General features: G+C 43.3%; 7 protein-coding genes and 1 pseudogene across 12 annotated transcripts in view; 4 read left to right on the top strand and 4 right to left on the bottom strand.

Annotated features, from left to right (window-relative positions):
- Positions 1-579, bottom strand: part of LOC120651408 — a 3,308-nt gene extending 2,729 nt beyond the window's left edge. Inside the window, exons 1-2 of the mRNA XM_039928886.1 lie at positions 303-579; positions 43-216 (exon numbers count right to left, since the gene is read on the bottom strand). Of these exons, the coding sequence (XP_039784820.1) occupies positions 43-216; positions 303-551 (423 nt within the window). The 5' untranslated portion in view covers positions 552-579. The remainder of the gene's footprint in view (positions 1-42; positions 217-302) is intronic.
- A 44-nt stretch (positions 580-623) lies between these two features.
- LOC120651409 lies at positions 624-1,948 on the bottom strand. Its single transcript, XM_039928887.1, has 3 exons — positions 1,376-1,948; positions 1,220-1,282; positions 624-1,110 (listed from the first exon to the last, which is right to left on the bottom strand). Exons 1-3 carry the CDS (start codon positions 1,496-1,498, stop codon positions 922-924), a joined length of 375 nt encoding a protein of 124 aa, XP_039784821.1. The 5' UTR covers positions 1,499-1,948; the 3' UTR covers positions 624-921.
- Positions 1,949-7,597: 5,649 nt separating this feature from the next.
- On the top strand, positions 7,598-9,306 carry LOC120647985 (zinc finger MYM-type protein 1-like). Its single transcript, XM_039924776.1, has 2 exons — positions 7,598-8,502; positions 8,595-9,306. The coding sequence occupies exons 1-2, from the start codon at positions 7,598-7,600 to the stop codon at positions 8,899-8,901; spliced, it is 1,212 nt and encodes a 403-aa protein (XP_039780710.1). The 3' UTR covers positions 8,902-9,306.
- A 7,105-nt stretch (positions 9,307-16,411) lies between these two features.
- LOC120651407 lies at positions 16,412-20,902 on the bottom strand (annotated as a pseudogene).
- A 3,977-nt stretch (positions 20,903-24,879) lies between these two features.
- Positions 24,880-29,337, top strand: LOC120651404 (caffeoylshikimate esterase). Of its 2 annotated transcripts, none has more exons than XM_039928883.1 (9): positions 24,880-25,018; positions 25,111-25,318; positions 25,698-25,727; positions 26,291-26,417; positions 26,511-26,657; positions 26,807-26,937; positions 27,010-27,147; positions 28,151-28,249; positions 28,857-29,337. In XM_039928883.1, exons 2-9 carry the CDS (start codon positions 25,145-25,147, stop codon positions 29,085-29,087), a joined length of 1,077 nt encoding a protein of 358 aa, XP_039784817.1. In that variant the 5' UTR covers positions 24,880-25,018; positions 25,111-25,144; the 3' UTR covers positions 29,088-29,337. The 2 variants fall into 2 exon arrangements, with proteins under 2 accessions (XP_039784817.1, XP_039784816.1); XM_039928882.1 differs by having other exon boundaries at positions 24,886-25,014.
- Positions 29,338-31,287: 1,950 nt separating this feature from the next.
- Positions 31,288-36,024, top strand: LOC120651406 (WAT1-related protein At3g30340-like). Of its 2 annotated transcripts, none has more exons than XM_039928884.1 (7): positions 31,288-31,616; positions 34,122-34,184; positions 34,296-34,409; positions 34,476-34,716; positions 34,930-35,088; positions 35,185-35,336; positions 35,630-36,024. In XM_039928884.1, exons 1-7 carry the CDS (start codon positions 31,423-31,425, stop codon positions 35,781-35,783), a joined length of 1,077 nt encoding a protein of 358 aa, XP_039784818.1. In that variant the 5' UTR covers positions 31,288-31,422; the 3' UTR covers positions 35,784-36,024. The 2 variants fall into 2 exon arrangements, with proteins under 2 accessions (XP_039784818.1, XP_039784819.1); XM_039928885.1 differs by lacking the exon at positions 31,288-31,616 and adding an exon at positions 33,110-33,801.
- A 15,342-nt stretch (positions 36,025-51,366) lies between these two features.
- Positions 51,367-53,584, bottom strand: LOC120651403. Its single transcript, XM_039928881.1, has 3 exons — positions 53,151-53,584; positions 52,710-52,990; positions 51,367-52,637 (listed from the first exon to the last, which is right to left on the bottom strand). Exons 2-3 carry the CDS (start codon positions 52,970-52,972, stop codon positions 52,352-52,354), a joined length of 549 nt encoding a protein of 182 aa, XP_039784815.1. The 5' UTR covers positions 52,973-52,990; positions 53,151-53,584; the 3' UTR covers positions 51,367-52,351.
- Positions 53,585-63,362: 9,778 nt separating this feature from the next.
- Positions 63,363-66,307, top strand: LOC120651402. 4 transcript variants are annotated; one of them, XM_039928880.1, is made up of 5 exons: positions 63,364-63,835; positions 63,903-64,107; positions 64,885-64,974; positions 65,288-65,380; positions 66,083-66,307. In XM_039928880.1, exons 1-4 carry the CDS (start codon positions 63,761-63,763, stop codon positions 65,311-65,313), a joined length of 396 nt encoding a protein of 131 aa, XP_039784814.1. In that variant the 5' UTR covers positions 63,364-63,760; the 3' UTR covers positions 65,314-65,380; positions 66,083-66,307. The 4 variants fall into 4 exon arrangements, 3 of the variants coding, with proteins under 3 accessions (XP_039784812.1, XP_039784814.1, XP_039784813.1); XR_005666163.1 differs by lacking the exon at positions 65,288-65,380 and having other exon boundaries at positions 63,363-63,835; positions 64,881-64,974; XM_039928878.1 differs by lacking the exon at positions 65,288-65,380 and having other exon boundaries at positions 63,363-63,835; positions 66,074-66,307.
- The last annotated feature ends 3,917 nt before the right edge of the window (positions 66,308-70,224 follow it).

Here is a 70,224-nt window from a genome sequence, read left to right as displayed (position 1 = left end):
AATACAAGAAACAAACTCGATGATTAGAAACAAACTAAATACCTTAAAATAGCAAGTACGAGAAACATCAAGTAATGGATGATATCCATAAGAACCATTAGATTTTAAATCATACTGAGAATACTCCTTAATCATGCCGCCTTTCCAAACAGATATACGAGGCACAGAATCAGAAACTTGACGAGCACCAAAATCAACAAAATCTAAGTACAACACCTGTGTACAACAGAAAAATAAATGAACCAAAAAAATAAGAGGAATGCATATAAAAAAATAAACATTAGTACACAAAGAAAGCTTACAGCAAGATAATAGATGCAACCACCAAGAGTACCGCCATCAGAGTCCAAGGAACTTTTACCACGGTTAAAACTCTTCACACTATCCAATAACCACTGTAATATATATCCAGCAAAATCATACTGCTTGACATTTTGAAGATCTTCAAAAATACCAAAGTATTTGTAACTTGGAGCTTGAGAGGAATTAGGGCACAAGAAACTAGCCATAGCAACCAGAATAAAGCAGATGAAAAGATCTTCATCAGACATAGGATCATGATTCAGAAGCTTATTTGCAAAGAAACTAACAGATGGTATAGATCACTTTCCAAACTTTGATAGAACAATAGCTTTTCCAGTGGAAGGATCAGTAGGAAACGACAAGTCAGTTATGGGAACACCAAGAACTAAGTGGACTGATTCCCTGGTAAGAGAGATAACTTTGCCATCAATTACTATGTCACCAGACCTATAGTTCACAAGTCTAGCAACCCACTTAGCAAACTTGTTAGGCACAAAGCATTTGTCAAACTGAAGAAGGCACCCAAATCCAAAATCATCAATGACCTTCTTATGTTCTGGAGACAATGACTCAATAACAGATGAGAAATTTGAAACTGAGAATCTGGTAAAAGCATCTTTAGACTTTTTGACAGTGTGAGCCTTTTTCTCCTACAGAAAAATTTAGATTGAACAAAAACATGTAAATAAAACTGAAAAATACGAATGAAACATACAAAATACAAACTACAAAATAAATCAGATAAAGTGTAACCTCACGACTCAGAGCCAAAGCCAACTTCTCCTTCAAAATTTTGATTTCAGTATACTACAAATTATAGATACAACAAAGTAAACATATCAATAAAGATAGACAAAGAGAGAATATCAGCAAATCATATAAAGGGAACACAATTAGCATTAAAAGTACCACAAACCTCCTTAAGAACTTGTTTATAAGCAGCACGCTGGATAGACTGATTATCTTCAGAATATGAGCGCTGCAGCAAAAGAGATAATAAAAATGACAGACAAATGAAAGAAACGAAACCATCAAATTAAACAAGTGATGAAATATAAAATAATAAACTTACATCACTCTCATTGTGACCATCATCTAAATCTTCAGATTCTGAATCAGATAAAGCTTCAAAATCCTTGTCAGAATCATCAGAACTACCTACATCTATAACCGCTTTACGCTTCTTCCTTGCCATCTTAACTAAAAAAGAACAAATAATACTGAACTTAAGGCAGCAAATCAATTAAATTGGATGCAAAAAAAGCTACTACTAAACATAACTGAAAGGGACACAAAACAAAGCTACTATTAAACGAAACTGAAACTGACTAGAAGCCATAATAATTATCACAAAGCAGTATAAACAATAACTAGTCAACTAGCCTAATACAATGTTACAAACGAACCATAAGTTGAGTGCTACTAGCAAAATAAAATGAGTAAAATATAGAAGCATAATTCCAGAGGACTAAACAAGGAACTTAACAAATTAGGGGAAATCAAAACTGACGAAAGGCTAATATCACGATCACAACGCCAGGGGGCAAACAGGAAAACAAAAATGCAAACACACATATGAAAATAATTCTATAGTGTAGAAAATAACAGAATTTTGGAAGAGTAGGGTGAACCCCTCAAATGTCGAATGCCAAATGCAAAATGACACCTTGGTTACATAAGAATTACAATAAGATGGTTATCGTAACTAGAACAACTATGAACTGTAACTGGACAATTGTAAGGCTAGAAGTATACTAATATTTAAACCAAAAACATTAGAAATTGAGAAAGGACAACAGACTAGAATTTGAATAAGATGAAGGAAAGCAAAAGAAAAAAAGGATCATGCTTTAGAGTAGGAGCAAGAAACAGATGATGGACAAAAATGAAAGGGGAGAGATGACAACTGAAGAAGAAAGAATGGCAACAGATGAAATCTAGGATTTATTGGGCCACTGAAATAAATAGAAGCCCAGCCCAGATCAGATAAATGGGAGTAAAATAGCCGATGCAAATAAAAAGAAATAAATAAAAATAGAACACCAGCCCAAATAAATGAATGGGCCTTGAGTTTATTGGGCCATGAAAATCTAGGATTGCCAAATTAACAGGATAAAAGGAAACAGACATGTACTAAGATCAATATACTGAGCACTGTATATTAAAAATTAGAGTAATAACTAACAAGAACAGGAATAACCAACTAGATAGATATGTACTAAGATGAAATCAAGGGAATCAGATCAAATTCACTGACTAAACATTGTAATGATAGTGTAATGATCACTGTAGATATAGTCTACGAACACTATCAACATCATGACACTGTATATTTAAATGACTTGATAACAGGAAAATGTGAGTGACAGAAACAAACATAGCACACAGAAAATGAAATTTAGAGAAAAACTTAAATATTTAATATGCAGAGAAAAACATGCAAATACTAGCTACTAATTATTCAGTACCTAGATAACAAAGCAGCTACACTAAATTATTCTCTCGTTGGAAGGGTTAGATACATTAGGATATGTTCTTTCCACTTATATGAGATATGAATGAAAAGCTACCCAAACCACCAAATAACCTGGGTAAGAACATAGAGTTCCAACGAGAGAAATCTCATATACAGAAAAGGCACGATTAAGTGGGAAGAATACAGCAACTACAAATAAAATCACCAAACAGGAATGCACCAACCCGGAATCGACATGAGCAGCTGTTGAAAATGACTGGAAAAGGAACGAAATCGAACAACGGATATCCATTACCAACGATGCAAATCGACTGGAAAAGACCCTAAATAGATCTGCGAATCTCCATGAGCAGTGCTGGAAATAAATCGACAAGCAAAAAAATCATCAAGGAACCGATGTTACTTTAGTCAAGAGGGGGAAGTGAACTAACACAGACGAAGAGGGGGAGGGTTGCAGGGGTCGACGGGGGCAACTGGCGGTGAGCAAAAGCACGAACAGAATCAAACGCGATCTGAAGAAGACAAGCAGACTGAAGAAGAAGAATAGAAAGGGTCAAAATCGAACAACAAATCAACAGCGCCTCGCCTCCATGGTTGCCACCTGCAACGACCTGATCTGCCTGCAAGACGCCGGCCACGGTAGCCGCTCTGCCCTCAGGCTCACTACTGCCAACCCCGTCACCAGCGAGGAGCTGGCGCTCCCGCTGCTCCCCTCGGCATGGGGGCTCCTGGGGTTGTAGAGCTCGAAAATAGATCAGAAAAACAGCCAAAATCAACAAGGACAACAAGAGATCCAACACCAGTAGAGCAAACACATGGAGATTAGAGACCGAAAGCAACTAAATCGACGGAACAAATGGAAAAGAAAGCAGAGATCGGGAGGGACCCTAGAAGGAATCGCCTCAACTGGACGAGAGGGAAAGGGGAAAGCGAAATGCCATGAGAAGGGAATCAGGCACCGAGAATAACGGAATAAAAGAAGCAGCGCGCGGACCAAAATACGAACAGTAGAGAGACCCCACATGTCAGAGAAATAACACTAAAACTGAGTACAGGAGGGAAAGAAGAGATCAGGATGATTCAAGAAAAATATAGGACGGCCTCAAAATCGTGTGAGGAAGAGCCATGAATCAATCGAGTGACAAATCAGAAAATAGCGGTAATCAACTAACAGATCGCCATGATAAAGTAGGTTAAATTTGTGAAAATAACAACTAAAATATACACGAAGCTCAATAACATGATGAACATAGAATGACCAAATCGAGCGCATATCCACACATGATTAAACTTCAACAAACCCTAAATCAGAAAGGGATCCGACAAAATAATGAGAAACAAAGCCTAATCAACACACAAAATAGCCTGGCAATCCCTACTAGAAGAGTCGGAGTTAGTGCTAAATAACTAACAAAATAACCAGACAAGTATGTTGCAATCGTGAAACTAAAATCACAAAATAAACGGATCTACACAAAAGGGATAAAACCAGAGATTACGGGAGGAAGAAAATGAACAGTAAACAAGGGGAAACTAGGCGCGGGCGCCGACGCGAGCAGCAGCAGCACCACCACGCCCCCCGGCACCGCTCCCTCCCAAGTGCCACCTCGTCCTCGGCCTCGGTGGCTGGACGCGCGGCCTCCGACGTGGGCCGCCATGCGCGCTCCAGCGGAGAGAGAGAGAGAGCAGAGAACACATAACACACGCATGCAGCTTAGACGCCAATGAAATCGATTGAGAGAGGGCGAGATGCAGGCTAGCTATTCAGAGGACAACAGCTAGAGCTGGCCGTGGCCGAGCACAATGGAATCCCAATCCCCAAACGCAGCAACAGTTGGGGAGGAACCCACGCCCACGCCATGCCTGCAGAGAGAAAGAGAGAGAGAGAAGGGTCCAATCCAAGGGGAGGGGCCGGATCAGATGCATGCGCCGGCCTCCTGCTGGGATCTCTCCTATCCCGCAGCAACGCCTCACAGATCAAATCAACAACAAAAACCACAAACAAGGGAGCAAATCGAAAAGAAATCAGGGAGGAGACGACAACAACCTGAAAATCGCCTCACCTTGCCGAGCTACGAAGGGAGCGGAGCTCACAAGGGAGAAGAAAACGAAATGGAACTGGAAAGAAGAATGGGGATAGAGCAGCTAGAAATATCAGGCGGCAGACGAAAGAGAGGAGAGAGAGAGCAACGGGAAGATAAAAATAAAGAGCGGGAGAAAAGAAACAAAAGAGTGCGGAACTAAAAAATATGGAGCCCACATGTCAGACAAAGAAAACAGAAGAAGGAAGCGGGTGGCACAGATGAATGGCAACCAGGATCGGAGGGCCAGAAAATCGAGTGAGAGAGAGGCTCAAATCACTTGAGTGATATATAGCTTTCCCTCTTTTTTATGGTTACAATGGAATAGCTCTATGGATGTATTTGTGCATCTAACAGATAATAGTTGACCAAAAGTGCTCCTCTGAAGAATTACTTATTGTACCCCAACACGTGAACCCACAACCATATGTGATTACGGAAAAGTCAATGAACTAATGAAAGGATAGCAGAAAGCATTGCCATTTTTTTAGCGGAAGCAATACCATGTTTTCTGTTGCATGATTACTGTTTCTGTAACACAAAGCAAAATAACTTTGATTTGCTACGTATAAAGCAGACTTAGCAAACTCATATATATTTCACCTGTTTGTTGTGTGTAATAATTTTTAGCATTGCTCATATCTGAAAACAAAATGATATTGACCTCTTTTCACCGAATGAGAAACCATGTTTGTTCCATTTATCATGTTCACCTGTTTGCTCCATTCAAAGTTGAATGAAACACTTCCTTTGTGCTCTACGTACGAGCTGATTGCTTTTGTATCCACTTGCATGGTATTATTGTGGCTTGATTCGTCAGACGGTGTCTGGACATTGTTGCTGCTACAATATTGGCATTTGTGTGGTAATCATCTAGCTCACCTGAGTGAAGGCTTCTTGCTTGGATGAAGAATTGAATATTTGTATTTCATCGCTGTATGATGCGAGGAACAAACACTGTCATTTTGGACTCATGGCATGAATGCCATGTTCAGAATTCTAAGCTTGCAGGTTGCAGGTGTATTTTGCCTGTTCGGAATGTACTTATGATGTTTCAGGGGTGTTATGCTGTTTCGTTGTATGCAATATTGTGTAAATGTGTGTTGCTCTGATCAACCTTTTGACGCCTGGGACATGTATGCATGCATTCACCCATATTGGCGCCTCCAGTGCTATCTTCCAATGCGGTTGGATACAATAAACGGAGCATCTCCAAGAGTGGCTAAAAATTGAAGTCCTAAATTGTCCATTTTGAGCTGTTGCTAAAAAGTAAAAACTATTGGGAGGGGGCAAACCTCTTTCTCCAACAGTTCCTAAAAATTAGTTCCAAAAAAAATTAATTGATGCCACAATATCCATCCGCGGGCTCAACTTTTGATCCAATTTGGCATGATCCGCTGCAAGCAATGTCTGCTTTTGCTCACAGGTCACGTGAGTCCAAAACCATCCATTTTTCTCGTTTCTTATCTCTCCTCGGCGGCGGCGCATCACGCTCCTGAGCAAGCTGTGAGGCCGCCGGACTCGCAAGGGCGACGAGGTCATGGCACCGCACCGGCACAAACCTCTGCTCGTTGGAGGATCAGGGCACCGCAACGCTTGCGGGAGGCGAGTCACAGATCAGGGCTCATCGGAGGTTAAAGGAGAGGGGGTCACGGCGTCGGCGCAGTAGTTCGGCAAAGGAGTTGAGGTCACGACACAGGCAGTGGCGGATCTAAGGGGGGCTGGGGGGGGCTCCAGCCCCCCCTACTGTCCAAGCTGCAATGGATCCCCCCACAGCCCCCCTCCAATTTTTAGGAGCAATGGTTGAAGAAAGGGGGGGCTGGAGGTTGACGATGACCCCTTCCTCGCGACTTGGGCCAGCTTTGATGGAAAATGAACAAACCTGCTCACGACAGCCCAATTAGAAAGCCCAATAGACGCAGCCCCAATTCCCCCCTCCACGGCTCCACTGGCCAGTGGCCACCAGCCCAATCCGGCCACCAGGCACCACCGCACGTCCGCACATCGCCACCAGCCCAATCTCTCCGGTCTCCAATCCCTAGCACTGCCTCCCGGCGGCGCGAGGCTGAGCGCCCGAGCGGCTGGCAGCGGCGCCCTGGCGGTTTGCGGCGGCGGGGTCGAGCGGCCGACGGGGGCGAGCAGCGGCCAACGGCGGGTCGGCGGCGACTGAGAGAGCGGTGGGGGCGAGCTGGCGCAGTGGCGCGGCCGCACGCCTGGCAGCAGTAGCACCCGTGCCGTGCAGCTAGGCAGCAGCGCGGCAGGAAGAGGCAGGCAGCAGCCAGCAGTGCAGCAAGCAGTGCGCAGAGGCAGAGGTAGGCAGCCGGTCAGCGCAGCAGGCAGAGGCCCCAGCAGGCAGCACTCATGGCCGCCAGCATCTCTTGCCCATCCTTCGCTGTTCAACCATCTCTTGGCAACTCTGAGTCTCTGACTGGTATGGTAGCTTCTCGGTGTACCTATTTGATTTGACTAGAGTGGTTTACTATTGTTGTTTGCCTGTCACTCATATGATGGTTATCTAGTATTGTTTAATTTCAATCAGATTTGTTTGGGCTACATCCTGTATGCGTGCTGGCCTTCTGCTCTTAAATTTTTGATATACAGAGTGCGTGCCACACTTGACTGCCACCATTCACCAAGGTATGAAAGCCAACAGCCCCAATTCCACCTATTTTCAATGGTTGTCAATAATTCAAGAATTAAATCTTCAATGTTTATTAATATTTTGTAGAATTGCAAGATGTCGAAGAGAACATTGTTCACCTATTATTCAAGCAGTAGCAGCACTCCTACTCCTCCAGAAACTAATGCAAGGCCCCCAAAAAACCGCAGAGTAGAATTTTGTGCATCAGATATCATTAGTGACCCTGGATTGCGCAAGCCAATTGATGAGTATCCGTTTGAGATTAGAGATCAAGTTAAGAGGGCATATGCTTTGAGGGGTCCAACTCAACAACCAGTTGGCTTTACATTTCCTCGCTCATGGCAAAGTGGTGAATGGAGATCTTTTCAGCAGCATTGGTTTGGGACTTATGATTTGCTGGAGTATAGTGAGTCAAAGGATGCAGCATTTTGTTTTTATTGTTATCTTTTCTTTGAGCCAGGAAAGCCCGATAAATGGGGGAGCAGTGTCTTTGCAAAGGTCGGTATAGACAAATGGAAGGAGGCTTTGGAAAAATTTGATAAACATGATGCTTCACATTCTCATTGTAATGCAAGACTGAAGTGCGATGACTTTATGAATCAAAGAACAAGTGTCACTCGGAAATTTGAAAAGCAAAGTAAGGAGGAATATAATCGATACAAGACTCGCTTGTCATCTTCTTTAGATGTTGCAAGGTTCCTCATACAACAAGGTGATGCTTTCCGTGGACACGATGAGTCCTCTACTTCGCTCAACAAGGGAACATTCGGAGAGATGATTGACTGGTACAAAGACAAGGTCGAAGTGGTTAAGGATGCATATGATAAAGGCTCTAAAAATTGCCAGATGTTGTCTCCTTTTATTCAGAAGGATCTTACAAAAGCTTGTGCAGAAGAAGTCACATCAGTGATTATGGATGAGATTCGTGGCAGGCGATTCTCGGTGCTTATTGATGAGTCTCGAGATGTATCTATAAAGGAGCAAATGGCTATGGTTCTGAGGTTTGTAATCTACTAGAAACTCTGCATTGTTTCCTTTCCATTGTATAATTTTATATTCATGCTAAGTTGCTAACATATAACTTGATGTGTAGGTTTGTGAATGATGAAGGAAAGGTGCTAGAGAGATTTCTTGGACTTAAACATATTGGGAAATGTACATCTATTGCATTGAAAGAAGCTTTGGTCGGTATGATTTCTAGCCACAAGTTAAGCATGCGTATGATTCATGGACAAGGTTATGATGGAGCTTCCAATATGAGAGGTGAATTTAATGGCGTGCAGAAATTGGTTCGTGATCAAAATCCTTATGCCTTCTATGTGCATTGTTTTGCCCATCAATTGCAATTAGTGGTTGTCGCCGTTTCAACTTCTACTCCAGCTATTGCAGATTTTTTTTAACTATGTCCCTTTGATAGTCAATACTGTGGGTGCATCTTGTATGAGAAAGGATATCTTGCTTGCAAAACACCATGATAGTTTGTTAGAAAAATTAGAGAATTGTGAGATTGCCACCGGAAGAGGTTTAAACCAAGAAAGTAGCCTTGCTAGGCCTGGAGATACTAGATGGGGCTCCCATCTTAAAACATTGCTTCGTATTTTGGTTATGTGGGAGGCTATATTGGAGGTGCTTGAGATTGTGAAGAAAGATTCCATTAAACCTACATGTACTAGTGGTGCTTTTGGTCTGATTAGTAAAATGGAAAGCTTTGATTTTGTGTTCATCATGCATTTGATGATTGAAATATTGAGCACCACAGATACTTTGTCACGTGCTTTGCAAAGAAAGGATCAAGATATTGTCGAGGCAATGCATTCTATCATGAGTGTGAAAGAGACCTTGCAGGATATGAGGGACAATGGATGGGAGCCGTTATTCAAAAGAGTGAAGTCATTTTGTGATAAAAATGAGATTGAGGTGCCAGATATGGATAAGGAGGTAAATGCTAGAGGGACATCTGCACGTAGAAGGCAAAAGGTAACAAACATGCATTTCTACCATGTTGAGATTTTTCTTGCTGCCATTGATGCCATTTTGACCGAGATGAATCATCGATTTAGTGAAGCTAGTTTAGAGTTGTTAGTATGCATGGCTTCACTTAATCCAAGGAACTCCTTCTCTAATTTTGATGTGGATAAGCTTGTGAGACTTGCTGAAATATATGCTGAAGATTTTGATGTCGGTGATCTTGCGGTGTTGCCAAGTCAACTTAAAGCATTCCACCAACGTGCTAAAAGAAATAGAGAGTTTTTTGGGTGCACAGAACTTTCAAAGGTTGCTAAAATTATGGTCAAGACAACCATGAATACCTCTTACCCATTGGTTTATCGGCTCGTTGAGCTCACATTGATACTTCCAGTGGCAACAGCTTCGGTTGAGAGGGTTTTTCCAGCTATGGCTCTTTTAAAGACGGATTTGCGCAGCAAAATAGGGGATGAATGGCTCAATGATTTGATGATATGCTATATTGAGAAGGAGATATTTAGAAGCATTAGTAGTGACAAAATCATACATCAGTTTGAAGATATGAAAAAACGTCATAGGCTTGTGTCTAAAGACAATTTAGTGGTATGCTTAAATCTATTTGAATTTCATAATTTTTTGACATTATTATTTGCCCGTTCACTTATTTATTTTGTCTTGTGTAGATTGCTCCTCATGGGGAAGAAGAATAACGGGTGTCATTGTCAGCACGTCTCAGTATGTTTTGGTTTCATGTTTTTTAATGGGCAAAACTTCATATTCGTCTTTTGCTACTTCTTGTAATGTACTTATCTATGTTTTCATGAACATGTAGTTCTAGTATTGGTCTAGATTGTATGCTGGCAGTTGGCTTCAGCCCCCCTATCATTTTGTCCTGGTTTTGCCCCTGGACACAGGCCTGCTCGCCGGAGCAGAGGCGGAGCTCGCGGCTCCACTGTTGGCAATCATACAGGGATTGGGAGTGCAAGCTATATTTGGGCCAAATATAGCTTGGTTGGCTGTAAGAATTGGGCATGCGGGAATATTGAGTATTTGTTTGGGCAACTGTTGGAGCCGTGTTTTGCTTGTCTGTGTCCAACACTAATTTTTGGAAGTAAATTTAAGGCACTTTTGGAGATGCTCTTAGGCTATTAGGAGCATGTTTGGTGTGCATCCATCTACAGTGTCACACACTTTTCTCAAACCATGCTAAGGGCTCGTTTGTCACGGCTTCCGTCGGAGAGGCTTCAGCTTCGTGACACAGCAACATACACTGTGCTACACTGTGTTGTACTGTAGCAAGAATCTACATCGAAAACCAAGGTGCTATAGCCAACTACGCTGGGAAAAGCTAGTGAAGCTGGAAACTGTGACTTCGACGGCTCCGTGCTACAGTGCACTATAGTGCTGCTGCAGTAGATGAAGCAGGTGAAATCGAAGCGGTGCCAAATGAGCCCTAAATAAGATGTGGCCAGTATAAGACTAATATTGGCAGGTAGGATGCTAGGCTGAGGGGAAACGGGAACAAAACTGGTCATACTTTCCCTACCCACACAGAGACAGTGGATTGTATATCCATCCATCCGGGATTGATTTCTTCTCTTTTGTGCATCTAGTGTGCGATTATATTATGTTAAGGCCAGCATTAGGTTAGGTGGTTGTAGACCTGGGCATCCTTCGGGCCGGGTCGGGTTCGGGTCGGGCCAAAAAAAGCCCGGTGTTTTTTCTAGCGGCCCGTGCCCGACCCGACCCGGTGGCCGGGCCGTAAAATTGAGCCCGCACCCGACCCGACAGCCAGTCGGGTCGGGTCGGGTCGGGCCGGGCCTATGTAAAATGTCGGGTTCCTTCGGGGTTTTCGGGTTTCGGGTCAAAATTTTTAGCCCGTGCCCGGCCCGTCAGTCATACCGGGTCAAAAATTTTGACCCGAGCCCGCCCATCAAACTCTTCGGGTCGGGTCGGGCTATTTTCGGGCGGGTTGGGTCGGGTCCGTCGGGTCGGGCAGCCCATGCCCAGGTCTAGGTGGTTGCCTCGGGAAGTGGCCAGTAGTGGCACAAGTACTTGCGAGGGACAGTGCAGTCGACGAGTTTCGATCTCTCTCTTCTCTCCTCTCTTCTCTCTAAAGGCTTACCATATGGCCATATATATCGATGCTGTTTTTTTAGGGTATTTCCGTGGTTTCTGTGTTGGATCCAAATCCCTGTCGTTGCCTAACCTGTGAAATGTTGAGGCTTAGGTTGCCAGAGCGTTGGTGTGTGCGTTTTACCGCATGGTACTCCAGCTGCTATTCTGCTAAGGAAAAAGTCTATTTTGTCTCCCTTAACTTTCACCAAAGTCTGATTTTCCTCCAACTATAAAACCGGACATATGACCTCCTCAACTTATCAAAATCGGACAACTTTCCTCCCTGAGTGGTTTGAGGCTGAGGTGATAGCGGTTTTGACAAATTTTTTTATTTTTCATATGTGCTAACTTTAGAAGTAATAAAGTATCACCTAGAGAGCTCTCAAAATCATAATATTTCACAAAACACTAAACCAAACCATGGATAACAGTACAATAAGATGTGCAAGGTTTTGTTGATTAAAATTTAAATTGCTGTATTTTAAAAGGATGCATAATAAAAAAAATTCCAAATTTTTATGGTCTCCAAATGATTGGTATCTTTGTTTGGCAGATGCTACGTACAATATATTATATATAGCATGTGAAAACAAATATATATAGCATGTGCCAAACAAAGATACCACATCAACAACGTTTAAAAGGTTACACATATAATGTTATCAAATTGAAATTAGGAAACACAAATATAAGGTTTAAAAGGGTCCGTAAAAAATTAGGAAAATTTTGATTCTATGTCCGTTTGAAATTCAACAATTGAAATTTCATTCAGCAAAATCTTGCACATCTTATTGTAATGTTATCCATGCTCTATGGTTTAGCGTTTTGTGAAATAACATAATTTTTTATACTTTATTACTTCTAAAGTTGCACATATAAAAAATCCAAAAAAATTATCAAAATTATTGTCACCTCAGCCTCAAACCAGTCAGGGAAGAAAGTTGACCGGTTTTGAAGAGTTGGAGGAGTTCATAAGTCCGATTTTGTAGTTGGAGGAGGAAAATTAGACTTTTGTGAAGGTTGGGAGAGGCAAAGTAGACTTTTTCTTCTGCTAATGGTTTGGAAACTGCAGCTGTACGAACAAGCTGGCATGCACAGAAATAATTAGTGATGTATATTGGGTCTGCATATGCAGCCGCTGCTATTGACGATAAGGGCAACAATGGAGATGATATACGATCCACAAGTAAACCAACCTAGACCAGATCGAACTACTCTAATGTGAATCCCAACCAAACCATCCAACTGGACATCTAGTTACCACCAAACTAGGTCGGTTCAAATGAAAAAAATCAAACTACAAAGACCGATTTTGGCCCAAACCATAAGCAGCTTGACACGGTACTCGTAATGGCAGCCGCAAGCAATGGATTGAATATAACAGGATTCATGGAGCTATGTAAAAACCTTCATATGCGAATGTGAAGAATTTGCATTAGCATGATATGCATCTGAATTATTCCGTTCACAATTTGCAACGCTTGTCAGTATCAAGGTATGCCAGTCCGATCTCTCGAATACACTTATACACTATAAAAAACAATTTATAAGAACATCTCATTTTTTTCTAGAGACGGATCAAAAGATAACCACTCATACAAAGGGAGAGGAGCTACTGTAGCAGTTGACCTATCCCTGAAAATATATTTCTAGTGGTGGGTGATGTCGTCACCCGTCCCTGAAAATGGCCACCATTTTTAGAGACGGGTGATGACTTCACACGCCTCTAAAAATGTATTTTTGTTTTGATAGCCGATGTGCTGCAACAACTTATTATCAGTGCCGCTGCTGAAGGTGTTTTTGAGCATCTAATAAATCCTGGTGCCCTTTGCCCTGTCCCACAATACGCTAATAACACGTTAATTATTCTTAAAGCTTATGAGCACCAACTCCTTGCTTTGAGAGACACTCCATTCTTTCTCTGTGGCTACTGGTCTTCATATTAACTTTTAGGAAAAAGTCCATTTTTGACACCTCAACTATTGGGTTTGTCCAACTTTGACCTTCAGCTACGAAACTAGGCACAATGGACACCCTAAGTTCTAATACCATGCAACTTGGGCACCTGGGCTTGTTTTAGGTGGTTTAGCGCTGACGCGGAGTGGGTTTGACCCGCCATGCTGGCGACGTGGCCATCTCCACCAACACGCCATTGCCCGTGCCGTGAACCATGCATGGAGAGGCCGATATGGTCCCGAGATACGCCGACCCTACCACCACCACCACCGCCGGAGGAGGAGCCGTGCTGAGCTCGCACGCAGGCCGCCGAGACCCGTCGCCGAACGAGACGTGCCGAGCTCGCGTGCGCCGCAACTGCCGCCGCCCGAGCTGCACCGAGATCCCGCCGCCGCCCGAGCTGCACCGAGCTCCTGCCCAGGCCGCCGAGAACCCGCCGCTGCCCGAGACGTGCCAAGCATTGTTCGTCTAAACGGTCGTTTAGTCTGTTTACACACCATTTAAACACTAAACAGTGGTACACCATTTCTATTTAATTGGTTGTTTTCCCATTTAAACACTCGTTTTGCTCGAATAATAGGGTAAACGGTAAGTAGCCGACTGTTTACCGTTTAGCGTTTAGAATAATGCGCCCCAACCGCCGCCGCCCGCACAGTCGAAGTGGGGGTACATTGAGGCGGCACGATTTGGATAAAAACCACCCCCTGCACTAGTTCATCTCCCCTCGTCGCTGGTTCATTCCCTTTTGCCCGAGCTCCCTCCCACTGCCAAATTCGCCATCATCAAAGCCATAATGATCCAATTCCTCTCGCACACAACTTCCTGGTTACCTCAGCGACCCAATTAAACCATCTCCGAGCTGAATCCTCCCATAGAGCTCCAACATCTTGGTATTCTTCTTCCTCAGCTTGCCGTCGCGCAGAGAAGGGGCAGACCTTGGTGACCCATACCTTCACGGGATTCTAGGTCCTTGCTGGTTGGTCGGAGGGAGACTGACGTGCGTGGGTGCTTCTGGGGCTGCTTGCCGGCTCGTTCCACACCCGGCATTGGGGAGCGTGCTGTGGCGGAGTGTGCGCGTGCCGGCGGCGAGCGCGGCGCGGACGCGCTCAAGCCCAGCACTCCCGCCGCGGCGGACCCCAAGCCCGCTGCCACTGCTGCAGGGGCGCGACAGTCGAAGCGGAAGATGGCGAACACGGGGGTGCAGCCCGTGAAGCCACCTCGGTGAAGGGGAGAAAGGACGCGGCCGGCGGCGCGATGAGGCAGCGCGCGGCGTTCGGCGAGCACGGCGGCTTCGTCGGCCGCAGGGGCAGCGTGAACGAGGTGGCAGCACACGGCGGCATCGTCGGCCGCAGCGGCGCCGCGCGCGAGAACCCAACGCTCAGCCGGCGGCGAGGCTTTGAAAGTGGAGGAGAGAGATATATGTGCCACGTCATTCGGTCAACAGTCAAAACCGCCGCCAGGTCGGACGAAAACCACCAAAATCGGACCCAAGGTATGAATTGCACCGTTTGAAAAGTTGAGGTACTTATTTTAGAGGGAAAATTTCGGTTTACACCTCCAACTATCGCAAAAGTCCGATTTTCAACCTTTAACTACGAAACCGGACAACATAGGTCATCCAACTGTCAAAACCGGATAAATTTGGCCCCTGGGTAGTTTTGAAGGTGATTTTCCATTTTATGAGAATTAAACATATACAATTTTACACTAAAAAAATTATAAGTAATTCATTTTAAGTCAAAAAATTATGAAATGAGTATCAAAAGTTTTCTAAAATGTAACATATTTATTGTCACATAACTTGTGAGCTATTCAGATCTAATTCTTTTATATTCATAATATTTGGTTGCTTACAGTTATGCCTATTATTTTTAATAACTAAAATTCAAATGGAGAAATAATAGATATGTTACCTTTTTAGAAAAATTTTGGTACTAGTTTCATATTTTTCTGATTTAAAGTGAATTAGTTTTGATTTTTTAGATCTAATAAGATTTATTTAATTTTTTTAGAAAATGCAAAATCACCTTCAAAACCACTCCAAGGCCAAATTTGCCCGATTTTGACAGTTGGATGGCCTATGTTGTCTGGTTTTGTAGTTGAAGGTTGAAAATCAGACTTTTGCGATAGTTTGAGTGTGAAAATTGGACTTTTCCCTATTTTAGACGGTTTAGGAGTTTGGGGTCAAAATTAGACCTTGTGAATAGTTGAGGAGTCAAAAATAGATTTTTTTTCTAACTTTTAACAAAAGCACCTTCCTGCCTATCTGTGTTGATCAGTGTCGTGCTAGCTCACTTGCTTCAATCCTTGCCTGCCCTATTTCTTCCTTCCCACAGCCCAACCTTGGATTGCCGCTCTCCACTTGCAAACTATCCACTTGTGACTTTCTCCCTATGATTAATGCGTCTGATATTTACTTAGCAGGTTGGAGGGGCCATCTTTGTAGTGAGAATGTGAGATGGAAGCAACTTCTGTCATCACTGATAAGTACTTAGCAGGTTGGAGAGGCTGCGACCGTGCCGAGGACCTGCAGGCCGAGGCTCGCGCTGCCGGGGCACCGTCTAGTAAAATATTTAAAATTATCAATTCAACAATTTTGCATTATACATTTGTTAACTCACTTTGAGTTAGCCGGCGACTTTTTTATAAATATGTAAAATTATTATTTACTAGATTTTTTGAAAACATGTGCGGACTCTACTAGTTTTAGTAAATAGTCCTTGTTGTAGAATGAGTAATAATTAGAAAACGCGTACAAGTTCTGGTGAGTATTATCAAGAAAATGACCGGCCGGGACATTTACTTGGATGCAATGCAACAAGGTGGATATGACTTGAATCAGGAATTGCATCGAGACTACAGCAGGGTCTTGCAGCATCCTTTCTTTATTCCCAATAATACTAAATACGCCGGCACCAATCGATTCGATCACACAAATGAGAGGCCAGACCCTCTGAGCTTCTCCTGGATGATGCCGTCAAGGTGCCAAGCCATGTCCGGCGTCATGTGGTTGGCCTAGTCATACTACTACAGCCACCCATATCACCGCCGGTTCTAAAAGTGCATCACCAACAGTTTTGGGTACCGTTGGATTTAAGTCGTTGGTGATAGCGGGCCATCACCACCGGTTCTAGAACCGTTGGTGATGGGGACATCAACACCGCCGGTTCGTATCTGGAACCGTTGGTGATGGGGACATCAACACCGCCGGTTGAAGACACGAACCGGCTGTGAAGACCTTTTTCCCATCAAAAAAATATTTTCATATAATAATATTGCATCATTGTGGAACACCTCATTTTCTCAAGAACAAGCAGATTCAGTTATTAGCTTAACTGAATTATATTAGGTAATCTCATCTCATTACTTAAACATGCATTCAACCTATCAGCTACTACTAAGCTAGCTAGGTTCAATAGCACAATATATGTTTGCAGTCCAAATTCAAAAAAAAACTTGAAGCATAAATTTGTAGAAATCATAATAAAGCAGAAAGCAGAGATTTCTACAAGAACTGATAATCCATTACATATGATACAGTCCGTATAAAATGAGTAGCCTTATGGTGTGAGATAAAGAATTGGTTGCACTTCAGTATGATGGGAGGTTACAATCTATGTTGGCTAAAATAGTTTCATCAATATTGTCGGACAGCTTAGATATATTTAGTGAATTGTGGGACTTACCCAAATAGACTATTGAGTAGGGCATCAGAGTTATGTTCAGACAGGGTGGTGATAACTAGTGACCCACCCCATCGCAAACGCTTAAGCTTCAGCGTCAGGTTACGAGTTCTAGCAAACATTAATATGTACAACAAGGCACCAAGAAAGACTTAATAAAGATATTACTGGTGATAATTAGAACCTAAGCAAAGAAGTCAGCTAGCTTAGACGGTAGACGCCAGCATACCAGGGTCTGTGCTGTAACTGCTTGTCGAGCTTCAGTGCCTTCTCTAATTGTCCTTGCCTGTGGATAAAACAGGCCAACCTGTGGTTAGATTTGTAACATTCCCAGTGAGGCCGAGTTTTTTAATCTATTTATCTTGTTATCCTTCATTCTAGCTAAATGCCTGTATCACTTACAATTAAGACATGAACCTCTAATGCAACAGGTTACCAGGAACCACAATCATTTATCCCTTTCTCAACAATCAATGTAACGAACTCTCAATATGTTTACTTATGCATAAGGGCTACTGATGCGGTAAGTTATCAACTTATCATTAGGAGAAATAAGAGTGACAGGGGAAAAATATGTGCATGATGAAGAGATCCCTCACCAGAAAGAAATATAATTTCTAACTAACTACTTCAAAAATGCAGGGGGAAACTTGCTAAAGACTAAAGATGGTCCTGGTTTACAGTTTACTACCATTTTTATGTGCTGGCATAATCAAACAGAGTTTTTCAATTCTTTTTACAGAAACACAAAATCCATCAGTATGATATAAGAAGAAAATTTATGGCCATTAATGTACTTTACAAAGTGCAAGTTTTATTCCTTTTACTGACCCAAACATAGAAGCATTCATAGAATAAAACAGAACGTGATACACAAAGGCAATGTGAACATGCATGCAGAATTGCAGATAAGTAGATTAACAGGGCCTCACACAGGGTTCAATGGAGAAATTGTCTATGGCATAACATATTTTCCAGAAAAGGTACTTGCAAACAATTTTCTTCCTGTAGCAGGTTTTGTGCTAATGTTCACATGAAATCTATCCTTCAATAACGACCCTACTAGCAAGCTTCACAATTCTGGATAATGATAATAAGCCACTAAAGGAGCTATTTACACACTAAAAAGAGGCGAAAAAGGCATAGATGCATACAAAAGACATGCTCATTGTAGATAAGGTTATATGACACATAAACATAAGATAGCCAGGGCAACTGTGGGATACCTCAGATATTGAAATGCTTCCGCATCGCCACCTATTTTCTCCTCCAGATCTTTAGTGCAAAACTGGGTATGATGACAAAGCAAGACATTCCCATGGCACCCAATACCCCTGTATCAAAGAGTGCAGAACCAATCCTTTCCTTCTGAGATTCCTGCATAGGTAACAACCCCCCAAGCACTAGAACGCCTACTCCAAGCAGCAGGAAGAAAAGGAAAGACACGAGCAACACAACTGCAGCAGGGTCCAGCAGCACCTTCCAAGTTAATGCTCCAAACATCTGACAAGGACGCTCAACAGCATCAGCAAGCAAATCCGGTCAGTATCTTCCAGTGAACACAATCATAAGGATAGTATATGTATGCTTCAATGTGAAATTGGAAAGATGCAAATGTACTCACATATATACAGTGCGCGAATTGCATTTTCTTTAGAGAAACTAATGCAGCTTAACTGGAATTAAAGCAGCTCCTGCATCCACACCTCATAGAGCTTGTGCATACCACAATTGATTCCAAAACAGAGGGAATTAGAGCCTAGCTAGCCATTTCAGCATAAAGGGGGCAGTCAATTTCAGCATATAGTTTACTGACTGACTAACAGTGGTAAAACCTGCTCGAATCAACTGCGGAAAGGAACAGCGTTGCCTTTTTTTCACAATACCTTCCGGGAATGGATCTGAACCTCCCTGGCGACGGTGCGGAGCGACAGCCCGAACCCCGCCGCGCACATGGCGCACAGGAGCCGCAGGGTGACGACGAGGACGAGCAGCACGGGGAAGACGAGGGCTCTGATCGAGACCTTGAGGAACGCGTAGGTCACCGGGGACTCGTCGCCCAGGGCCCGGCGCGTGACGGTCCCGGCGGCCACGAACGCGCAGGCGACCCACGCGCTCGCGAGGTACAGGTACTGCAGAACTTTGGGCACGGCGAGGCGCGGGAGCAGCGCGGCCGCCGGCTCCCGCGGCGGCGCCTGGGGGAGAACCTCGAGCACCACCTCGGAGGCAGCCATGGGAGCGCGTGGGGAGGAGCCGAGGAGGGGAGGGAACCCTAGCTAGGCTCTCGAGGCTCGCAGTGGAGGCGGGGAGCGGCTGTGCTGTGAAGTGGGGGGAACTGGGGCGAGGGGAAAGTGGGTTGGAATGGCGATGACCCGACGAACACGGAGGGCCGGCGCCGCGGCCATGGGAGGGCGCGGGAGGAGGAATGGGAATGGGGAGGAGGGCGGCGCCACGAGGGAGGGAGGGTTGTGGGCGGACGCCAGGGGGAGGAGGAAAAAATACCGGAGAGAGAGGGAGGGGAGAATGAAAAAAAAATAAGTGGAGAACAAATCACCGTCGGGTCATATTACAACCCGGCGGTGATGATTACGTATCACCGCCGGTTCGTAATACGACCCGGCGGTGATGTTGTCGAGAGCATCACCGCCGGGTCGTATTACGAACCGGCGGTGATACGTAAGCATCACCGCTGGGTCCATTTGGAACCGACGGTGATAGACTATCACCGCCGGTTCGAAACAAACCGGCGGTAATGGGACGTTGGCAATGATGTATTCTATAGTAGTGTCAGTGTGTCACCCGCCTCCCCTGTCCTGAAGTACAGCGGGCAGCCGCCGCCGGCCTGTTGATCTCCAGGCTGCTGAGCGTGTCGAAGCTGCACAGCCTCGCGACGTCCGTGGCGGCCCCGGCCTCCTCCTCCGCCGGCGAGAACGGCTGCCCGACGAACCGGGCCAGCTTCCTCACGCCCTCGACGGGGTCGCTCAGCATCTCCTCGTACCTCAGGAACAGCACGGCCTCGGGGTTCGCCTTGCTCGCGTTCCACTACCCGAGGAGATGGTCCCAGATCGGCCCGCTGATGTTGGTGCCCTCGCACGCGGCCTCGAACTCGTCGGCGAAGGAGATGTCCGGCGCGAGCTTCCTGGCGAAGTGGAACATGGAGACGATCATGTCCTTGGGGTCCCTGCACATGTAGATGATTTTGCAGCCGGGGTTCCGGGTGACGGAGGCCGGCAGGACGGAGTGCTGCATGTGCGTGGCCATGAGCCTCGGCGACGGCAGCGCGTCCATCTTGACCCCGCATCCGGCGGCGAACAGCATCTCCATGAAGGGGACGCAGTCGTACGGGTTGAGGCGGCGGAGCGGGTGCCCCGCGCCGCCGGGTGGGTGCGCGCCGCGCGCCATGGATGCGAAGGCCAGGGCCTTGAGCCACGTGGTGCCGCACTTGGGCGGGGTCACGAGGTCGACGTCCCCGCGGCGCGGCGCCAAGCTCTCCCGGAAGGCGACGATCCCCGGCACGTGGTACTCCGGCACCCAGGTGCCCTGGAAGCAGCGCACCCACTGCCTGAGGTCGCTCGGGCGAGGGGTGGCGGCGCTGGGCAGCGGCATGGCGCCGCAGATGTCCGTGAACGGCACCGGGCCGACGGCGGTGTCGCCGTCGGTAGTGGTGGCAGCCATGCAAGCAAAGCTCCGGTAGAGGTCGAGTTGACGGCCGGGTATGATGGAGAGTGAAGTATTTATTGGGATTAATTTGGTGCAGATCGACCGTTCGATCGAATAGTTTGCATCCCATGAGGATCACGAGGCTTCTTTATTGCAAGCTGCAGTTAAACTAGCTGCATGGGCCGGGCATCTCAGGATTCTCGGATAGTGAGACAAGGATATTATAAATAAGAAGCACACTAAGACCTCCTCCAATGGTAAAACTCAGCAGGTATCTATAAGCAAATAAATTTAGAGTCAGCAGATAAGTTTAAATCAGTATTGAATGTTGTGCAGTGAGAGAGAAGCACTGACTGCTAACTTCTTTCTAGTTATTCATTTTGCTACTGTTCACAAAATAAAAAAATATTTTTGCTAGTTTTAAGCTACTCCTTTAGAGGAGGCCTGATTGGCATATTTTCTCAACTTAGCTACTGCACAGTCCGGCAACGTCAAACTGCTTCCTGGCATATGCATATTGGGAAAATCAGTAGTGTATGGGATCCGCTTGATGCGCAATAACCGCCCCTTCCTCCACTACTTCGATCTGCCAGGTACCGGGCTTTTGCGGCATCAACAGGCACTAGTACTCTCTTCGTTTCAAATTATTATTCGATTGACTTTTTAACTCGATCTAAGTTTAAACATTCACTTTTTTATTGTGGCTTGCTTCATTAGTAAAATTTCTTCAACAATTTTTTTGAATAAGAAGAGTGATCAAACTTGAGATCAAAGAAATCAAATGAATTATAATCTAGAATGGAGAGAGTAAGTTCCTCTTTACAGGAGGTGACACTACTATAGAACGACCCACTGCAAACGTCTCACCACCACCAGCTTCAATCGAATCAGCAATGATAGACTTTTATCACCGGTTTGAAGTGGTGGTCGTAGTCACCGTTGGAACCAGCGATGAAAGTCCATATCACCACCGGTTTAACGGTTTGTATTACAAGCTGGAGGTGAAAATTTAGGAAACATAACGGTTATTTGTAAAGGACACTTGTTAGGGAACATAACGGTTATTTAAACTAGAATTCTATAATTCTTAGAGTTTGTACATAAAAACAAATTGAAGGTCATAGTTTAAATTTCACACTTTTTCATGGAATCACATTACATAGATATATGTATCATACTTTTTATTAAATTGATATGCAAAAATTCCTAAAGTATGTTATTTATGAAGAAACTTATTAAATTGAAATCTATATGTAGAGATGATGTTATTTGTTAAATTAAAATCTCTATGCTTTTGTCCTGTATAGATGGATCAAGGATGGATGTGTAGTACGAAAGCTGGAGATTTGGATTTTTTTTTCAATGGTGTTGACTCTTTTATAAAGATTACCAATGCATACAAGATAAAAAAAACCTACAGATGATGGATACGTGTACTATCGATGCATCATTTGCAAAATCAAAAGCAGTTTGGTAACATTGAGTAGACCTACTTCCATTTTTTTAGTTAGGGGTTTTATGCGCAACTATCAAATTTGGAATAAACATGGTGATGATAGTGAGAAGGAACCTACTGAAATCTTAATGGATACTGTCGAAGAAACCATCCATTAACCCATAACCGAAGTTATCTTGGTAACAATGCAGGAAATCGGCGAAGAGGCAATGAAACCATATGGGAAATATTATTTGCTGATGATGTGGTAGATGCCCTAAACCAAACAGTACCGGATGGGGAGCTAGATTTCCATGATTAAAGAAATATTGAAGTTGGAGTAGATGAGAAAGGATTTGAAAACACCGCTTTACCTAGGTTGAAGCGTATCCAAACTGGAAGCAGATATGATGCTATAAAAGATGAAGTCAACTAATGGTTTGTTAGATAAATGTTTTGGTCATTTGTTAAGTGTACTGTAGAAGTTGCTTCCAAGACCTAACAAGTTGCCTGGGAACATACACATGTAGGATGTCGAGAACAGAGTCTATATATGGCCTTGGTGATGACTTTAGTGTGGACTACTCTTGAACTCCGAGGTGGACTCGAATTCGGAATTTCATGGGCCTCTTGGCTTGCGGTGTCCAGCATGGTCCTCTCCTTCTCCGAGTCTTTCTTCAAACACCCTCCATTATTGCTAAGTACAATATATCATCAAGTAAATTCCCTCAATGCCACAAAAAAAACTCTACATTATTCCTTCACTTTAATTATTAGATATAAGATGGTTTCTCAGGTAACTAAACACTCTCTCCTTTCACTAAGGTTAGACACTTGCAATCCATCAACCCACTTGCAATCCATCAACCCACTGTGAGCTTATGAGCGTGATTGGTTTCTAGCACAACTTGAACAAGCCAACCAAACATATGATAGTTGCATACCGAGTTTATTGCGATGAAGTATTTACTTTGCAAAATGTACGAATTTCACGAAACAACCGCAAGGCAATTTGCTCAAATTGCTATGAAATTTTGTCGAGGCAAATGATACGATTATATTGCCATGCAAAACTTTTTAGGCAATAGACCATATTGCGACAATATTTCTCGTGACCACATAGGGTAGTACGTTGAAAAAACCATGTTGCCGCTATGTCAATCCATTGCAAGTAATGTCTATTGCAACTACCAATGCCACGACATAGGTCGTTGCAACTTCAACACAACACCATACTTAATTGCAATGCAATAACCATAGCTATTGTAACGATCCACAAATTTGTTGCACAAACTTTAAACCACGAACTATCTTGCCACGCCTTGCAACCATTGTGATATGGTGGCAATTCATACCTCTTGCAATGAATATGACCATACTACCACAACTTTCTAACATTGCGCTAGTATCAAAATCTAGTAGTGGTATCAAATTGAACCAGCCAACCAATCAACTCCTATACGCAACTACTCTCAAATTAGTAATAGTATTATGGTAGGACATTTTAGACCCACTTGAGATGGACTTAAAACCATCCACTGAAAAGAAAAATCTCAATCAAACCTTTTGAACAGCGGTGGAGCCAGCCGACGGAGTCACTGGTGTCAGCTCCATTAGAAACCGTTGTCAGATCAGGTCACTTGATCAACATGGCGTAACAGTAATTTGCCACTAATTATGAAAGAAATTATTGTTGTCAGCTGACATCGACAAACAGTCCTGGCTCCACCCTGCTTTTTTCATTTTAGTGCGCTGGACACTCTAAATATGCTATTTAGCTTCTTACACACCAGCTCTATTAAAGAATGGATTTGCAGCCGGGAGAGAATGCTTAGTGAATGGACGATTTTGCCCTTACTCCATTTTGTGACCAACCTGCTGCGGCTGCTAGCCTAATCTCTATCTCCTCATTGCATTTTTTTTTCCTCTTCTGCACGTACAACACCTCCATTCCTGGCCTGTTGCCGCGCTGCGCTGTGCCGCTGTTTCTGACTTGCCACGCAGGTGAGCAAACAGCTGAGTGTGCATGCCGACGCTCCAATCTTATTCTTACACTGGATAAAATCTTTTAGCATGCTAAATTGATGTAATTTGAGATTGACATGCTAGTCACTTATTTGTACATGTTACAAAAATTACATGTCAAGACGATGTGTAAAATATATTATGGTTGCACTTTTTGATATGACTGGTTAGACATTGTACTTATCAAATATATTAAAAATTGCTACCGGAAGGCTGTCCTGTGACAATGAGTGTAGTGTTGCACTTGTCTTGTTGTCTTATTAAGCCCATGGGCATTTGAGTCTTTTTACTAGACCATCTCTCAAAAAGACTAATTTTATAGAAGTGATATGTTTTAGTTTTCAAAAAAAGAAGTGATATTTTTGAGATAAAATTATATTTTTGCAGTGTGTATGAATCTAAATCAATGAGTGTAGTGTGTTGTGCACAAAATAAACATTTGAGGGTGTCCGTGAGAAAAAAAAACCTTCCCGCTTCCGTGACGTAAAACAACACCGCGCAAGCAAAGCAAAAGGAAAAAAGTTTGATGGCGCGTGCTCGCAACTCATTTCCTTTTCCGAAAAAGAAAAAAAGGGGACACAATAAATGGCGTCAAAGCCGCGGGCCTTCGCGAAGGTCTTCCTCCCGGCGCTCCCGCCGCCGCCCCTCCTGACTGCTCCCGTCTTCTCGCGGTAGGTGGGTCGCCGGTCCCTCGCCCTCTCCTTCCTCCCTCCTCCTCCTCCCGCTGCGGATCTACTAATGGAATCTATCCATTCGTCCCGTCCCAGCCGGCCGACGACACGGGGCGCGGGCGCGGCGGCGATGTCGGCGGCGGCGACGCCGCCGGCCCAGGCCCCGAGGAAGTGGGAGGGGCTGGTGGACGAGGCGCTGGAGCGGGAGGTGCTGGGGGCGTGCCTGGACGAGGCCCCCGAGCGCCGCCGCGTCCGCGAGGCATTCAAGGACGTGCAGCTCAGCATCGACCATTGCCTCTTCAAGGTCAACCCCCTCCTACGCTACCCATCTGCTTAGAGCCACATGGAACGATGGTCGAAAACAGATGTCCTTTCCTTTTTGGTTCTTCACACTTAGTGACGTGTTGGCATGGGATTGGTTAGGCAAGATAATACAAGTGCTGATTTCGTGCGTTTTGTGTACTTGTTCGCGTAAACAAGCCTGCAATACAAACGTGTTTTTTCGAACAATATATGTTGTGTTCTTATAAAAATATGTACAAAATTCAGGTCTAACTCCTCTTTAGTAGCTTTGTTCACTCGTCTCACGTCAAATAATGATAAGGAACAATATGTTGAACACTCTTTTTGAGTTTTTAATGCCATTAATAATCTCTCTCACTTGCATTCATTTTACGATGCAGGGACAATATAGTGGCATTGGAACAAAGGAGGTACTGTTCATAATCTCCGATGTCGCCATAATAATGAGATCCCTGAACTTAACTACTGCAATTTGTAAATTTATGTCACCTATTTCTGCGCAAAATTATTTATGCCATATAGAGTCAGTTTCTCTTCACCAGTGGTGAGTGCATGCCCTATGTATGAGATAGATTTGAGAGGTTACTTTGTATGTAAGTTCAGGTGTATTTATTTTGTAATTCTGGCAAATGTTGACCATACAGAAATATGGATAGTTTCAGTATCTGTTTTTCAAAAGATAACTCCAAGGCATTACAATGTTGAAGTTCTTGAGTATATCCATACATACACTAGTTTCTCCTAGCTTTGCTAGGATTTTGCTATAAGTGATGAACCTTAAGGATTTTGCTATTTTATAGATCATTTTTTCTGGTCTGCAAGTTGTTTTAACATGGTAATATGCTATGCAAAACATGTTTCTTTGCTCAATGGTATTTGAGAGCATGATGACACACCATTTAGATCTTTCTTTATGAGTTTATTCCAGCTTGTTGATTAATTATTCATCATTGATTTCTTTTTCTGGGTACAGTCATATGAGCGTAACTCTAGGGGTGTGGAGATTTTCTCGAAATGTTGGTTCCCAGAGAACCATCGCATGAAAGCAATTGTTTGTCTTTGCCATGGTTATGGAGACACCTGTACCTTCTTCCTTGATGGTTAGCTTTCCCTGTATGATGCATGTAATGCTTCAGTTTATCTGATTTGTTGCTTTTGTTACATATTTTGAGTAGTTTTTTATTTTATTTTAGGGGTTGCTAGGAAAATTGCTTCAGCTGGATATGGAGTATTTGCACTTGACTACCCTGGCTTTGGTCTTTCGGAAGGACTTCATGGATATATTCCAAGTTTTGATACTCTTGTTGATGATGTAGCTGAACACTTTGCTAAGGTCAAAGGTATGCTGTAGCAGTGATCTTGCTAGTAACTTGTGCTGTTTCTTTCACATGATCTTCGGAAACTGTTGCATACTTTTGTGATAAATAAAGAATTCTTAATTCGAAGATTATCATTGGAGTGTAAACATGTTCTTTTTTCTTCTTGTTAGGAAATCCTGAACATAGTGGTCTGCCGAGCTTTCTGTTTGGTCAATCTATGGGTGGAGCAGTTGCATTGAAGGTTCACTTCAAGCAACCAAATGAATGGAATGGTGCAATACTAGTTGCACCCATGTGCAAGGTAGTTATAGCTATGTAGAATGTTATCTATATAAGTTAATGCCTGATCTCTCATTCAAGATCATTTCAATAGATTGCGGATGATGTTGTTCCACCTTGGCCCGTTCGGCAAGTTCTAATTTTTATGGCCAAACTTTTGCCGAAAGAAAAGCTTGTTCCTCAAAAGGATTTAGCTGAGTTGGCATTCAAAGAGAAGAAGAAACAAGAGCAGGTCAGTGTCTGTCATGCAGAATTCTTTGAGACTAATATTGGACCCTTTCATTCAACTGTTGTCTGTAGTATTTCCTTCTTTTCTTCCATTTTGACTGCCTTGCACATTCTTCTGTAGGACATATTTTTGCAGATAATGACATGTTGCAAATTAAGAATATGATCCGTTTAGCATTGCTTCTGACTACACCTCAAATGAATAGACATTCTCGTCTTTTCAATTGATCAGTATAACAAATGATTTTGTGATATATAGGTGACTGTATGGTTTTATTACTGCTTCTTATTATGTCTTAGAGCAATGCTTGGAGAACGTACGAAATGTATTTGCAGGCCTGTTGGTGTTTTTTTTTTTGGAAAAAGTTCAATTTACTCCCCTCAACTATAGCCAAAGTCTGAATAACCCCCTAAACTATAACTTGGTTCAATTTACCCCCCTAAACTATGCCATTTGGTTTATTTTACCCCATAATGCAATTTATCTTTTTTGTTTCTCCATACACAAGTTGAATTTTAATTTCAAATTTTGCAGGGTAGTAGTGGACATCACAATGCATATTTAGAAAAGGTTTATAATTTTTCCCCGTTAGTTTCCATATAATTTTGAACTCCAATGATTAATTTATTATTAAATATTCTAACGTATCAAAATATTGATAAAAAATTATGATTTATTTTTCTAACATGTGTTATGGTGTGTACTATTGTGTTGTAAAATTTCAACTTAAAACTCCACCTATGCGTGGAGAAATAAAAAGGACAAATTACATTAGGGGGTAATTTGAACCAAATGATATAGTTTGGGGGGTAAAATGAACCAAACAATAGTTTAGGGGGTTATCCAGACTTTGACTATAGTTGAGAGGAGTAATATAGACTTTTTCCTTTTTTTTGTGCTTAAAAGAAATCAGTTTGGTTCTTTGAAATATTTATTACTCGAGCAATGCTAATTTTGACTATAGCTTGGTATTAGAGTGTACTTATTACTTCATCGACCAATGCAGTGTTCATTCAATGTGATCGCCTACAAGGATAAACCACGGCTTCGGACAGCTTTGGAGATGCTGAATACGACACAAGAAATAGAAAGACGTCTGGAAGAAGTATGTGGTTTATGTTTGTTTTGCTCCAGTTACTTGAGTTATACATGTCATGCATGCTATATTAGATGTCGTTTCATAGTCAATGTGTTAGTTTCAACAGTCACTCCATGCACTTTTTTATATGTAGGTAACCCTCAAATTGCTGTGACTGTACACATCCAATGATGATCTATATTTAGTGATGAAGGAAATGCCTTGTTTCCGTTCATGCTTTTATCCTTAGATGGTGGTGTTCTGCATGAAAGCATGCAGTGGTAAAAAAAAAAGAACAACTAGGGAAGACCCAAGAAAAAATCTTTTAACCCTACTTTGGCTTTGCACCAGGTTACCAAAAGCACTTGTCCTGAATAATAGCCACATAGGGGCAATATAGAGAGTACAAGAGCAGGGAAATAGGAATACAAAAAGGACCCTTATCAGAATTCATGGTTTGGCATAACATTATGGTAACAGAGAGCTGTAATCAGATAGCACTTGGCTTTAAAATGAAAAAGAGTTCTGTTTCGAAGACAAGTTTTAACTAGAATATGTTATGGATGGTGGTCTATTGATTTATACCTTTGCTGTTTCAGTTTTTGATGGTTGACGCCTGCCTCATCTTTCACAGGTTTCTCTGCCCATGATAATATTACATGGCGAGGCTGATTTGGTAACTGACCCGGCTGTGAGTAAAGCTCTGTATGAGAAAGCAAAGAGCCAAGACAAGAAGCTGTGCCTCTACAAAGGTGCATACCACGCCATCTTGGAAGGTGAACCAGATGATACAATTTTCCAAGTTCTCAATGATATAATCTCTTGGCTGGATCAGCATTCCCCAAAAGATGAAGGTTCGTCGTGAATCACGCAGTGCCGTCCACATAATTTGGTGAATTTCTTTGGCATTGCTGTACCCCTTCCTGTCAGGGATGCCCAGATCCAATGATTGAGAATTCCATTTTTGTGACAACCATGTAAAATTTTTAGTTTTGATTATTAATTTGTCCATCATGTATCTGAACGATGTACATAACTGATCCACGTGTATTTAATTACCACGAATTATTTAAGATAAATTTCAGCTGTAAAATGCCCACTGTTTTGCTCCTAAATTTCAGTACACCCCTCTATGTGGTATTTATAGTTTGCAATACCAAACACATGTGACGTCTGTCATTTCAAATCATCAGCTTGCGGACTGCGGTGGTGTTTCTGTTTCCATGCCAACGCACGGGATACAAAACATCATAATGATTCTGGGTGCCTATGTGATTTAGAAACAGAGCAATGACTGCGAGCCGAGGCGCAGCTGGAGTTAGAGGATGGCAGGGGCCCCTTCCTCTTGCCGTCGTCTCCACTGTGGCCGTTCGGTACGCAATTGCTTCATTGTGATAGTGGATTTTGTGCCCCAAAGGGAAACTGCCTAGGCCAATATCCAACCGTCGAGTAGGATGTAGCTTTGGCGTCATTATTTATTTTAGAAGGATAATAATTGACATCATTGTTTTGTGGAAGGAAAAGAAAAAATATGTATTATTTTTGGAACAAAAATAAATGGCAATGTTGCTTGATGAGAGGAAAATTAAATGCGTGCCTAAATATACATAAACCAAACCAGGCTCGATCATGCTGCAACCATGCAAGATACGCTCGGCGTCGTAAGCAACGCTGCTACCGCAACCTCGTGATGTGCGGATCGATGGCCGGGGCGAGATGGCTGGAGGTGGCGGCATCAAGGCGAGCGCCAACATGCGGGCTCTCTTCTCCGACAACGATCATGACCACAGCAAGGTGGTAGCGGTCAAGCAGAGGCTTGATGGCGGGAAGGCCAAGGACAAGGGGTTTGCCGCCAGGGATAGGCGGCAGGCTGTGGCCAGCGGCGAGCCGGAGAGCAACGGGGTCGGCGGCGACGCCGCGAGGCACGATTGCGAGGACAAGCATGAGAAGGAGCGCAACAAGAAGCAGAAGAAGCCGCCTGGCGAGGCGAGCACCGTCCTAACCGCTGGGGAGAACCAAACCCTACCTCCAGTGGCGGACCTAGCCAAGAGACGTAGGGGGCTGATGTCTTCTTCCACCTCTTCCCCACCCTCTCCTCTCTCTATTTTCTTCTTCCCTAGCTCCCCCTTGCTTCTAATGGAGGCTGCAACCAGTAGGGGGGCTGGAGCCCCCTCAGCCCCCTACTGGATCCGCCCCTGCCTACCTCTCACTATTACAAAATTCATTTACCGAGGCAAGCACAAATGCTTAACCGAGACATTTTTGGCAACCGCCTCAGCAGCGAGGCGAGCACCGTCCTGACCGCTCGGGAGCGCCAGAACCCTACCTCTCACTACTACAAAAATCATTTATCGAGATGGGCAAAAACACTTAATCGAGGCGTTTTTGGCAACCGCCTCACACACAAGGTCACAATAAATGACTTATTTGCCGAGGCGGTTTGCTGTCCGCATTGGTTAATAAAATAAAAAACTAAAAGAAAGAGAAAAGCCTGCTGAGCTCATCACTGGCCTGCCAAGCCTATCTAAGCTGCAACGCGGCTCGCCCATTGCCGCGAAGCCGGCCGCCCGGAGCGCCCGTCCGCCACGCCCGCTGCTGCTCATTGTTTTAGAAGGATAACAATTGACATCATTATTTTAGGAAAAAACCTATAATTCACATTATTATTTTAATTGAAAGGATAATAATTGACATCATTGTTTTATGGAAAGAAAAGAAAGATGCTTATTATTTTTGGAAGAAAAATAAATGATATCATTGCTCGTACACAAATAGTATAAATATTTGAACTAAAGAAGACCGGAGTGTTTAAAAAAAAAAGAGTTCGGAGGTGCACCTAATGGATCTACGACTCTAGTCTGTCACGGGTACGGCATTGTTTGCTCGGAAGGAATCTAATCACTCAAGAAACTGACCCCGTTGTCCCAGTTCGTTCGTTCAGAATGCATGGCTGGGTCTGCTCCGAAGCCATGCAATTCTGCCTCCCGATCCCGCGGGAATCTCGCCAGCTCGTTGTTACTTGCTACCACTACTTCTTCCAGATTCCCCGAGTAGTATCTCCGTTCCCCTCTCCCTAGATTCCCTCTGCTCAGGCTGCAGTTTCTGCGGGGCTCCCTATTCTTCTTCGCTCGCTTCGCTGATCAATCAATATAATCTTGTCGAGGGAGTCGATCGGGAGATCCGATCCGAGAGAGAACGAGATGGGGAGGCCGTCGTCGTTCCAGGCGGAGTGGGGCCCGGCCATCTGCATGGTGCTGATCGAGCTGTTCACCACGGGGCAGATGCTGCTCACCAAGGTGGTCGTCGACGCAGGGCTCTTCGTCTTCGCCCTCCTCACCTACCGCTTCTTCCTCGGCACCGTGCTGGTCATCCCGCTCGCCATCATCTTCGAGAGGTCCGTATACTCCGTACCACCCAACCAGGCAAATAGAAAACTCCAGAATGTTTTACGCAATTCCATTTTGCAGAATCTCTCCGAGTCAGGTTACTGTGTATTTTTGTCTCTTATAAATCTGCTGCAATAGTGTTTATTTGTGTGTGTGTGTGTGTATATATATATACACACACACACATATCCAGATCAATCCAGATGCAGTTTTTTTCCCATTTTTCTTTTGCCTTTCAACTCATGTCTTTGCATAGCTTAACTTCATTTGTCGTCTTTCCTGATGCCTGAAGTCACCGAGTTGTTCCTAAGGGCAAGTACAACATGCAGACAGCTGCTATCTATTTATCATACACAGACAATTTGTAGAGACAGCTTGTACAGTGGGTTGTCTGTTTAGCTGTCTGTGAGATGTTTAATTGATCTTGTGACACATAAATTATCATGATCTAGTGCACAATTTGATCTTTGTAGCCATATTTGTGCATACACGAGGAAATGCACAATATATTCAAATAATTAGGATGACTCTTTTTAAGCACATCCACAAACATGAATATTGTTTTTACAAAGGGTGCCCACTCCGAATATATACCACGGGTAAGATAGTACCACGCGTTATTTACATTATAGATCATTCTGTGGCTTGTTTGAGACTGCATCATGTATCAAATATAATATAATTAAGGATCTTTATGTGAAAGAAGTATTTAGAAAGGACTGTACCGTAATAATGCCAGGTTAAAAAAATCAAACGTGCGGCCGTGACTCTATGTCATTGACTGGTTCGTCCTCCGATCAAAAAAATAAAAAAAAGACTGGTTCATCCATACCTTCTCTCTCATCTCTCGGTCCTCCCCCCTTTTGTTTCTCATCTTCCGGTCGGGTTTTGAACCGGATGGCGCAGGGAGGGACTGAGGGACATGGATGCGGTGAGCGGGAGCCAGCGCAACCGGAGGAGCACGCCCGAGCGCGACGGCCGGCGAGTAGCGCAGATCTGAGCAGGGAGGAGTAGGGGAACCGGCTGTCGAGGAGTGTGGCGTGTCCGGTGAGCAAGGGGTGGTGGGGAAGAGGAGGCAGATTCACCCTTGTGCGCACCAGAGACGAGGTGAGTCGTCCACAGCAGTGTGCTGCTCGGTTCTCCTCCTTTCCCATGGTGCTCATGCTCGGTTCTCATACTTCCCCATGGTGCTCTCGCCGGAGAAGAAAGGGGATGGGGTGGGAAAAATAGCGCGCACCGAGGAAAATTTGGCGCCATCGCTCGTGCCCGCACGGGATCCTCGAAGTCGTCGATGAGCAGCGGGGGCCTGTACAACGCGGGGCTGCGCCGTCCCCTCGCGGAGCACGCGCTCGCGTCGTTGATGAAATAGTCGACGACTCTGTTCTCTCTCTTCATTTAATCTCCGATGGGAAGACGTATTTTGCTTGGTTCAAGGCAAAACAACGACCTCGGCTGACCGTTGTACATGCCCCGGTGCATTGAAGGCGGCGGGGTGGCTGATTTAATTTCGTCTCCAGCTGTTCCTTTCTGTTTCCGGATCCTTTGCGCCTTCCTATAATCTGAAGTCATAACTTTGTGAAATTAATTGCTTCGGAAAAAGTTGGGACAGCTGAAAGTAGATTATTGGTCTGGAAAAAACTGATGTGCCAAAATTTAATCGCCTGAAGCATTAGAAATTTAGAATGTTTACACTTTACACTGAACTTTCCCTGCATTTCTGCCACCACTATCTGTAGTTCTGTATGTACTACAGTTCACGCGCTATAATACAAGCTGCACGCATGTAGCTTGCAGATCATCTGTATATATACATCTGCATCGATACACGTCATAGTTGCTCACACATATAGGCTGACCAAAAGAAACCTCTGCTAAGAGATAGAAGCACGCGAGCATTGTCTTGTCGACCTGTTGCCGGATTCCTGTCCCCTTCACACATCATGCATTCACGCCACATCGGAGTGCTTTAGAACTGCTGCTCTCCACTGTCCTGTAGAGAGACAGAGAGATGGGGAGAACCAAGAAGGAATGGTGGGCAGCCTCGTTCATGGCGTTGATCCAAGTTTTCACAACTGGGTAGATGTTGCTCACCAAGGTGGTCGTCGATGATGGGTTGTCCGTGTGCACCCTCCTTACCTATCGGTTCTTCATGGGTGCCATCTTGGTCATCCCCCTAGCTGTGATCTTTGAGAAGTTAGCTCTGCAGTCTCCAAGAATATTGTCCTGTGTATTGTTACTGTCATGTTGTGTCAACTGTCAGCCACCTTATACGTTGGATAGAAGCAAAAAAAAAAAAAAATTGCACTCAATTGTATTTTTTTTCTCATATGAAAATTGCAAGTCCTGGAGCTTGCTTCCAAATATAACCAATCATTACAGCTTATACAGTTATTATCAACAAAACAAGATGTACTGCTGTTCTTATTTGTATTACTTTGATCTTAATATGCTCTGCTGAACATGTTCTTTTAGTGTTCATTTATGATAATGTTGATTTTGATTATGCCATGTAGGGGGAAGTTGAAGGAGCTTAATTTGAAGGCATTCATATGGATTTTTACAAGTGCACTTGTGGGGTGAGTTGTCCTATTATGGATTAATTATTGATAGCAATCTTGTTAAGTACTCTCCACCGGTACAGGATTATTTTTCTTCATTTACAAATTCTACTTCTTGGTTATCCACAGGTTCACTATTCCTGGTCTTTACTATATTGGCCTCGGAGATACATCGCCTGGATATGCAATCAATTTTTACAACATTATCCCAATAGCCACATTCATCCTTGCAGTTCTTTTCAGGTAAGTGAGACCCAAAGTTTGTCAAAGTTCCTGAAACGGTACACCTGAAATTGACCTCTATTTCAGGAAGGAGCCTCTGAACATAAAGAGCCTGGTAGGAAACTTCAAGGTGATAGGAACAATTGTTTGTGTCGGGGGCACACTGGTGATTAGCCTGTACAAGGGCAAAGTGCTTCATCTGTGGCCTACCAACATTATAGGGTACCATGCGAAGCATTCAGGAGCTGCATATGGGCACCACCATATGCGTGGAGCCATCTTGCTCATCATCAGCTGTTTGAGCCTGGCCGTCTGGTACACAGTGCAGGTATATAATAAGCAAGCAAATGTGCATACTAAATTACTAATAATGGTAGCCCAAGCAGTATCCTTCCTTCCATCTGTTGTTTTCAGAATGTTCCTGCTGTCAGGCTAAAAACAAAGTCTGCTAAAAGAAGCTTTGATGTAACTATGATGTCATTCAACAAGGAAGCGTACACTTAGTTATAGGAAACTTACACGTATAGTTTTCTTTTGACAGGCCCAGATGCTGAAAGTGTTTCCTTACAAGTACTGGTCCACGGTTGTCACATGCTTCGTCGGCTGCATACAGATGGCTGTTGTAGGGGTCGCCATGAACAGAGAAAAGGAGACCTGGCAGCTGAGATGGAATATGAGCCTGCTCACAATCGTATACTCGGTAAGTTAACCGACTGGGCATATTTGTTCCAAATTTAGCCAAGTGCTTCATTATTCTTACTGTATTGTCGAAATAATGATTTATATATATGCACAGGCAATACTCAACACCGCGGCGAAATTCGTGATGATTTCATGGGTCGTCACGCAGCGTGGCCCAACCTACCCGTCCATGTTTTGCGCAGTATCAGTATTGTTCACCACTGTCCTCGACTCGCTGCTCCTCGGCCATGACCTGTCTGTTGGAAGGTATATGATTATATTGTTAGTTTTCCACAATCATCTTAAGACTCACAAGCTAATCATCCCATCGAAAAGTATTATACGTACAAAACTCCAGGTTGGAAGTTAAGGTTTCTTCAGTTTTGTATCTGGCATGGTGATGAAAATTATGTTAGAAAATTAATTGATTACCAGTACATTTTCGTTACGGTAACGTCAATCGGGAGTAAAACAACAATGTCTATTGGGAACTGAAAAAAGTAAAGAGCATTGCAGTTGATATGCAGACATGATACCTTAGTTTGTTTGCATGAATGCAGTATTCTTGGCATGATCATGATTCTTGCTGGGCTCTACATGTTCCTCTGGGGAAAGAGGAAGGAACAACTGGCGCCTGAGAGTCAAGAAAACCCCAAGGACGAACTGCGATTTCAGAGTGAAGACAAAATCAAAGATTCAGGATCCCACGTGTGATTGTCTCGTCGAACAAAAATGTTGCGGAAGGAAACGAGACACCTGTTCAAAATCTGCTGGTCTAATGAAAATGAAGCGCCTTTAGATTCTTGTGGTGAAATTGAATTCAGATAGCGTCGTCCGTACTACATGCAAGTGAAAAATAGAAACGGAACATTTAGAGCATCTCCAAGAGTCTTTTTAAAATTTACACTCTAAATCATCATTTAGAGAGTCACTTGAGTAAAAATCATTTTTTATATCCTTATACTTTCCAACAACTTTTCAATATTTCGTAGGTAGTCTAGAGAGCCATTCTCATTCTCCATCTTTAGCTAGAGAGAAATCCGGAATAGAGAATGTTTATATTTAGATATCCAATTGAAGAAGCTATTGGAGAGCATTTTTTTCACGGAAATCTCTATTTATGTAAACTATGAAAGATACGAAGTCTCTTGAAGATGCTCTTAGTCGAACAAATTTATAGAGCTAGGCCAGCATTATAAGACAAGTCCTAGAATTTAGAGCTCTAGGTAGGGTCAAACGCGAAGCTGTGGTGCCATACAAAGTTTTAACTTGCAAAATTCTTGCGTCGTTCCATAAAACGTGGAATTCTAATATTCAAAAAGAAAAATCCTAGAAAAAGTACAATCCTAGCAATAACCATATATCTTCCAACCCGCCCCTAGAAAAACATTTTTAGGGACGGATCACCCTCTCACCCGCCCCTAAAAATGGACGTCATTTTTAGGGGCAGTTTATGGCGTCACCTGCCCCTAAAAATGGTGGCATTTGTAAGGGCAGGTCATGCCATCACCCGCCCCTCGGGTGATAGCATGACCCGCCCCTACAAATGGTTCCACACAAAAAAATTCATAACTTTTTCATATAATCTTGGATTAAGTCAAACTTTATATCAAAATTGTAGAGAATGACGAGATCTAAAACTTTCTAGTTGATAACTTTTTTATTTCAGGTCATCTAATGGTCCAAAAAATTATTATAAGCTCTCTAATAGCTATAACTATATAGTATCTCATATCAAGTCATACTTTAAGATTTTCACAACCATAATGTCATGCTAGGATTGCTACCATAAAGTTAAAAGTACATTTAATAGTATAAAGTGATTATGAGTTGTGAAAACCACAAAAGGAGCCTTGAGTTGTATGAGATAGTAGAATGAGTGAGTTATACATTATGGTTTCACACTCTCAATCATTATATACGCTGAAATCTAGTTTTTGACATTTTTGTTAAGTTCTACATGTCACAACAGGCTTATCGTAAAATTTTCATCTTTTTTGATATGTTTTGCTATTTTTTGGAATTAATTGAATTTTTAAAATAAAATTAAAAATTATTTGTAGGGGTTGATGGGGGCACCGCCCGTCTCTAAAAATAAGATTTGTCGAGGGGGTGACGTTATCACTCGCCCCTAAAAATAGGCGATCCGCGTGGGGAGACAGCTGCAACAACAAGAACAACACGTACCCACCCCGCCGTGCCCGCAAGCCTCCAAGCACATGAATAGCAACAACAAGAACAACACGTACCTTGCACTAGGTACGCCGGTGAACTGAAGCGCCGTCGGGGGCTCGTGTGCCGGTGCTGGCTCACGCCGCTACGGACCTACGCCGCGGCCCCACGCCCTCTCTCCGGCTCTCCCCCGGCGCCCTGCGAGAAGAGCATCCCGGGGGTGCTGCTGGCCGGCTGCCGCTGCTGCCGCGGTCACCGCCTGTGCCCCGGCGGGCACCGCACCCACGCGCCCGCCGCCCTGCTGCCCTGGAAGAAAGAGCGAAGGGGAGAGTGAGCAAGAGGTGGCTGTCGTGGAGAGACGAGGGAGAACAGAAATAGAGGATAAGGGAGGAGGGAAAGGATAAGAGCAAATTCCCTCAATGCCATTAAAATTTTAGCCAATCTCTTGATTGTCATTGACAGTGTGTTGCTATTCATGTGCTTGGAGCTAGCTAGCTAGCTAGCTGCTTCACGGCTCGATATGCTACCAATTAGCACAAGACCTCAACCTCGTGCGCTTGCTTGCTTGTTGTTTGCTTTCCAGGGCCCGTCGGTAATGGCGCCGTTGAAGTACTAGTACACGCCGCCGTCTCCGGGATTCTTCGGGGGTTGGTGGCGCTCTGTTGCTGTTGCTTCCTCGACGAGTGCGTGGCGACCGGCGAGGCGCGACATCGGCGGACAGCACGCGACGTGCGATGGCAGCGCGAGGCCTCCAGCGGGGCGCTGCGTGCGGCGGACCCAGCGCCCGCGGCGGCGCACGGCCAGCGGGGAGCGCGAGGCCTACGGCGAGGCACGGCGTGCGGCTTACCCAGCCTCCGCGGCGGCGCAAGGCCTTCCGCGGCAACGCTGGGCGACGGCGGACCCAGCGCCCACGGCGGCGCACGGCCAGCGGGGAGCGTCCGCGGCAACGCTGGGCGGCGGCGGAACCTGCCCCTCCCCGCCACGGTGCGGCGCTGGGCTTTGAGGTCGCCTGCTCAGCGGCAGCGCGTCACGCGAGCACACGGCGCGCAGCGGCAGTGCGAGCCGCAGCGGCAGTGCGAGCACGCCAGCTCGCAGCAGCTGCTGCCAGCCTTTTTTTTGTTTTTTAATTTGATTTGTAAGGGCCGGTGATCTCCCAACCCACCCCTGCAAATTCATTTTTAGGGCCAGGTCCCGAATTCGCCCCTAAAAATTTATTTATAGGGGTGGATGGACTTGTGGACTGTCCCTACAAATATATTTACAGGGGCGGTTGAGGGCGTGACCCACCCCTGGAAATAGATTTGTAGGGGCGGTTTCGTTGTCCGTCCTTGAAAAAGAAGTATTTTTAGCAGCAAGAATTAGCAATGAATTTTCTACCCGTCCCTAAAAATATGTTTTTACCCGCTCTTACAAATATTTTTTAGTAGTGCCGGGCCTACAGTGACAACTTAGTACCACAACTAAGGCCCAAGAAGAGCGGCCCATCGACTCATATATATATTACCCATTAAATTTAGCCAAAACCACCACGGACTGTCATACAATAACTTGGTAGGTGTGCATATTTATCTATCTACTTTCAAAATACTCAATTTAGTAAAATAATTTGGCAAGCTGGTGCATCTAGTCTTAACGTTGCAACAACGATGTACTTGGATTCAAGCTGCAAATGATGTGGAAACCTTAGCTGTACCCAATCCAAACCATACCAGTTTGTAATAATTAGACGTCCGGCTACCTGATTCCTCCAAAACCAAACCAAGCCAAACCACATGCTGAATTCAATCCAAATCAATCCAAACCGTTCTTCAGAACCATTTGTGATGTATTGGGTCCGCGTACAAACAAGCTGGCATGCACAGAAATTGCAACGCAAGAACCTTTGTGACATGCAATCTAATCAAGTGAATGGCTGCTGCCGCGCCATCGCCGCCGCGGCCGCTACTATTGACGATAAGAGCGATGAAGATGAGATGAGAGTATCAAGTAAACCAGCCTAGACTAGGTCTAATTGGGGGTTCTTATATGTCCTCCACAAGATGGATAAGCCATCTATTTTAAAGCTCATTAAGGCTCAATAACAATAGAAACAGTAATTACAGCCCAAATTAGAGGTCTGAATTCAATAATTCAAAAAATTGAATTCAACAATTTATGAAAAATCAATCAACATTTCAAAATAGTAGATTCAACATTTACAAAAACACATATATCAATATATTGAAAAATACTACCTTCAACATTTTTTACAAACTATTTCAACATCCCAAGAGAATAGAATATTGATTCAATATTTATCAACATCTATGTCAACATTTTTTTTCAATGTCTTCTCCGAGGGGCCCAGGGCCATGGCGATGGGCCGCACGCGGCCGCGGCGACGGCGCGCTAGGGCGGAGCACCGCTGCGGCAGGAAGCAGGGCAGGGGAGGCGGCGCGCACAGGGAGCCGGAGACGGGGCCCGTGCGGCGGCGGCAGGTCGGCAGCGCTCTAGGGCGGAGCACTGGCGCGTGGGCAGCAGGGCGGGGCGGTGGCGCGCGGCGGGGAGCAGAGACGACCAAGGCGGCAGTGGCGCACGGCCGAGGAGCAAGGAGTGCGCGACGCACAGCGGGAGCAGGGCACGGAAGCGTGCGTCAGAGGAGGAAGACGATGGAGAAGAGGCGGACGGAGGAGGAAGATGAGATGGTGGAGCTAAATCGGAGGGTTAGCAGAGGTTGCACGAATCTCAAACAGTAGAAGGTGGGAAAGGAAAAAATCTTCATAAATATATATAGGATTTTCGGGTTTAACTATTCTGATGTGAATCCCAACCGAACCAGCCCACTATACATCTCGGCCCATACATCTGAGCCCAATTACAACGAAACCAGGCCAGTCCAAACCAAAAAACCAAACTACAAATGTGGTTTTGGATCAAACCATTAGCAACTTGAATTTGTTTACGCCGGATCTCAGAAAGGGGGTTATTCACGTAACAAACAATTTCTATGAATATCAAAAGACCTTTTTACCCCTATTTATACAATCTAAGTGTACAAAAAGTATCTTTTACTTTATTTACAATATATTTTTGATGTATTAAGAATGTATAAATAGGGTTATATCAATTTTTAGTTTAATAATAATTTTAGATTTTGTATTTTACAATCTGTAGTGCAATAATAACGGATATTAGATAATGCATTAAGGTTGTATTTGTTCTTTGTATCAATAGTCAATTATGAGAATGTTCTAACACTACAAAAAATCTGTTGATCCATGACGATTGAATTTCGTCACAGATCACTGAAAAACCGTCATAAAACAGTATCTATGACGATCTCAAATAACGTCATGTATTTAGCGTCATAGATCACACCTCCTGACGTTTCTTAAATTTTCGTCATAGATTGCTTGATTCATGACGTTTTAAAACCGTCATAGAATGTCCCCGGCCCTCGAAGCCCAACCCAAACCCGTTTTCTATGACGAAAATTAACGTCACGAACAGTATAATTTTTGTCACAGATTCAATTGCCATGTCACACAATGAGGATATGGAAGATGACGTGGTTGCTGACATGGTGATGACATGGATAACAATGATGACGTGTAATTTGACATGATCGATGACGTAGCAGTGACGTGGAAAGTGGTGATGACATGGCACCACATGGATGCTGACATGGACAGTGATGTAGCAACAAGCACGTGAGCCAATTTGGGCCTCATTTACACAGCCCATTGGGCCTCATTTACACAGCCCATATAAACTGCATGATCATTTCAGCCCAACCCAAAATAACCCAAGATATATCAACAAGAAATTAACATCACATCACATAAATAAATTTTGATCGAGCATTTAATCACATACAACATTAAATCACATAAAAAATTTTCATCCAGAATTGCTATAAGCTGTATATGAAAGCTAATATGCAATGGCAATATGTACATAACGTGCATCATTTCTCTTTTTCCTGTAGAGGCACTCAAACAAATTCGATGCACTTGTTCTTGATCTTTGTACTTCTCTCCCTGAAAATTGCAAGCATGCAAAGAACTTAATCCTTCTGAAAAGGAAAAATAGAGAAGCCAAGCAAAGTGACTCGGATACAAGAAATTAGTTTTTGCAAAACAAAAGGGTATTATAGTTTGTACATATTTATGCATTGACATTCACTCAATATGGAAGAATTGCTGATTTGTCATGCAAATAAACAACTTAACAGCTTCAGTGCTAGTCATACAAATAAACAATCTAACATATTTATGTAATAGTTACGACTACTACATTTCTGGACAGAGAATAAAATAAAACAAACTGAAATGCGTAATTATAGAAGAAGAATAGTACTGCAAGAGTAACAGGTTCAGTAGATGCGAAGGAAACATAAGATACTACGATGTAAAGAAAACTAGTAGCCATATATTCAGGATTAGTACGCAGGGAGGTGAACGATCTACCACATAGAAGTCAATAATTTCCAATTTTTTGGTGCGAGAGTAGAATTAAGAAGACTCGAATCCAAGATTTTGGAAAAAACACAGAATCTTTGTTACTTGCGGGAGTGCAAAGCACTGAGGTACCTGAGGCAGCGGTTGTCGTCAAAGGACTTCAAAGGTGACCTCGCTGCGGCCACGGTGGCAGAGGACGATGAACCACCTTGCGACGACGCAGCACGCGCATGCGAGACTTCAGTTAGGCATTTGAACAAATATCTGACATATGTGTTCATCCATCTTGCAAGAACTCTATTTTCAGATAGATATATAACTGGTCCTCCTAGCACTAGTACTTTCAGTCTAGCAAAATAGCAGTTGAGAACACCTCTAATCCGAAAGTTCTAGAAATAGGTATAGCAAAGTTTAAGGATAGATAGCTAACCGAACATGCAAGAGTTAATCAAAAAGCAATTAAAGTTATCAGCCATGATAAGCAGAAATTGATTAAATGAAGGAAGCTTCACTGTATCATGAAAGTGACATTCCAAAGCATGTGATAGGAATTAAAAACACGCCTTGCTAGTGCTCTGAATCGAACCTGCTCACCTATGCATGCTGTGCTCGTTGACCAGTTGAGCCATCTAACCTTGTGGGCAAACAGTCGAACAGCCTGCGTGCGGTGGATGTATTTGCTGATGCCTAGGTTCTGCTGCTACCCTTGTTAACTGTTGCCCAACACAACCTGCAAGAGAGATCACAGCACACATACACTAGCAGGGCACAGCAGGGCAGCCGGGTTCGGGGTTGGGGCCAGCGCAGATCTGAAGAGAGAGACAGGGTCACCTCGCCGCCGGCGCAGGGTCACCTCCGTCACGACTGGATCTGGCGCCGGGGAGGGGGGGCGAGGAGGGCGCGGCCGGAGGTGGAGACGGAGGCCGGGTGAGGCGTTTGGGACGGAGCGGCGCCGATGTGGTCCTAGACGATGGTTGGGGTAGTGGATTAGCTGCGGCGGCAGTGGCGGGAGGCGGCGGCGGGAGGTGAACTAGGGTTTGGCCGAACTGAGGGGATGAGATGCAGGTGGCGCTGGCGCATCTTGTAATTGAGTGCGGGTAGTGCGGTCGCAAATTACCAGGTTACCCTCCCATGGTGTATGTAAATTTGGTCACCACAGGGGCACGAGAGTCAATTTCTTGTGGTAGTGTTTTTGGCCTGGCGGGATTCGCTTTGGTTTGCCGCATGGAGACAGAAAGGAGAGGTCTTTCGACCAAGCTCCGCCGCCTGCCAAGCGTATGATGAGTGGGGTCTGTTTGAGATGGGGACCACATGTCGGTGGCATGTGTAAGTTAGGCGGTAGATGCTACAGCAGGTGGTGGGCTGTGAAAAATTGAAGCTCCCGCTTTTGGCATGGTGGGATAGGAATAAAAATTGTAGACAATTTCTATTATAGAATAACACTATAGTATTTAAGATTTTGTACTAACTTAAACCATAAATAATAAAACTAGAGATTGTTTGCAGGTCAAAGTCATGTTTCCATCTCTCTTAAATTACACTATATTTCATTCTAGCCCGTGTCTTGGAGATAGATGAAATATTCATAAGCTTATTAGTGATAATTCAAACTTCTTTCTCCAAATTCCCACATAATAATTATAATAAAATCTTAATTTGGTGAAACAATTCTAAAAATTAATATGGAACCATATTTTGGGTCAATAAGCTTACCATAAAAAAAATGAAGTTAATATTTGGACACAGCCTTATGTTCACCATAATATTAGAAAACATGAAGTTATATTACCCATTGTCATGCAAAAGCATGTTTTTTCTGTACTCTATTTAGTAGAAGCAAATAAGCCGTAGAAAAAAGATCTAATAATAGCAATTGTCTTGCAAACAAAGGACACTGAATGAAAGTTCATGATTTTTATGAAAGATCAAATAAGAGAAGCAAAAACTTGAATTGAAAATGAAAAATGTTAAAACATATAGTTAAAATAGCTATGACGATTTTTATGACATTAATGTTAAAACGTCATGTTTTGTGGGCTCAGTTATGACGAATTCAATAAAACGTCATATTTTGTGGGCTCAATTATGACAAATTCAATAAAACGTCATAAAGTTCTGGGCCTAGGGTCCATACCTTCAAATTCGTCATAGATTGTGTGCAATTGTGACGCTCCATTAAAATATTATAAAATTTTCGTCATAGATCACCACATTTCTTGTAGTGTAATGGAACAATTATTATTTATTTGGAGCTATTTTAGCTCTTTCTTAATTTTTTAGAATGAAATTAATAGTGAGGTGGCCTTTTTGGCTCTTACTTAATTTCAAACAATGTATGTCAACGGAACATATATACTTTTTGCTAAATTAAATAGCGGGATACATACATCACTACCGGAATCCACGTGTTTCCCTAGGATTACTGAAATTTTCCAAGAGACTGTTTCTTAGAACTGGCTCTTTCCCATGAGTGAAGCATCGCCCCCTGCCTCCGCCGTGCTTGCCGCAGCCGTGGCCCCGCCCGAGCATGCTATCTTCGTCTTCCGCTTCCAGCTCGCAGGCAGCGTTTGCGGCAAGGAGCACGACTCGGCCGACGCTAGGGAGAAGGAGGTGCTCGATAAGGCTGGGAGAGGTGGTTGGGCATACAGGAAGACCAGGGCGTGTGGGCTTGGCGGTGTAGGGGGCGGAACCAGTGGCATAGGGCTTGGCAACGCGTGGGGCCAGCAGGGGAGCATGGGGAAGGAGGACGGCAGGGAAGCAGGAGCTCGGTCAGTGACGCTCGTGGTCGGGGGTGGCATTTTATTTCTAGGCAGGTTCCCTAGGGTCCAACGATTCCTAGCGAAACTTCCCCTAGGGGTTTAGTCAAAACCATAGGGCAATCCTTGTTTCCTGTCAAAGTTTTCCCTAGAAGTCTTTCTTTACCATTTTTTTTAGGAAAATGCTTTCCCTAAGGTATTTTTGACCATTTCTCTAGAGTTTTGGCTCTAGAAAAATAGGTCGATTCGTGGTAGGGCGTCCTTTTTCGGCTCTACTAGTACTATTCATGTCGTTGCTGATTTTACCTTATGTTATGTGGGGATGCGAATGACGGTTCAAAAATTCTGCAATATCAGTTCATTAGCGATGGCTTCATGATCTAGTTTGTTTCCCTTAAAACTCGGTCAGTTTGTTTGTTAGGCTTGGCACTTTGTTTGTTAGGGTTACTGAAATTGTCTATGGAAAGAGACCGTTTCCTAGAACTTCATCACATGAAACTAGGTAACTGTTACCTAAGACCAGTCTCAGTGGGAGTTTCATGAGCACAATTATTTAGACTGAGAACTTAATAACTGTGCGAGATGAGTTTCACGATGATGAAACTCTCCTCACATCTCATGAAACTACATCATTCTCTCTCATTGACATGTCAGCAAAATTGATGATATGTAATGTCATGAAACTCTCCTCGAAACTTCCATTGAGACTGGCTTAGGGATTCGATTTATAAGCCGTTTGGTTTTGTCTGTTCTCGTGCGAGAGTCAATCGTGATGCTCACACACTTTGGGCATCGTTGGTCTAAATCAATCACCGTAGATTCCAAACAAATTCAGTCATGCTCATTTTCGTACGCAAATGGATGATACTGCCTTAGACTATTCACACTCTTCTTCCTCTACATCCATCCTCAAAAAGAATATATTGTCTTGATCATCGAGATTCTCTCCTCTATACCACATTCTCCTGTACCCATCCATCCTTTAATCTCTACTATAAACAAACTACCAAAGGCAGGGCTCATGCGTCAGGTTTATTTTTTCCTTTTCTTCCCTCTCGTATCTGCCTGTCGCTCCCCATCCAGCTTGGTCGCGCCTTAGGCAGAAGTGGAGCGGGGCACGGAGTGGCGTCAGCAGCGCAGGTCTGCGAGGGCCGGTGGCGAAGCCCAGCGTTCGCACTCAAATATCGCATGATCAATTTCTGATTTGTATTTTGCTTTTCCTGACAAAATATATGGTGACCACATGTAGATTTGTGCCCTGATGACATTAAAGTTTGGATCCTCGTGTTTGCTTAATTACTTCCTCATGAGCATGATTTATGGTCCGGTGCTGTTGGTCCCTGCCATGGACAACTGCCCAAGCTCGTTGCGAAGGTTCTGGATGATGGAGGAGGAAGACGATGCCATGCATTTCTTGCTTGATGATGATGAAGCGGAGGTGGCGACATACAATCTCCTGGTGGAAGCAGAGAGCTCTCGCACGCATCATCGAAGTGATGGTCCACCAAAGGTTATTCGGCTGAGGGACCTTCCTTCTGGTCATAATAGGATCAAATCCGACTACTTCATTCCAAATCCGGTGTACAATGACAAGCAATTCCGTCGAAGTTATAGATGTGCATATTTCGAATAATGATAACCCTATGTCTCTAGTGCCTCATATCAGAAGTGTTGTTTCAAGTTTCGGATGCGTCATCCTTTATTTTTCGACCAAAGGCAGATTGCCCAGCTTTATTGAAAGCTTAACGGAGCAAATAATCGTTCTGCGTCATCCTTTTATTCAAGTGCATTAAAGAGGCTACTAAAAATCATGATGACTACTTCAAAAAGAAATATGATGCCACTATCAAGGAAGGACTATCGGCTCTCCAAAAGTGCATCGCATCGATGGGAATTCTTGCTTGATTCCTGGCGGATGTTGTTGACGAGTATGTGCATATTGGTGATTCAACTGCTAGCCAAACTTTGCATCATTTCTGTTGGGCTGTCATTGATGTTTTTGGTGAGCAGTACCTATAGGCACCCAACGAAGCTGATGTAGCTAGGTTTCTTCAAGAGGGGGAGAATCGTGGGTTCCAGGGGATGCTAGGAATCATAGACTACATGCACCAGGAGTGGAGGAATTGCCCCACAGCATGGAAGGGTCAGTTCACCGGAAGAGAGAAGCATCCAACTATGATTTTAGAGGCTGTTGCATCGCATGATCTATGGATACGACATGCTTACTTTGGCTTGCCGGGGAGTAACAACGACATTAATGTTCTTCCCAGATGCCCTGTGTTTTCCAGTTACCTAAGGGGACGTTCAACCTTTGTGTCGTTTGTAGTGAATGGAAGGACATATAACATGGGCTATTACCTTGCGGATGAGATTTACCCTGAGTGGGCAGCATTTGTTAAGACTACTCGTCACCCCATGGAGTAGAAGACGCGACATTTTGCAACTAATCAGGAAAGTGCACGCAAGGATATAGAGCGTGCATTTGGTGTGCTACAAACTCGGTTTGCGGTGATCAAAGGACCCGCATATGGCTGGGACCGTAGCCAGATTAATGATATTATGATGACTTGTGTTATTTTGCATAACATGGTAGTGGAAGATGAAGGAGCCCATGCTCGTAATGTTGATTTCTTGAACATAGGACAATTAGCTGTTCCGTACAACAACAACCCAGACAGGGAGGCATTTGTTGCTGCACACCATAGGCTTCATGACCGAAAATGCACTATCAGCTACAATATGATCTCATCGAGCGATGAGACTGAGATCTGCTCAACAGTAGATGCAAAATTTGGTGGTCGTCTAATATTCTTTGGTATTGTAACAATTATTAGGACTTCTAATATTCTGTGGTCGGTTACTGCTCACACCCGTCCACTACCGCTTGCCGGAGCACGGCGCCGGCCATCTGCCCCTGCCTGCGCACCTGTACTGGAGGTGCCCGTCCGCCCCCGCCAGGCCGCCGCTGCGAGGGCATCCTGGAGAAGGAAGCCGTGCGCAGCCGTGGGCGCAAGAGGCGGAGGCGACGTTCGCCTGTTTCGGCGGCGAATCCGAGGAGAGCTCCACTGCACGCTCAGCCCGCCATCCTGCCCAACTCAGGTATGTCCGCTGCTTTTGATTTGCTCCGTCGGGCCGCATGCTCCTGTCCCCAAGATCTAGTAGTTCAAGCGAATTCGAGTCACAAGTAGATGAAGGATGCAAGACTAAATGTCATATCCACTTGCATTAATTCAATATCGATGGCTTTCATTTGATAGCAAATTGTTTGGAGACATAGCAGACCCCAGTTGATGAGTGTAAAATCTGCAGATGCTTATCAATTTTGTTGGTAACATGCTTTTGATCGTAGTTCAAGTGTACCATGCACTCAAATATACAATGCTTGTTTAAAGATGGAATCAATTATTTCTTGTTGAGAATGTAGGACAGTGTTGAAAGCAATGAAGTTCGGCTTCTTTTTTTCTGGTACAGATAAGTTAATGGCTCAGTGTTGGAGAGAGGAAAAAAAAATCTAAATTGCCTCAGTTGCATTTTTGACCCTAGTTAAGCCAGTTACTTCGGATTCAGCCATCAGAAGCTAGATATGACCAGGTTTTAGATAATCTAGTGAACTTGTAGCACAACAGCAGCAAAGCATTAATCCCAAACCAACTTTTTGTTCTAAAAATATTTCCATTAGTGATGACATTTCTACTTCACTTGGGACTAGATGTTATATTTCAATTGTTATAGCTATCATTGACATGTGTGTTTTCCTGTCATTTCAGGATGGAGCCTAATCATTATTTCAGGATGGAGCCTACACTATGTAAGAAATAACCTATAATGACGTGCACAACACCTCTGTTATATGGGTGACCCGCGAAGATGATGCAAGTCACATTTGACCCCTTGGGGGCCTCCCTAAAACTCTGTCCCGTCACCTTTGTTATGACATAGATGATGTGCAACATCAAAGCACGTCACTTTTGTTATAGGTGACGGGCAACATTAAAGCACGTCACTTGTAAGGTTAGTATAGGTGACGGACTTTGATAAGTAAAAGGTGACGGGCAACATCAAAACGCATCACCTTCGTGATGACATAGGTGACGTGCAACATCAAGGCGCGGCACCTTTGTGACTTTTTATTAATAGTTGAACATGCGATTTTTAAAAAATCAAATAGTCTCAGATTAAAAATGGTCTATACAAAAGTTGTAGGTCTCAACCAGATCTACAACTTTGTAGTTGACAATTTTTTCAGTTGAGGTTGTTTTGGCACACAAATACATGGTTTAAATTTTGAATTTCAAATTTTCAAAATTTTCAAATGACCGCAGATAAAAAAAGTATATATGAAAGTTGTAGGCCGCGACCAGATCTACAACTTTATAGTTGAAAAGATTTTCATTTGAGATCGTTATAGCTGTGAAATGGGTTATATAAGACATTTGAAAGTGATGATAAAAGAAAAATATTTCATTATTGGTCACTTGTGATGGCGTAGCCCAGTGGTAGAGAAGGGTACGCGCGAGGTTGAGGTTGTGAGTTCGAATCCTGGTAATGTTAGAAAAAATCACACGCGCGCAAAAAATCGCGCGACTTATGACTTTTTTGATTTTTTTCGCGCTGCAAATATTTATTTTATTCGCGGTGGGATAAATTTTTTTTTGATTTTTATTCACGCTATAAATATTTATTTAACCCGCAAAAGCATGATGCCCGTCACCTATGTGTTGACATAGGTGACGGGTTAAAACCACCATAGATGACGGGCTAAGGCTGATGCCCGTCACCTTTATGGGATATAGGTGATGTGCAAATACCCGTCACCTTTCAGTTCTAAACAGTGACGATGTAGAAGTGACGGGCACGATGCCTGTCACCTTAGGGGGATGTCGCCCGTCACTATATGCTTTTCTTACATAGTTCTAATCATTCGAATGATGGATAACATGGAGGATTTCCAGGTGGCAACATGCTGCCATACCCCTGGAACCCATACATGTATGGCAACCAAGGTCCTCAATCTTGGTTCCCTCAAGGGTTGCTGCAGTTTCCACCAAATGTCCCAATGATGCAGCCTGGTAGCAACAGTCCACAATTGTTTGATCCTGCTAAAAATGCAGCCGCATCTATGCAAATCAATGAGGAAGATGTGGACCAAGATCCTGTGTCTCCAGCTGAAACCTCCAAAGGAAAGAGGAGCAAGAGCAGCAATTTCAACCCAGAAGAAGATGTAAACCTTGTCAAGTCATGGCTGGAGATACAACTTGAGGAGGGGAGTGTACCCAGAAATGACCGTGAGATCTCTACAGAGCCGTTGAGACACTATCAAGGCTGAAGCGGAGAAGTTCTCACCCTTCCATGCTGATATCATTTACGAGAATCCTAGCGGAATGTCGGATGCTGATAAAGTTTGTGATTTGTGGACCTATTTTATTTCTATACAATTTTCTAATTCATGCATGTTATTGTAAATTTGACAACTATTTGCTGTTGCAGACCACTCATGCAACATCTAATTTTGCGGGTATCTTGCAACGCAACTTTGCGTACCTGCACTGTTGGGAGATCATGAAGGATGAGCCCAAATGGCAGGATCCAAAAGTCAGATCATTTGCAAAGTCAGGTTGCCATGACTGCACCATCGACCTTGGAGATGGTAATTCTAGCCCTACTGGACCAGCGGAGAAGAGGCCTCCGGGCAGGGATAAATCTAAAGTAGTGAAGAAGAAAGCAAAATCTTCTGTAGGGTCAGCATCATCCACGGAGTACGCTTCAAAGATGCAAGGTCTTTCTTTGCAAAAGATTTCTATGATGCAAAAAGAAACTGTGCATAAAAATGATCATTTCTAGAAACTTGCCTGTATAGATGAGAAGCGTTATGAGGAAATGCGAAGCCACAATCAGTCACTGATAGTACTTGAGCAAGAGAAGAGAAGATTCAGCTCATGCGTGAGAAGCATGACATGGACAAGGAAGATGATGAGGACATCCTCCACTATTACCCGTTGGTAAAGACGCAACAAAAAATGGGCCAAGTGGTCCAGTTGTAGTCGGGCGGCGACCGTGTGAGCCTATGAATAATCCCACTTTGCTTAGCTTGGGAGGAGAAAGCCACCTTAAAAGAGAGAGCCACCCTTCCCCTATCAGACTAGTCTTTTAGGGCGATTGGGCCTTTCCCCGAGTGGGTGCGCCGGAGTGCGGTGCTAAGATTGCCGAGGCACAACAAGAGGCCCTAGTGGCGTTGTAGGCCAGATCGGTGTGTCGAAATTTCGGATGCCGGTGCTAAGATTGCGGGATTCGGGGAATCCGGATCGGTGCGTCGGGCTTTTCGTCCAACCCCACCTGGGCCGGACTTATCAGAAGAGAAGGAGAAGAAAGAGGACGAAAGGATCCTTGCAATTAATCTGGAATCCTGCACACCAGCTCAGTAAGCATATTACGAAATACTCAGTAAGAAATTCTGGAGAAGGCAGCTGCTAGGCGCAGGAAAGAACAGGGGCCATGAACCTTGCATTGTAATATTATTGTAAGCTAGTGGACTTAGAACCTTATTTGTTTAGGTATGTCTGTTTGTTGTTGAGTGCGCTTTGGACCTTATTTGTTGCTTGTAATATTATTGTAAGCTAGTGGACTTGGAACCTTATTTGGTGCTATTGTAATATTATTGTAAGCTTGTGGACTTGGAACCTTATTTGTTGCTTGTAATCAGTGTGTGATATTCCACCTTAACTTGTGGACTTAGAACTGGTGTTTGTGACAAGGAAATCATGCAACTTGTGTTTATGTTCTGCAAGAATTTTGGCAATCATCCCTATTTGCATGTGTGCTGTTCGAAAATTCAGAGAGAGATCTCAATGTCATATCAGCTTCTGTGCTATGCTTGACAGCATGGATAGATCTTGTAGACTCTAAATTATGTAGCATGACTAGATGAACAAATTAAGCCCCAGAAATGGCAATTCAGCACAAAGATATCATCCAAATTTGTTACAATACCAAAGAATAGTAGAAATCCTAATAATTGTTACAATACCACATAATATTAGAAGTCCTAATAGTTGTTACAATACCACATAATATTAGAAGTTCTAATAGTTGTTACAATACCACAGAATATTAGAAGTCCTAATAATTGTTAAAATACCAGAGAATATTAGATGACCACCTAATTTTGCATCTACTGTTGAGCATATCCCAGTCTCATGCACTGGTGCTTGATGAGATCATATTGTAGTTGATAGTGCGTGTTTCGGTCGTGAAGCCTATGGTGTGCAGCAACAAATGCCTCCCTGTCTGGGTTGTTGCGGTACGGAACAGCTAATTGTACTATGTTCAAGAAATCAACATTACAAGCATGGGCTCCTTCATCTTCCACTACCATGTTATGCAAAATAACACAAGTCATCACTATATCATTAATCTGGCTACGGTCCCAACCATATCCGGGTCCTCTGATCACCGCAAACCGAGTTTGTAGCACACCAAATGCACGCTCTATATCCTTGCTTGCACTATCTTGTTGAGTTGCAAAATGCCATGTCTTCTGTTCCATGGGGTGACGAATAGTCTAAACAAATGCTGCCCACTCGGGTTAAATCCCATCCGCAAGGTAATAGCCCATGTTATATGTCCTTCCATTCACTGCAAATGACACAGGGGTTGAACATCCCGTTAGGTAACTGGAGAACAGGGGATCTGTGAAGAACATTAATGTCGTTGTTACTCCCCGGCATGCCAAAGTAAGCATGCCATATCCATAGATCATGCGATGCAACAACCTCTAAAATCATAGTTGGATGCTTCCCTCTGACCGTGAACTGGCCCTTCCACATTGTGGGGCAATTCCTCCACTTCCAACGCATGCAGTCTATGCTGCCTAGAATCCCCAGGAACCCACGATTCTCCCCCTCTTGAAGAAGCCTAGCTACACAGCTTCGTTGGGTGCCCGTAGGTACTGCTCGCCAAAAACTTCAATGACAACCCGACAGAAATTATGCAAAGTTTGTCTGGCAGTTGAATCACCAATACACACATACTTGTCAATAGCATCCGCTGGGACTCCGTAAGCAAGAATGCACATCGACGAGATGCACTTTTGGAGAGCAGATAGTCCTTCCTTGCCAGTGGCATCATATTTGTTTTTGAAGTAGTCATCATGATTTTTAACAGCCTCTTTAATGCGCTTGAATAAAGGACGACGCATCCGAAACCTGAAACAACACTTCTGATATGAGGCACTACAGACATAGGGTTATCATTACTCAAAATATGCACATCTATACCTTTGATGGAATTGCTTGTCATTGTATACCGGATTTGGAACGAAGTAGTCAGATTTGATCTTGTTATGACCAAAAGGAAGGTCCCTCGGCCGAATAACCTTTGGTGGACCATCACTTCGACAATGCAGGCGAGAGCTCTCAGTTTCCACCAGGAGATTGTATGTCGCCACCTCCGCTTCATCATCATCAAGCAAGAAATGCATGTCATCGTCTTCCTCCTCCATCATAAAGAACCTTCGCAACGAGCTTGGGTAGTTGTCCATGGCAGGGACCAACAACACCTGACCATAAATCATGCTCATGAGGAAGTAATCAAGCAAACACGAAGATCCAAATTTTAATGTCATTAGAGAACAAATCTACATGCGGTTACCATATATTTTGTCAGGCAAAGCAAAATACAAATCAGAAATTGATCTTGCGATATTTGAGTGCGCTCACTTTTTTCAACTCTACAGCTCAGAAAGAGCACTTGCAGTCGAAGGGGCAGAGTTGGGTGATGCCGCTCCCTACTCGCCCCCAGCCCGCGAGGGAGGAGGAGGAAGAAGGTGAGCTGCGCCGCACCGCCGGCAGCCACGTGCCGGAGCCGAGCCCGCCGGCTGCGAGGGAGGAGGAGGGAGTAGGGGAGCCACGCCTCGCTGCTGGCGGCCGCGCGCTAGAGCCGAGCCCGCCGCCCGCGAGGGAGGAATAGGGAGTAGGCGGCGCTGCCGGCCGGAGTAGAGGCAAGCCGGTGGAGGAGGAAGGAGGGGGTGCTACTGCCACTGCACCTCCTCCATATGAGGTGGAACGCACCGCGCTGGGCTTCGCCACCGGCCCTCGCAGACCTCCTTTGCACACGCCGCTCCGTGCCCCGCTCCACTTCGTTGTTATTTTACAAATAATGTCCAATCATGAACTAATTAGGCTTAAAAGATTCATCTCGTGCTAATCAGTTAGACTGTGTAATTAGTTATTTTTTCAACTATATTTAATACTTCATGCATGTGTCGAAAGATTTGATGTGACGGGTACTGTAGGAAAATTTTTGGGAACTAAACGGGGCCCAAGTTGGATGGGAAGCGACGTGCAGATGCAGAGGGAAGAAATGAAAAAAAAATCTAATATGTGGGCTCTACCTTTGGTAGTTGGTAGAGTACAAATTAGAGGATGGATGGGTGTAAGAGAATATGGTATAGAGAAGAGAATCTCGATGACCAAGATAATATTTTTTTTAGGATGGATATAGAAGAAGATGAGTGTGAACAGCTTAGATTGAGTAGCACAAGATGCGGTCATTTTTATTACCTGTAAAAAACGAAGGAAAATTAAATTTTGTTTTTATTTTGGAGCACCATGTGACTGTGGTCCACGGTGGTCTATATGGATCAGATCTGGTCTGGTCTGGTGAAGAGTACCAAACAACTTGGCAACGTTGAAGGGAAAAATGCTGCATGTTCAGACAATACATATTGTGTTATTTCTTGGTAAAAAAGTCGTGTTCGTATGTAACTATGACTCGTATGTTTTTATGTTATTTCTTTTAAGGACGGAAAAGTTATATATTTCAATTAAATATGGCTGAATTTGTTTGTCACAACTTTTTCTCTAAGATTATATGTTTTGTGTAAAATATCACTACTATGAAAAGGATTTTCAGGGGAGGTTGACAAGCTATTGCTAGAGGCGGGCGCAGTACCGTCCCTGCTTGTCGCAGCTAGAATTAATGCTATGTGCAAGTTTGGTAACGTGCACATCACCCATCCCTAGAGTCACGCACTCACGCCAAATTAATTACGCCATGACCCGTTCCTAGAAATAATTTCTATGGAAACGGGTCATGACCTGTCCTTACAAATTAATTTTTAGACTATGAAATTAAAAGGAAAAGTAAAAAAATATCCTATCTAACCGGTCGCCACAATTCCATCTACTACTGAGGTATAATTTTTGGAAAAAAATATGCACACTTGTGTAAACCGGGGTTCGAACCACTTATATGAAGCCTCACGTGTACTCTTCTTTACACCTCACTATACAGTCAATTGTGACACTATGCTATTTTCTATATTAACTTTAATATCGATTTGTTGGGGCGGGTGACGCCATCACCCATCCCTAGAAATATATTTTTAGGTATGGATGACGCAACCCGTCCCTGAAAATATAGTGGCCATTTCCACTGGTGGTGATAGTGTCACCCGCCCCAAAAATGGTGGCTATTTCCACGGACAGGTGACTCCATCATCCACCACTAGAAATTTATTTTTAGGATGGGTCAACTGCAATAGTAGCTCCACTCCCTTTATAGTAGCGGGTTACACTTTGACTGCCTCTAGAAAAAACGGGGCGTTCCTACAAATTATTTTTGTAGTATGTATCAATATTTGTTCGTGTTACTACTGGCAGGAATAGTAGTTTTTGTTATGAAGAAATTAGTATAGTGATCAATTTCTGTAATTATTTAAATAGATTTAATGACATCACTAGGATGTCATCAGTAAGTTACTAATCACGAAGGGGCCACTCCGAATGGGCCATCTCGAAAGGGCCAACTCGAAGGGGCTAATCCCAATGGACACCATGCCCTTTAGACTTTAGACTTGTATATATATCCTCCGTATCCTAAATAGACGACGTCCTGGAGGCCAGGCCAATTGCGTCAAAAAACGACATTCTGGAGGACGATGCAAACTTTGGATGTGATTGCCCCTTGCTAGGCATGCGCGCCGCCCGTTCGCATGGCCGCGCATGCTGGTTTCCTCGTCATTAATCGCGGACTCCTCGACTGAAGAGATCACGCGCACGAGGACTACTTCATCTCCCTCACGCGGAGTACTACTTCGTTTCGTCGCTATGGACACCGACAGCGCTTGGATGTTGGTCGCCGCGGACAGCGTCAGGGCGGAGTCGGAGGCGCTCGCCGCGGAGGACAACGAGACGGAGTCGGAGGAGGTCGCCGCAGACGACGTCGTCGACCCGCTGCTGTCCGTGGACGACTCCGACCCGCTGCTCTCCATCGCGTAGGATTCACAGGATCCAGACGAGGTCATCGTGGTGCTCGCCGCGGATGGCATGGTGCCGGATTCGCAGGAGGTGGCAGCGGACGGCGTGGTGCTGGACTCGCAGGAGCCGGACGAGGGCAGCATGCCGAAGTTGCTGGAGCTCCCGCCGGACTCCATGGAGGTGGTGCCGGATTCGCAGGAGGTCGCCGCAGATGGTGTGGCGCCGGACTCGCAAGAGCCGGACGAGGGCATCACGCCGGAGTTGCTGGAGCTCCCGCCGAACTGCATGGAGGTGGTGCCGGATTCGTAGGAGGTCGCCGCGGACGGCGTGGCGCTGGACTCGCAGGAGCCGGACGAGGGCATCACACTGGAGTTGCTGGAGCTCCCGCCGGACTCCATGGAGGTGGTGCCAGATTCCTTGCAGCCGGGGGCGTTTGTATGCGGTCGGTGTGGTCTCGTTCATGAGGATCGCGAAGCATGGAACCGTGCACACTCGCGGTTCTATCCATGCCGCACCAACGCGGTGGCAAAAATGTGCACGAAACCAACGAAAACGAATGAGCGAACGCGCGCGGCAGCCAGCGAGCAAAACTAACGAAAACGAGCGAAACTTGGACTCAAACCCAGCGCGCGCCACCACGTCCCGCCTGCACGCGTCCGACCGCCCGTCCGAAACCAACGCGCATGCACGCCACGAGCGAAACTTGGACTCAAACTCAGCGCGTGCCATCACGTCCCGCCTGCATGCGTCCGGCCGCCCCGCCAAAACCAACGCGCATGCACACCCATGCAAAAATCAGTACTCGAACCGGTGACCCCGCGCCTCGGGACCAGCTTCCGTGACCAATCGAGCAGCATTTGTTTTATGCTCAGGGTGCACCCGACACCATATTTAATAAAGGCAAATATGAAAAAATTACTCCTAATTAATCACTTCTTGGTATGGTAACTCATGTCCTAAACATCATCTTCGTAGGATACGGAGAGAGTATGTAATCAATCCCATCAATAAGAATCATTCCATTCACCTCCACTTCTAACACGTTATCAGACACGCATTGCTCTCGAGCCATCGGCCATCGGTCATCTCGCCGAAACATAACTCGCCGACTTCCCCATTGGCCTCCGAACCCCACGATTCTCTACTGAATAGAAAACAAGAACAGGGGCCGAATTCGCTCCCAGGGCAACGAGAACTCGCCGGAGTTCATGCAAGAAACTCGCCAAGTTCAGCCACGCCGAGAACACAGAAAACAAGGATGCATCATACGTGCTGCTGAGAAAAAGAAATTGAGAAGAAACAGTGCAGACGAAGGCAAGATCGGAGGCAATTTCTTACTCGGGAACACACTCGATGCATGGACTTGACAGAGTAGAGGACCATTAGAGCACTTGTCTTGCCGTTGGAGAAGAAGAATAGAAAATCAAGCATTCTCCATCGACGGGAAATCAGCAACGACTCCATTTAAGATGGACCATCAACGGCGGCCACCGATGCAGCATTGGAGGCACCCGCAGCGGCGCCTGCGGCGCCCGTTCCTCCTCCAGCAGGGGCGCCCGCCACCCCTCCACACGAGGCAACGCCCATGGCGGCGCCCACCCCCTCGCCCGACGGCCCACATCACGGAAGGAGTCTGGTGGCCGGCAACACCGGCACGCATGGGGGCGGGCACGGACGGGAGAACAGGAGAAGGGGAGGCGCAGGCGCAGCACTGCAAGACCGGGAGCAGCGCTAGGCGCGACGCACGGCGGCGCTGGGGCGGATGGGCGGCAGTCGGGGCCAGCCAAGAGGCGCGACGGGGTTTGGGGCGGACGGGCGGCGGCGGGTCGGCACCCTAACCGCCCACCTCTCCTACCCTTTTTACTAGGGCCGAACCAAGCCTGATTGGGCCGCCAGCGGGCCAAGCCATGCCGGCGTGCAGGCAAGCCGAACCAGATCCGCTGCTCTACAAAATTGCAATAAGGCCTCTGAAACTTTATCTATTTACATTTAGCTTATTCAGTTATACATATTTATAATTGAGGTCCCAGATTGCTCTGTTTTAGCCCCTAGACTAGATATAGTATTGCAATATATTGCTTTTATAACTGATGATATAATTTCTTATTTTAAATCTTGTGTTTAAATGCCTTATGATGCAAATTATTTACCTAGAGTAAATATTAGACCTATGAGTCTTTTAGAAATTGCATCGTCATATATTATATTGCAGACTTTTTACTGTTTAGTGTTTACATATGTTTTCTGTGTCTATGTTTTTCTGTTTTAGTCATGGACTCTGACAGAATTTGTATGGTAGAATCTTTACTTCTATACATTGTTTGCTTTCGAGACCAGAAAATTGTATATGTAAACATAAATAGTTTATCAATTTTGTTGGTTGGCAATTATTTTAATTGCAATAAAATCGTATCATCTTAATTAAGTGATGCTTAATTAATGACGGTTGTATTTAGGCTCATATTGGCCTAGTCTAGAAAGGCAAAATGGCAGCCAAACCATTTTTGCTAGTAAGGCTAATATAAAAAGTGGATTTTTGCATTAACCCCTACAGAATTTGCACAAATTATGCCACTATCCATCTATAGCACTATGTGCTTAATAAATTTTCTGTTTTAATCTCTGAATTAAACAGTATCAATATGGTAGAGTACTTTGTTAACCTTGTTATTTTGGTTATTTTTCTATAAATAACATTTTAACAAAGATTGTTCCTCTTAATTAAGAATTTCTTAATTATTAAGGGGTTATGCAAAATTGTTATATCTATATCTTGGATACATTTGGGATTCTAACACAAGTAATGGAGTCCTAGGCATTGACTGCGTTTAATTCATATTGAATTATTTAGCCCGGAGACCGTGTCTATGCCAGCGATTATTCGCCCATTGCTGAGAGGTCTACATCATGTTTATTTGAACTTGATGATTACCTACATTGTGTTCTCCCAAATAAATCTTTTGGAAATATACGAATGATACATTTTTATAGTGATTACCATCATTCATTATTAAAGGTTACACACAGGTAGTAGAGCCTTAGGCATTGGCTGCGGTATATTTATGTGAATATATCAACCCAGAGACCGTGCCTATAGCAGCAATTTATTTGCCTACTACTGTGAGATCTACTCTATGTTTCGGACATAGAGATTATCTACTATGTGTGTACCATATTAATACTGATTGTGAGGTCTACTCACCTTGTGACTACCTCTAACTGTTGTGAGGTTTAAAATTTTGTTGACTACCTCCAACTATTCAAAACAACAAGAAGATATAGATCCCTCCTAAATTTTGCATTGGAGATTACAACGTCACCATATGATTTTTAATTTACCTTAGGTATAAATTAATTAAATCACTGGGCTGTCACATGTTGTGGATATTGACTTCAGAGGAGTTTGATGAACTTGCTCTAGATGGTATCATTATCCCACATGGACATTGGACAATAGCATTGGCTTTATCCCATTGACTAAAGGAAGCATTTCATGAACCTCAATTAGGGGTTATTCGTTATACATCAAAGATGTTGTCATACTTATTATCAATGCATAAGTATTGTAGGTATCATATTGATACATTTGATACTTGACAATATTTATGGATATATATATTAGATGAGAATTTCATTAAATTCTTGTCATATATAGATATAGATCGTATGAGAATCATTCCAATGTGGGAATGGTATGTGCCTAGTGGATTTTTTTTACCACAAACTCTATAATTGGGGAAGCAAAATGTTCCTGGTTTTTATCACAAGAAGAGAGAATATTTTTGGCCATCGTTGATGCGATGTAATGATAGTTTGGTTTGCTCTACCACTATTATTCTTCCTATGGATATGAGTTAACAATTGTGGATATTTAATTATGTCCTAATTCGACTCATATCTTACCAAATTATAGAGATATCCAAATGTGTTTTTGTTTGGAACACAAAAAGACAATATTGGATATCGTATATAAGTAATGAGATAAGTCTCATTTTGATTGTATTATGCATACAATCATTTCAGTACAAGATGTTGTGTATAAGATAATTTTTCACACTGTTGATGCATTCCAAATTTGGAATGATCAACTTGCATTGCCCATTCTATGGGATTAGTTGAAAAATTATTAGCAATTCAATTGTTCATATTTTTCAAAAGCGTGTTTACGACAAGTGCCACAGTGAAACAGATTTTAAGACACTCTTATCTTAAAATCATATTTCAGTGTCTAAAATTCCTTGATCATTTTAAAGAGAATATGTTTGAGTCCGATACAAATATTGTATGGACAGATCAGGCATTTCATGGTTGTAAAGATTCATCTATAAGATGATCTAGAGTGTGTGAAGTATCCACACTCAACCATGCATTTGGTAAATAATGGCTGAAGTTGTGAGCTCATTATACTGAACACTACTGAACTTATATGCCTTAAAACGATTGTTTTGGCTTTAGAATTCAGTTAGATATCCAAAGGGATAAATGGAATCTATACGAAAGACATCAAAATAATAGAGAACTAGTGTTCGAGAATTGCTATTTGCCAACTTTGTGTTGGGGTCAGGTAAATTTACACACTCCTGACTTATGATTAACAGCATATCCCCTATATGCATTTAGTACGTGGGAATCCTTGAAGATTTCCTATTTGCGTAAGATTGGGTTACGTTGTATACGTACCAATCTCACCACCACAGCGTACATTGATGGGTATACACAGAAAATTTGGAATCAACATAAGATTTCAATCTCCGTCAACCATTAAGTATCTAGAACCTCTCAAGGAGGACATATTTACGTCTCGTACGCTGGATTTATTTTAATAACGAGCATTTCTAGGCATTAGGGGAGATTTGAAGTACCATATATAATGCCAGGAAATTATTTGGAATGCTTAAGGCATTTCAAGCTCCGGATCACGTACTAAATGAACTGAATTTTGAGTTCAAAGAACTATTATTTGCAAAATATTGCAAATAGACTGCCAAATGCATTTACTGGTTACTAAGGTATCATTTAAACTTGTTAATCCTTTGCAAGTATGTACCAGAAAGAGTAGATGTACCAAATAAAACCACTCAAACTCCCAATTGTAAATAAGAGGGGGAGAAGTATGGCCATAAAGCAGGATTATTCATGCTAGCAATAGAAGACTTTTCTTCTAATATAGTAAATGTAGGTCAACCTATGGTTGACAACATATTGTGGGTAAATATTGGTTATTACCCGGTGGATGAATATCATCCACAAACCTAACTCAAAGGTGCACCTAAATACTGATGCTAGGATATTGAAAAGCTATGACTCTCATTTCAGGAAGTCACGATGAGTCGTTAATTGTACTTTTGAGTCTTGATAGACTGGAGAATTATATAATAAAAAGGCTACATGTGTCAATACATATTTCTCTGAATAAATTGTATACAACATTCCAAGTCATCCAATTAATAAGACCATGGCAGAGTGTTTTGAACACTCTTATTGGAACTTGTTGAATGAAGTAGTACATACAGAGATAGTCTTGCTCACCAAGAAAGAGATGGTTTAGCCTATGGAGTTAACATCTCAAGGTATCTTTATTGTGGGATACATAAATGTTTTCATCCTAGAATGGATTGAGAACAATATGGTGGTGAGATACAAAGCAAGATTAGTAGTATAAGGGGTTTATACAAAGCAAGATTAGTAGTATAAGGGGTTTACACAAAGCCCAGGCACTTAGTTTTAGTGCAAATTATTCTCCTAAATAATTGTTAAAAATTTCCGATACTATCTTTTGATTGGCAGTACAAAAGCATCTATCTTTGCAGTTGATAGTTGATAGATGTAGTGATTGCATATATTATATGATCACTTGGTTTGGCATATTTGTGAAGTTTCCGGCAAGAAGTTCACATATCCAAACCTCATACATAAAGTCGCGACATATATTGTGTATTGCTTAAGTCAATATATGGCTTAGAGCAGTTAAGTCGAATTTGGTACAATCGACTTTGTGTGTATTCCTTAAACTTAAGAGATACAAGGTTGATTACACGTGGGTGTTCATTTTTGATGTCCTTAATTGGACTTCATAGTCTTATATGGTGGTCAATAAATTTGACACCATCAGTAATGAACAAACATTGATAGCGCGTGATAATCAAAAACGGAGTTTAAGTTGGAAGATAGAGACTAAACCAATATTTTATTTTGTGTTTATGATCTGAACATCTTCTCTCAAGGTTTTGTATAAAGCTTCTATATCCAAATTATATTGAGCGATTCAATATGATGGTATCCTATGGTTGTTCTATCTCTAGAAGAGAGAAAGGTTATTGTATGCCATAGTGATTGAGATGAGATAATAAGACATATGATTCATTATCTTTGTGCTATTAATGCGCTAATAGATATTGCAAAAGTTTCCGGTCGGATATTATTTTTGCAAAGATTTATTATCTAGTAGCAGCGCTAGTCTAACCAAATATTTGTAGATTGGAATTGAGTATCTTTTGATATCTCAAATAGCACATGTGATCTTGGTATAATCCATGATCCGATTATATGGTTATAATGATTCTGGTTATCTCTAAGATCCCAAAATCCAGATCATTGGAAGGCTTAATGTACATATGAAAAGACCATTTAGTAATAGTCTTTAACTAGACATTTAATGGTCAATTCCACTAATCATTCTGATATTGTATTGTACAAGGCTTCACATGAATGTGTATAGCTTGACAGAACGATATATCACATAATGAGGTTATGTGGTGTTGATTCTATTGAATTAATAGTCATTGCCTATAAAGGTAATGCAACTTGTATTGTGTAATATTTTTACACTAAGATGGTTCTGCTCCATAAGTAATATGGACATACGAACACTTGCAAACTGAGTAATGTGATAATCTCGTTGAGATATTCACAGAGTCTACCATACTCCACTTTTCTTATGTGTTGAGTGCATTGGTATGAATTTACTTTGAGATTTGCAAGTATCAAGGGGAGACTCGCTTTGAATAGTAACTTGTTGCAAACATTATATTGCACTCTTTTCCTTCTATGAGTTTTCCTTAGGGGTTTCTCATATATAGTTTTTAATGAGGCAATATCAACATAAAGTTATGTATGTCATATCATCCGTTTTTCCCACGAGGTTTTTTGGTGGATGATACTCAGACATAATATGCATTGTCCTCTTTTCTTTATGTGAGTTTTTCCTTTGAGGTTTCTCATATAAAGTTTTTGATGAGGCAATGCCAGCGCAAAGGTATATGCTATATCATCTATTTTCCCCATAGGGGTTTTTGGAAGATGATATTTGAAGCATATTGACCATATGGTAAATGTGTTATTAGACTAAGACTTTGGGATAATCTTAAGGGTCTACTAACATTGGTAATTGTATATTACGGTGTTTCTCCTTATTTTCTCACTGGGTTTGAAGGAGTTTTGCCTATTATACCCGAATTACTTTGGTTTTTTCCATAAGGTTTTCCAAAAATTCTCCTCACATTTTTTCTGAAAGGTTTTTGAGGAAGCTATATATATAGTAGCTCTATTTAGTACTCTGGGTATAGAATAAGCTATTGCGTACCCTAGCGAACCAACCGAACCAAACTTTGCACCCGACCGATCGCAGCCTGCGCACCCGACCCGCGCTCATCCCCGCGCCCGGCGCGCGGTTCTGCCCCCCACCCACCCACACACCACCCAGCCCGTTCCCGGCGCCGCACCACCCAAAACCGCCCAGCTCCCGATGCTCCCCCCAATCCCGGCGCGCCCGGCGCCGCACCTTCCTCCCGACGGGTTCATCACGACCGGTGCCGCCCCCTCCCTCCTCTGCTGCGGTGGTGCGGAGGGCGGATTCGGCGAGCTCGCACGGCATCCACGGTGGCCTCCGGCAATCTCATCGCGTGGCGGCCTCTGCAGCTTTGCAATCCTTGACTGCCCGTGGGATTTTAGCGGCGCAATCGGTGGAGGCAATCCTTCGCACTGTTGATTGCTATCCCCCGAATCCCATCTCCGTTGTTGCCCCTGGCACACCGCCTAGGCGATTATGGCGGAACCGCCGGAGCTGCTCAATGCGGGACCTGCCAGACCCCAGACTGCGGCTGCCCTGCGAACTGTGGTGCTGCCGTGTAATCTCTATGCCGCAGGTATGCTTCTAGAAATTTCGATTTTTCTATGCAAAAAATCTCATCCATATCGTCTTGTTGCTTGCAGTGCATAGATCTACTCATTCTCGACCAACATCAAGTGAAGTTCAGATCTTTTGTCTGCCCAAATAACTCCCTTGTTGGTGTCCCCTGGCGAAAGAGAGAGGCAGCTAGGCTGCTAACGTCAATCTGCTGCATGCATCTTGGATGCGGTTCTTTGGGTGGCAATGGAGCTGCAGAAGCAATGGGCCAGAGGCCTGACTCACAGGGAGGTAAATTATCCAATTACTCTTTTGTCTACGTACGATGCTGGGTAGATTAATCAAGCATGTGTAAATTGATCAGCTCCTGCTTCCATTCGCACTTTCTCTTGGTGGCACCTCCGTTGATCTACTTATGCATAAATACCTTTTCTCATTGTGGTGGCGCTATTGTAGAGATGGTTTCAGATTATTGTCCCGTAGTGCTGAAATTTATAGTGGTTTCCTTTGCTTATTCATCCAATCTGACAATTGTTTTTCTTATTTACTTTTACCAATTTCTCATTCATTCCCTTCAAAAATACGGAAATCAACAAATAAGCTTTGTTTCATATAACAGTTGGACCTTTCTCATGGCTACAGTGTCTTCATGTTCATTTTCATTAACTGAAACTCTGTTTTATAATTTTAAAACTCTATTCCTTCTCTGTTTTCCATATGCATATATGGATCATGCTGTAATTGTGATTTGAGTACAACCACAAATTCAGATTTTCACAGCAATCTCGAAAAGTAGTAATCTGGTAGAAAGTTGTATTGTTTCTTTTCCTGTGAAAGCACATTGAGCCCAGATCTCATTTAGCCTTGGAGCTCGATGTGTCTGCACAGCTATTTTGATGCACTGATACTTGAATTGGAACTATTTTATTGAACTGCTCTCAATTAGTCAATTTATCTAACTTTTGCGCTGTCTGGGACACCATGAGCTGTTGTTGCCTCACTAAGTGTTCTGGCCTAATGTTCCACTATTTTGTTGATGTGGTAATGATGATCATTGCTTGTAGCTAGGTAGGTGGTTGGGAGTATCTTCAGCTGCACCTCATTCTGTTCAGATGCCATGGTACTCAGTGAGATTGGCTAGGCATCAGATGATCAGAGGTGAGCTCTATTCTTTTGCATAAATCTCAAGTCCTGGAAACATTTGGCAATGTTAACTATGTGCGCATTGATGCGTGAGTTTGATGTAACCAAGTCTTCTGCATGCTTCACTCATGCTCATATATTTAGTACTGATCATACTGTGCTGTATTTTTTCCTTTCTTGTCAATCATTTTTTTAGTGATAGTTTACAATAAGATATCAAACAGCTACCCCTGATTCAGTTCAAATCTTCCTAGTAGGAACAAGAATGGTTTTTTTTATTTGTGTTACTCCTTGCCCATTCAAACTTCTGCACCATATTGTTTTACAGCTTCAGGTTGTGAGTACTGCCTCTAATTCGATCCACCTACGACATTGGGAATGCTGCTAGGGTATAGCAAATTCTTAACAAAAAAAGAATCCGGTAGGATATGGCAATGGGATTACTTTTGATCTGGATGCTTTACTTTTCGTTTTTTTTGCTCAAACATGATCTTTTTGTGACCAGGCCACTAGCTTTTATGCCCATGCATGGTATTATTTGTGATCAGGCTACTTTAGTTTTATTTTTCATACATAGTAATATAGTATTTATGTGACCAGGCCAATCTAGTTTTTATGTTCACAAATGGTATTATCAGTGATCTGGCTATTCTAGTTACTGTGTTCGTAAATAGTATTATTTGTGATCTACTTTAATTTTTGTGCTAAAAATGATTTATTTGCAATCAATCCACTTAAGATTTCACGCTCATGCATGAGTTTATTTGTGATCAAGCCACTCTAGTTTTTGTGTTGCCACATGGTATTATTTGTGATCAAGCCAGTTATTTTTTTGTGTTCACTTTGGATGATAGAGGTTCTACATGTAGACATGTCACTATTTGCACTGAGGAACTTAACGTTGCCAGATTGCATAAATTTTCCTAGGCATACATGGAAATATTTGTGACCAGGCTATTTAGCCTGCAAATAACTAAGTTTTTTATGGTTAACATGGGAATATCTATGCATGTTATTATTTTGTGGTGAAGAAACTAACTCCATGATAGGTTACATATAAATAAATTTTCTATTCACGCTTAACATTATTTATGATAATGCTAACATGGACCAGTGTTTGCAGGAAGAGGTCGCAAGCAACCTACAAGAACGAATTCACCGCGCGGACTGCGACGAGCTCAACACATTTTATTTTTGTCGTTAGCCTTATTCAGTCTGATAAGACTAACATGTCGCATGCACAGAGATATTTACAAAATATTGTACAATACCGATCTGGTTGAATTGTTTAACACTTACTAAGAAATAAGGTTTTCCATCGGCCATCTTTTTGTGGCTGCAATGTTTACAAGTTTGTCGGATCATGCGAATATAGGTACGGGCTGACCTATGAATAAAAAAATATAATAGAGGGAGCCACAATTGAATAATTAATAAAAGAGCGGAAACTAGAAATGAAATCGTGAGAGAGTAGATATCTCGGTATAATGAGTTAAGTTCTTTTTTGGTGGGTTCCACCCAATAAATGCCCAATCTGTCACGGTTTTGCCTGAGCAAGTTTTTTATTCAAAAATTGATGGCGGGGTGTGGGCGCCGAGCCTCTTGAAAACCGGTAGGCCAACTGGCCCACGCTCACCATAAGAAAAACCAGACGAAGGGCGGAAGGGGTGCGGGGGCGGAAAAAACTGCCAGCGGGCCGCGCGGGGGGGGGGGGGGGGGGGGGGGGGGCGGCGGAGGTGCTCGGGTGTGTGCCGTCGGTTGGCTCGGGTATGGAATAATATTCCATACGCAGGGTATGAAATAGCGATGTCATATATATATATCGCATCTCCTGATTTTTCCCATAGGGTTTTCAAGGAGTTATTCGATTGATTACAAGTCCACAAGAAGATTAAATTGATTACAAGACCATAAGAAGAAGAAATTGATCAAGAGGGAGTGTTACGAAGAAATTAGTATAGTGATCAATTTCTGTAATTATTTAAGTAGATTTAATGACATCACTAGAATGTCATCAGGAAGTTACTAATCACGAAGGGGCCCCTCTGAAGGAGCCATCTCGAAAGGGCCAAATATATATATATATATATATATATATATATATATATATATATATATATATATATATATATATATATCCCATCAATGAGAATCATTCCATTCACCTCCACTTCTAACAGTTTTTTGTGCAGATTAGAAACTAGCTTGAACAGTTAGGGACCATGCAATTTACTTAATGGTTATCTAATATAGTAAGTCTTATACATTGCCATGTAATTTTAAGACGATTCAACCGGTGATACCTAAAATAGATTATTTTTAGGTGTCTCATAATTGTTGCTCAATCCCTTAATTTATATATAGAAAATGGAATATTGTAAGTTGTATGACAGTACTTACTCCTACGATGGTAAATTAAAAGTCTCATCGTTCTTAATTTTAGCTTATGATGAGAATCATCACCTTATTCTCTGTCATCCCTATTAATAAAAAAAGCCTACGTGAAATTATATGAGGCAATCTATAAGACGGCGGCTGATGTGAACGAAGTATATTCTCTTAAGCCTACGTGACGTATGGTACTCTGGAAAATGCATATGGATATATACGCACCTGTTGGTACACCTGTACGATTGGTCACGGGGCTCGTATTCACGCTTATCGCGCTGGAGCGAGATCACTGGGGCCGAGCCTTTTCGACCTTCCTCTACTTAAAACAATATTCGTTACCACGTATTCTGAATGACATGACAAATTAAAACAGGGCCACAACAGCAAGTGTCCCTGGTGACCACGCAAGCACGCATCTCACATGCATGCATTTCTGCAGGTTGCCCAAAAGGATTCCCGGCCCACCAGCATTATCTTTTGTCCTATCTAACATCTTGGCAAATCAAATATTACCGTAAAAAAAAAGTGAAAGAGCCGGTAACCTAGTGGTTATAAAATTCTCGGTAGCATCTCAAATCATGGGCTTGACACTCATGGAAGCGAATATTCTAAAATTAAACGGCGTTGTCCTTTCAGTATAGACAGGGCCGGCTCATGATTTTCAAGGGCCCCAGGGCGAGCCAGACTCTATGGGCCTTTTAGGCTCTTCACCATGATGTTATAGTGATTTTTTTAAATAAAAATTGAAGTGAGTGAATAGTCATCGACCTTCTAGAGCTGCAGTATATAGATGAATGACATCGAAATTATCAAATATGCTAGGAACCCATATCAAATAAAATAGCATTGCTTGAGAGCAGCGGTTGGTGACGAGAGCTGACAAGGACAATGAATTTTTTTAATGAAATTGGCACCGGCGCAAGTTTTTTCCCCGCTCTATATTTTCTTGGCATCGTTTGAAATATGCATCACCTTCCACAGTGTGTAGAGTAATGCCCCAATCCTCTCTTTCCTTTTTAAGCATCACTCGAGCCTCATATTATGGAGGGTCTTAGGCCATCTATTTTTTTATTTAAGACAGTAATTAAAAGAAAGATAGAAATTCTAATAATATATGTGATTCATGCAAAAGTCAAAGTCCTATGTTTTTTTAGATTACAGAATACAACACAGACACTCACGACGCACGCACACACACCCCTATGAACACACGTACGCAAACCCTACCCCTATGAGCATATTTAAAGACTGAACCGACAAATTCTCTAGATTGACGAAATCACCACAGGCGCTTCGCTGTCGACGGGAACATCGCCTACCACCGAATGCATAACGCTATTAAATCCCAGAATATTCTTTTCCATGGAGAGTTGAACTCAGGACCTCAGGTGCTACTAAGGATCTTGTAACCACTAGGCTACAAGCCCTTTCGCGAAAAACCTACGTGACTGCGGCGTGACTGCTTGCTTGCTCGTATACTCTAAGTTAGACCAAATATTATTACCTAATATATACTAGATATTGGGCCCCCTACTTCGTGGGCCCCGGGCCGTCGCCCTGCCTGCCCTCCCTCTGAGCCGGCCCTGAGTATAGACGATGTTTCCCTCGACAGCGAGACGCTTGTGGTAGGATTTGCCAGCTCAGTCATCAAAGACGCTCACAGAGGTAGTGTTCGTGTACGTGTGTTTGTAAAGATGAGTATGCGTACGTGTGAGTATCTGAGTTGTACTGTATAATTAAAAAAAATATTACCGTGACAAAAGTTAGTTGAATATGTGTTGGAGTTAACTAACCGGCCTGATGCAATGCAGTGCCTAGATTGCTTTGCTTTTCTTTTACGTCATGTATGGTTCATGACACTCACTATTACCGAAACAGTTTGTGCTGGCATCTTCTATTTGGGGTGCTGGCGTTTGACTTTGCCCACCGCCAGTACAAATTGGCATGTGGCCGGCCGCTTACGGACCGCAGCATTGATCCATCCGTGTTGGCGGGACATGCTAGAGGAAGGGCCACTTAGAAAACCGCCAGCACACAAATGACACAGTATATAGCCGTACGCGCCATCTTCCTCTTCCAGCCTGCGCCTTCCATTTGACTCTATTATGTGAGAGTTTATAGCACTCACCGCTACTTTCCAAGCTTCTTACCTTGAACATGAGCAAAATAAGGGCGGTTTTTCATGAGAGAGTTCCAACGTTGGTTGTCCCTATTTTTATCTAAATGTAGGATGTAGCTCAATTTAGCACCGATTCTCTCTTCAATGGAGAAGTGGCTAGCGCGCACCTTATAATCTAGCATCAATTTCTAGTCTTTTGACTAAAGGTTTTAGGGGAATGGTGTGTATATGGATTTCTTGCATGCTACAAGAGAAAGGAATGGACAGAGAGCAACAATGATCTATTTTTTTAGTCAAGTAAACTAATGAAGCATTGCATATACATATGTACTAGTTTTTCTTATAGCAATTTTTAATTATATAAATTGGTGTCGCATTGTTGAATATATTGGTAAATTATTATTCTATATGGAAAAATATTCTGTGCGCATGAGGCTAGGTGCACACCGTCCAACTCTTTGGCACATGTAAAGGTAACCGAGGATCATCACAGTGGCTAACCAGCGATTTTGGAGCCCTAAATACTACCGGCCTACCGATCGCCTATGGAGGGGGGCGCGTGTAGCGTGTGCACAGAGGTTCACTGTTTTAGATGGTAGTGGGGGTTTGCACCTTTTTTACAGGACGTAGTGGCCGCGTGAGTTGCACAGGACGTAGTGGCCGCGTGAGTGCTGCGCAAGGAAGCGCACTTTCGAATCACGCACATGCATTCAAGGACTATTGGGCAGCACTCATTAATTCAAACAATATGGCAA

The sequence above is a fragment of the Panicum virgatum genome, chromosome 9K (assembly GCF_016808335.1).
Source record: "Panicum virgatum strain AP13 chromosome 9K, P.virgatum_v5, whole genome shotgun sequence".
Lineage (NCBI taxonomy): Eukaryota > Viridiplantae > Streptophyta > Magnoliopsida > Poales > Poaceae > Panicum > Panicum virgatum.
The sequence above is the reverse complement of the archived record's forward strand: the minus strand, read 5'-3'. Positions and strand labels throughout refer to the sequence as shown.

Coding starts and splice junctions, on each gene's coding strand:
- LOC120651409 (XM_039928887.1), bottom strand. CDS start 1,498: ATGGCAAGGAAGAAGCGTAAAGCGGTTATAGATGTAGGTAGTTCTGAT. Junction 1,283..1,375: donor ATGGTCACAATGAGAGTGAT/GTAAGTTTATTA, acceptor CTTTTGCTGCAG/CGCTCATATTCTGAAGATAA. Junction 1,111..1,219: donor ATAAACAAGTTCTTAAGGAG/GTTTGTGGTACT, acceptor TATAATTTGTAG/TATACTGAAATCAAAATTTT.
- LOC120647985 (XM_039924776.1), top strand. CDS start 7,598: ATGTCGAAGAGAACATTGTTCACCTATTATTCAAGCAGTAGCAGCACT. Junction 8,503..8,594: donor CAAATGGCTATGGTTCTGAG/GTTTGTAATCTA, acceptor CTTGATGTGTAG/GTTTGTGAATGATGAAGGAA.
- LOC120651403 (XM_039928881.1), bottom strand. CDS start 52,972: ATGGACAACTACCCAAGCTCGTTGCGAAGGTTCTTTATGATGGAGGAG. Junction 52,638..52,709: donor GACAAGCAATTCCATCAAAG/GTATAGATGTGC, acceptor GTGTTGTTTCAG/GTTTCGGATGCGTCGTCCTT.
- LOC120651404 (XM_039928882.1), top strand. CDS start 24,929: ATGGCGTCAAAGCCGCGGGCCTTCGCGAAGGTCTTCCTCCCGGCGCTC. Junction 25,015..25,110: donor ACTGCTCCCGTCTTCTCGCG/GTAGGTGGGTCG, acceptor GTCCCGTCCCAG/CCGGCCGACGACACGGGGCG. Junction 26,938..27,009: donor TAGTTGCACCCATGTGCAAG/GTAGTTATAGCT, acceptor TCATTTCAATAG/ATTGCGGATGATGTTGTTCC.
- LOC120651406 (XM_039928884.1), top strand. CDS start 31,423: ATGGGGAGGCCGTCGTCGTTCCAGGCGGAGTGGGGCCCGGCCATCTGC. Junction 34,185..34,295: donor TTTACAAGTGCACTTGTGGG/GTGAGTTGTCCT, acceptor GGTTATCCACAG/GTTCACTATTCCTGGTCTTT. Junction 35,089..35,184: donor TGCTCACAATCGTATACTCG/GTAAGTTAACCG, acceptor ATATATGCACAG/GCAATACTCAACACCGCGGC.
- LOC120651402 (XM_039928878.1), top strand. CDS start 63,761: ATGCGGGACCTGCCAGACCCCAGACTGCGGCTGCCCTGCGAACTGTGG. Junction 64,108..64,884: donor GAGGCCTGACTCACAGGGAG/GTAAATTATCCA, acceptor GCTTGTAGCTAG/GTAGGTGGTTGGGAGTATCT. Junction 64,975..66,073: donor TAGGCATCAGATGATCAGAG/GTGAGCTCTATT, acceptor AACATGGACCAG/TGTTTGCAGGAAGAGGTCGC.